This window comes from Myotis myotis, unplaced genomic scaffold (genome assembly GCF_014108235.1).
Source record: "Myotis myotis isolate mMyoMyo1 unplaced genomic scaffold, mMyoMyo1.p scaffold_m19_p_2, whole genome shotgun sequence".
In the NCBI taxonomy this organism is placed as follows: Eukaryota; Metazoa; Chordata; class Mammalia; order Chiroptera; family Vespertilionidae; genus Myotis; species Myotis myotis.
The window spans coordinates 133,952,605-134,024,693 of NW_023416324.1; positions in this window are offsets into that span (position 1 = coordinate 133,952,605).

Genomic DNA, 72,089 nt, shown 5'->3' on the forward strand with positions numbered 1-72,089 from the left:
ATGTGCTGGGTGGGAGGTTGGGGAAGCTGGGGGCAGGTCAATGGTTGGAAAAGGAGACATATGTACTACTATTTGTAATACTTTAAACAATAAAAAAGAAAACCAGAAAATATGCAATTAGAAATTAGTAGTACATCTTATATGTAGATTTGTAAAACAGGACATTTCCCTTAGAGTATATGTGAGTATAAAAAACTCACACAGGGAGAAAATCATATATTAAAGATATTTTTAATTTAATGAATTAAAAATATGGGATTTTATTTAAGAAAATATTATCAAAATCTAACAATAGCTTATTTGATGGGAAAGAATTTTTAATGTGCATCCTTAACTCTTAGCCTGTATATGAACTGATCAATCACTACTTAAACCTGTAGAACACAATTTTAAACCTCTGTATGTATTTAAGATTTTATAAGGCCTGTATTACTTGAATACAGTAACTGTAATTTAGTGGGTTATAGATGTTAATATGAACTCTAACAGGCTCTAAAAATTCACATCAGAGGAAATATAACACTTCATTTCATAATAACTTTAGAAAAAATAATTGGATAAATTATGCATTACCGCCCTATTATTTTGACTTGAAGTACAATTATTTGTTAATTTAAAAAACAGTTATATGTCTTATTTACAAAAGCACATATTAGCTCAGCAAATCAAAGTTTTCACCATTGAATGAAAGTTTTGTAAACCTTTGTTGTTTGGTCCAGTCAATTAGAGCTTGCAAAGAGACTTTGTAATGCCAACAATTCCTTCCAGTGTAGACTTACCCCAGAGCCTTGCTCCTCCAGTTCTGTTCACTTTTTTCATTTTCTGTTCTAAGCAAACACATCTTTCAAGTAGTTATCTTGAACCTCTCTTTGCAGTTGGGTGATTCAGTGAGAGCTAAAGCTCCCAAATAAATTATTTTCTTTAATTGGTATAAGAAGAAAGAATGATAAAGTTTTTTATTTAATATATTTTTCTTTCATTCTCATTGCAGTTTCCTTTGATTCCCTTGAGTCAACATATATCAATTTTCCAGGGAGTTAGGGGGGAGAGCAGAGCAGCATAATTTTTAATTTTGATCTTGAGATCTCTCTCCTTACTTGGATGATCGTACTGTAAAAGGGAAATGCTCTGCCTCTCTGACTCCATCTTGTTCAAGCCTACTTTGTTCCCATGTTTAATATCTTCTGCTTAGTTGTATGTGAACATGGTAATCATTAGAAGAATTCTGCTTTCAACTTGAGTTTTATAAAACATGCCTTTCCTGAGGATGTAAGGAAAGTATGTATTGTTTAACCTCATGGCCAGACTCACATCGACTAGAGTCAACAGACTAAGAACAGAGCAATCTTCCTCTGACCTCTGCTGGCACCCAGATGCCTGTAGTCATCAGTCAGCTTCAAACTCCTTACATTTTCCCCTTTCCTTCATGTAAAAGAAGTTTGAATTCCCTGCTTTCTCAAGATGATTCTTTAGGATGCTAGTCCACCATCTTCTTGGCTTGCTGGCTTTCTGAATAAAGTCACTTTCCTTGACCCAACACCAGTCACTGGTCTCATGGCTATCATGCAGCAAGTGGTTTGAGCTTAGACTAAGTTACAGCACCCTGACACTTTGGTGCTGTTACCCAAGTCAGCCTGTCTTACTTGCCCATCAGTGATTCTTTTTTGAACTTGAAACTTGAGAAACGAAAATTGCTAAGGAGATATGAGGTTTTTGGTTTTAATACTCCTTTCCTCTAGGTTCCTGGCTCTAGTAAGGTGAGTAAGAACCACTAGACCAGTGATGGCGAACCTATGACACGCGAACTCATTTTTTTGGTTGATTTTTCTTTGTTAAATAGCATTTAAATATATAAAATAAATATCAAAAATATAAGTCTTTGTTTTACTATGGTTGCAAATATAAAAAAATTTCTATATGTGACACGGCACCAGAGTTAAGTTAGGGTTTTTCAAAATGCTGACACGCAGAGCTCAAAAGGTTCGCCATCACTGCACTAGACCCTAACCCTGGATGATTTCACACTGGAATCTACTGTTGACTTTCTGAGTTAACCGAACTGGGATGGTTATCATTATTTTTAAAATTTGCCCCAAGCAACCACATATCATTATTATTTAAGCTCCCCAGAACAACTGCATCAAAGACTGCATCATCGTAACTAAAGAGACTTTGGTGTTATCTTTTTTTTTTTTTTTTTTTTTTTTTTACTTTAACTATATTAATATTTTAATATGCGTTGGTCATGAGCATGATATTACTGTTAATAAAATACTTATTGGGAATGTGTTTTTTACTTTTTTTTTTTTTTTTTTTTTAATTAAATCTTTATTGTTCAGATTATTACATTTGTTCCTCTTTTTTTTCCCCCCATAACTCCCCTCCTCCCAGTTCCCGCCCCACCCTCCGCCCTCACTCCCCACCCACTGTCCTCATCCATAGGTGCACGATTTTTGTCCAGTCTCTTCCCGCATCTCCCACACCCCTTTCCCCCCCAGGAATAGTCAGTCCATTCCCTTTCTATGTCCCTGAGTCTATTATAATCACCAGTTCATTCTGTTCATCAGATTATTTATTCACTTGATTCTTAGATTCACTTGTTGATAGATGCATATTTGTTGTTCATAATTTGTATCTTTATCTTTTTCTTCCTCTTCCCCTTCTTAAAGGATACCTTTCAGCATTTCATATAATCCTGGTTTGGTGGTGATGAATTCCTTTAGCTTTTCCTTATCTGTGAAGCTCTTTATCTGACCTTCAATTCTGAATGATAGCTTTGCTGGATAAAGTAATCTTGGTTGTAGGTTCTTGGTATTCATCACTTTGAATATTTCTTGCCACTCCCTTCTGGCCTGCAAAGTTTCTGTTGAGAAATCAGCTGACAGTCGTATGGGTATTCCCTTGTAGGTAACTGAGTTTCTTTCTCTTGCTGTTTTTAAGATTCTCTCTTTATCTTTTGCTCTTGGCATTTTAATTATGATGTGTCTTGGTGTGGTCCTCTTTGGATTCCTTTTGTTTGGGGTTCTCCGCGCTTCTTGGACCTGTAAGTCCATTTCTTTCACCAGGTGGGGGAAGTTTTCTGTCATTATTTCTTCAAATAGGTTTTCAATATCTTGCTCTCTCTCATCTTCTGGCACCCCTATAATTCTGATGTTGGTACGCTTGAAGCTGTCCCAGAGGCTCCTTACACTATCCTCGCATTTTTGGATTCTTTTTTCATTTTGCTTTTCCGGTTGGGTGTTTTTTGCTTCCTCGCATTTCAAATCATTGACTTGATTCTTGCGCTCCTCTGGTCTGCTGTCAGGAGTCTGTATAATATTCGTTATTTCAGTCCGTGTATGCTTAATTTCTAGTTGGTTCCCCAATATAAGATCGAGGGTCTTATTAGTTTTCTTGTAGATCTCATTAAGTTTATCGGCGGCTTCTAAACAGTTCTTGAGAGACCTTAAAAGTGTGGTTCTGAACTCTATATCTTCCATTGACAATTTTGTCCTGTTTCTTTGTCTCCGCATTTTGTTATGCTTCCTTGGTGCACCCCCTAGTGGTCTTTGTTCGCAGTCTTATAGTTAAATCTTGATTGTTGTAGCTAATTCCAGGGAGGGTTTGACCTCCAGGCCAAGTGGCTATGAGAATCAGCTGTGTCAGCAGTGAGAGAACTTCTGTCCTCTAGGGAGGTGCTAATCTGGCGTTTGCCTGAGGCTATCCGGCAAATGCCTGTGTGCAGGGCTTGGGCGGGGCAGGTCGCACAGGATCAACAGGGTGGGCCGGAGAGAGCAGTTATGGCGGCTCTCAGTCCTGTCCCCAGGGGCTCTGCCTCTCTGAGTCCCAGCACCCGCTGCAAAGCTCAGAGAGAAAGCTGCACTCGCTCTGACCGAAGCCAGACAGTCCCGCTTCTCCCGTTTGAGTCTGGGTCCCTAAAGACTCGCCTGTATCTGGAGCTCAGAGACTGCGACTCCCTCCCGATTGAAAACGCCAACTGCGCCCTCCGCCGCCAGCCCGCTCCGCGCACTCCGCACCTCAGAATTTGACTTTAGCACTGCGCCTCCTCTGAGTGTCCGTATGCGTTTCTCTTTCCTCCTAGTTGTAGGACTTCCACTCAGGCAGCGTTCCTGTGGTTCTGGGTGATGTCCCTTCCGTTTTTTGGTTTCACTTTTGAAGTAGTTGTTCAAAGCAGCAAACTCCAGCGTTAACCTATGCCGCCATCTTGGTTCTCTCTGGTGTTATCTTGAAGCATGATATTTCTCAGCCATCTGAGGGTGAGCACCATATTAACCCATTATGTTACAATCTTTAAAATCCAAGAGAATATGTGATTAGGCAATCAGAGCAGACTAACTCTTGACACAATGTGCTACTCTGGAAGCCAATTAAATGTTACACTCCAACATGAGTCCAAGGCTACCATTGGCCACATCCTTGTTATTCAGTTTTCTCTGTACACGGGCAGCATTACCTAGGAGTTTGTTAAAGATGCTGAATTCTAGTCCCCACCTCAGACCTACTCAGTCAAAATCTGCATTTTAATGAGATTGCAAAGCGATTCCTATGGACATTAAAGTTTGCGGAGCACTACTCTAACTACCATCTTAATTATGGTTGGGGAAATTAATTATTGGGACTCACTGGGACTTCATTGCCAGAATCCACTTAACAGCACAATTGCAAAATTTCTGGCTCCCTAAGTTTACAATTGTGTTTATGATCTTGACCACAGAAATGTATCTGGAGAGAGTTATTCTTCTAGAAAAGCCACTACTTTCTCATTTTCATATCTGGTCAGCTTCCCCCAAAGAGAATTCAATGGTACTGTGTATGGTGGTTTGAGCCATCAGGTCTATAACTTGCTCTCCCAAAAGCTTGATTGTGGCTCTTTAAAATATATATATAAGAGAAACATGGTAATTGGCGTACGACCGCTACCCTTCCCATTGGCTAATCAGTGAGATATGCAAATTAACTGGCAGCCAAGATGGCGGCCGGCAGCCAGGCAGCTGATGCGAACAAGGAGGCTTGCTTGCTTCAGTGATGGAGAACTCCAACGTTCCCCGCCTGACTTGCCAGCCTCTCAGCTGCAACTCTAAGTAACTATGTTGCAAATATAGAAGCTAAAAAAAAACCCAGAAACCTGCTTTACTCAGCGGGGCTTCAGCCAGCCGGACCGCAACATTGTATCAAATACAGACAGTAAACAAAGGCCAGAAACCTGTTTTCAGCAGCCGAGGCCTCAGAGCTAAAGCTGGCCCAGAATAAAAAAAAAAAAAGAAAGAAAAAGAAAAAAAGGAACGGTTGGGAGCTTCAGTCACCTGTCAGCCTGAAAACGGCCCTCACCCCCTCAGCCAGACTGGCCAGGCACCCCAGTGGGGACCCCCACCCTGAAGGGTGTGTGACCAGCTGCAAACAGCCATCATCCCCTCACACAGGCTGGCCAAGCACCCCAGTGGGGACCCCCACCCTGAAGGATGTGTGACCAGCTGCAAACAGCCATCATCCCCTCACCCAGGCTGGCCAGGCACCGCAGTGAGGACCCCCATCCTGATCCAGGACACCCTTCAGGGCAAACCAGCCACCCCCACCCATGCAAAGGCCTCTACCCTATATAGTAAAAGGGTAATATGCCTCCCAGCACAGGGATCAGCGGAGCAGCAAGGCTTCCCAGCACCGGGATCAGCGTGACAGGGGGCAGCACCCAAACCCCCTGATTGCCCTGTGGCTCTGTGTGTGACAGGGGGCAGGGCCCCAACCCCCCCACCCCCATGGGCCCTGCTCTGTGTGTGACGGGGTAGAGCCACAACCTCCCCATCGGCCCTGCCCTGAGTATGAGAGTGGCGGTGCCCCAACAACCTGATTGGCCCTGCTCTGTGGGTGATAGAGGGCGGCACCCCAATCCCCTGATCCACCCTGCCCTGAGTGTGACAGGGGGCGGTGCCCCAACTCCCCTATCAGCCCTACTCTGTGAGTGACAGGGGGGAGCTCCTCAACCCCCTGATCAGCCCTGCTCTGTGCATGACAGGGGGGAGCTCCCCAACCCCCTGATTGACCCTGGTCTGTGCATGACAGGGTATGGAGCCCCTCCCCCCCCCCCGATGGGCCCTGCTCTGTGTGTGACCCTGCCTTGAGTGTGACAGGGGCGGTGCCCCAACCCCCCAATCGGCCCTACCCTGAGCGTGACTGAGGGTGGCATCACAACTGCCCAATCTACCCTTCTCTGTGCATGACAGGGGAAGGCGCCCCAACTCCCCAATCGGCCCTGCTCTGAGCCCGACCAGGAGCTGCACCTAGGGATTGGGCCTGCCCTCTGTCACCCGGGAGCAGGCCTAAGCCAGCAGGTCGTTATCTCTCGAGGGGTCCCAGACTGCGAGAGGGCACAGGCCCGGCTGAGGGACCCCCCCTCCCCCCGAGTGCACAAATTTTTGTGCACCGGGCTTCTATTATATATATATATATATATATATATATATATATATATATATATATATATATACATATTATCAGAGAGGAACATGAATGATGAGAAAGAGTCATGGATCAGCTGCCTCCAGCATGCCCCACACTGGGGATCAAACTTACAACCTGCCTGAACTCCCAGCATGTGCCCTGACCAGGATCGAATGACCCCCTAGTTCATAGGTCTATGCTCAACCCTGAGACATACTGACAGGGCAATTGTGGCTCTTTCTGACATTCTAAGTCCTACTATACTTGGGAATGGAATTTGGAGATACTTCCTCCAGGATGAAGGAAAAAAAAAAAATATATATATATATATACATTCCTTTTCATTCACATAGATGTGTAATTATTAATATTAACAATGATTAACAGTGCAAGTCCACTTTGCCATAAGCTCTTTCTAGTATAGTATGTCAATTTTATTTACAAATGAAATTATTTATTCTTTAAATTTTAAATACTCCCTACAGCTTTAATCACTATATACTGGCTTATAAGCCAGCATTTCTCTGCCTCTGAGAATGCCAATTTCTGTACTGTTTCAGTGACATGCTCCAATTTACTATTAATTTTTCAAGTTTCCAACCTTTCAATCAAATTCAAAGCTTATCTTACCTTAAGTCCCACAGCAGCTTTCACATCCCACAAATTAACCCATCTCTGCTGGAGTAAGAGTTTATTGTATTTTGCATTCCAAACATATTTGATTTTAATCTACATTATTTCTTCAGATTGATTTAATGTTTGGGAAAATTGGATTTCTGTATAGGTTTGTTTAAATATACAATCCAACTGGTAGTTTTGCAAGAAAGTGGTTAACCCTATATGTTTGGTTATTTAACTACTTGTTCTGGCTGCAAATGTAGGATTCTCCCAATATTTATGAATTCAAAAGTTAAGAAGGTTTAAAATGCTTTAATACAGTACAATCTACATACAGCAAAAATCTAAACCATATTTCACTACTTAATGAAAACTCTCTTATGAAATTATGGATCAAGTTACCAGAAAATGTGTTAGGAAAGAAGAATGACGGGATTTACATTTATTTATAAACTTTTGTATTATACAGAAAAAATCCTGGGCGATATGCATAAACATCTCACTTGAAGCATTTACCCATCTTATTAGAGGTATTATTATTCCAATTTTACAAGTAAGAAGAGTGTGTCTGGTTTAATTTTCACTGCTACAGAGCTTTTTAGTCATCCAAGTTTATTTAACACTAAAGAGAGCCCATAATGTGTTCCTTTCATTTGCTCATTGATTCATGCAAAAAAAATGTTTAAGTGGTTAGTATGTACCAGTCATAGGATTAGCTAGGCAGGTGGCTCAGTTTCCAGGGGATTCAATCAAAAAGGAATAATATTTTGTCTTCAAGTGATTTAAATTGCTTTACTTTGTTTCTTTTGGACTTGTCCCTTTTGAGAATGGCCTGGTTTCCTTCAGACTGGAAGAGGCATTTCAAATTCTGCTGAAGAAATTGTTTATAACCATTGGAACACTCACAAATATTCTTTGGGAATATTGTTGAAGGGTGAAGGCCTTTTACTTTGATATGAAAAGATATCTTTTAAAACTGCATGTGATACTCTAATGTTTTCAAAGCAAAGTGCTGACATATAGACTCTTTTCTGTTACTCAAGTTCTTTTTCCTCTGTGATATTTCTGCAGTATAAGTAGCACTGGTGGTTTTATTTAGAACAGAATGTAATCAAATAGCTTATCATACTCACAATTTGAGCTCACATTGTTCATTTGAACTATTTCAGGTTTAGGATATTAATCTTGACAGTTTAGGAGTGTTTTCAGTTGATCTGGGTTCATCTTGTGAAAAACAGGATAAATATTTCCAATATACCTCCCTTATTTCTGATGAGTGTTAATAAATAATCTGTAAGAAAGTTTGTTCCAAGTCTATTTTAATCACTTTACTACTTAGTTGTAATTCTTCCTATTTTCTCTGAGTAGGAATATTCATCTTTTAGTCATATTTATGTGCAAACAGAGGAACACAGTTACTCAAAGTCATGCTTAGTCAAATCAATATAAAAATAAACAATAACACAGTTCTTTTCAGAATGTCTTAGCAAGTCAAACATCTCCCATATGTAATCCATATATATGCATTTATGTATGTCCTATCTAATAAAAGAGTAATATGCAAATTGACCATCACTCCAACACACACGATGGCCGCCCCCATGTGGACACAAGATAGCTGGCAAGGAAGGGAAGTTGGGGGAAACCATGCCTGCAGGGGAGGACAGTTGGGGGGAACCAGGCCTGCAGGGGAGGACAGTTGGGGGGAACCAGGCCTGCAGGGGAGGACAGATAGGGGCAACCAGGCTGGCAAGGGAGGGCAGTTAAGGGTGACTGAGCCAACAGGGGAGGGCAGTTGGGGGTGACCAGGCCTGTAGGGGAGGTCAGTTAGGCGCAATCAGGCCGGCAGAGGAGCAGTTAGGCATCAATCAGGCTGGCAGGGGAGTGGTTAGGGGTTGATCAGGCTGGCAGGCAGAAACAGTTAGGGGCAATCAGGCAGGCAGGCAGGCGAATGGTTGGGAGCCAGCAGTCCTGGATTGTGAGAGGGATGTCCCCACTGGGATTGGGCCTAAACAGGCAGCTGGACATCCCTTGAGGGGTCCCAGACTGGAGAGGGTGCAGGCTGGGCTGAGGGACACACAGCCTTGAATTTCATGCACCAGGCCTCTAGTTATATATGATGACACAAGAAATGTGGTTCTGTTAAGAAAATTAACAATTTTCACTTTTTAAAAGTAAAGTGAATATCCAAGTACTTTAGATATGACTATGATAATAGAAATTACTATTGTGACTTCAAATGCTGTTTAATTCTTTGATATTATAAGTAAACCTCAAGAGCATATTCCTCTTAAGATTTTAAACTTATTAAAGAAGCTCATGTTTGCCCGGCCGGCATGGCTGAGTGGTTGAGGCTCAGGAGGTCAGTTGTTCTATTCCCAGTCAAGGCTCATGCCTGGGTTGTGTTCAGGAATCAGCCAAGCAATGATTCTCTCTCCTCATTGATGTTTCTATATCTCTTTCTCTCTCCCTTCATCTCTGAAATCAATAAAAATATATTTAAAAATAAAAGCATAGAAGCTCATGTTTGCATAATGTATAGCATACAGTAAGTGCTCAGAAAGTAAGTTTGACTTAACTTACTTAAACTGCAGGATAATGTCTGTTGAATTATTCTTCAGAACTCTACCTTTAAAATTCCTGAGCTTATTCAAATCTAGTAACCATACTTCCTTCCTTTGCAATCCATGACAATAAGTCTTATTTATTTATTTATTTATTTATTTTTAATATATTTTTATTGATTTCAGAGAGGAAGGGAGAGGGAAAGAGAGATAGAAACATCAATGAGGAGAGAGAATCATTGATCAGCTGCTTCTTGCATGCTCCCTACTGGGGCTTGAGCCCACAAACCTGGCATGTGCCCTTGATGGAATTGAACTCGGGATTCTTCAGTCCACAGGCTGATGCTCTCTCCACTCAGCCAAACCAGCTAAGGCCAATAGGTCATATTTAGATTAGTTATTACTTATACCTGCACCACAATTTTTGAAAAGCAACTTACAAAAAAAAATACAATATACATAATAACTTTCTTTAGTAGTGAGACCTAAAGGGTGCCCAGAATCCCTAATTATCTCCTTCCCCCACTCCTTTTATCAGTCATTCCAAATACTTATCAATCTCCTTTAACACCTTCCCCCATCTCCTTCTCAACTATAATATAGGATTAATTTTGCCATCTACCTAAGTGAGAAAATGAAAGCTATTAATAAAATCTCCCTTAATTTTCTATGTAACTCCTTAGAACTGAATCCATTTACAATCATGTCACCTCCCTTAATTATTATATAACTAAAAAAGGAGATTGTTCTTCTGTCTGCTCATCCATAGTTTTTATTTGTTGGCCATGCCCTCCGACCTCTTTAGTGACATTGCTTCATGAGCCATCTTTTATCTTGCTTTTTCCATTTCTGTTGAAAGAGAAGTCCTGGTGAGTCTACCTTTCAAATTAATTCTTGACACTACATGAAAGTATCTTGGTTCAGAACCTTATTGATTCTTATCTGTGATACTGTATTTAATGTCTCACTGGATCTTTATTTCAATTCACCCTAGAATATTTCCTCATCCTATCCTTAGATAACTTCACTTAGAAAGATTCTAAAATATAATCAGAAACTCTAATAACCCTGATAAAACTATCTCCCTAATTTATGATTCCTTCACACAGCATATATTCCTGGTCTACAGACCTACAGGACAAGTTCCATAGCTGTGAGGCACACACCATTGTCTCTTATTATAATGCCTTGGCCCCCTTTTCCTTGATCCCTACAGTAACTTTTTTCCATATATCTTCATCTGACTACTAGTAACTTTAAAACCTAGCTTCTCTTCTTCAAATTGTTACTTATTCTTTAAATCCTTCCCTGTCTCTCTAATTTGATTTTCATGTAAACTCTCTGGGTTCCATCACACTGTGGGAGTATCTTTAGGAGAGCACTTAAGAACTTAATATTTAACATACTGAACATGTCCCCTGCTTTCTAACTAGTGCCAGCTCCTAAAGAATAGGAAACTTCATATCTCCAGGGTCTTGTAAATTATCTGACTCGTTTAAGTGCTCTATAACTCTCTATTCAATGATAAAGTCATGAATGAATTCTATGTAATGTGATAATTCAATTACAATTATTTCTCCCATAGTGCACAAATCTAAAAGATTCATCATTTCCCTAAATCAGAGGTGTGTTGAAGAGGAGAGTACAATAGCACAAAGGACAGAAAGACAAGCTCTCTGTTTAAGCACAGCTTTGGCTAGTCTTTTATTTCATCAGTGCCTTCATATTAACATTCAGTTCTGAGAACAAAATGAAAAACATTGTAAGTGCAAATTTTTTAAAACATAATAAATGCGAATATTTTTAATCCTCATCTAAGGATGTGTTTATTGATTTTAGACATAGAAGGAGAGAGAGAGAGAGAGAGAGAGAGAGAGAGAGAGAGAGAGAGAGAGAGAAACACTGATGTGAGAAACATCCATCAGTTACCTCCCATAGGCACCCTGAGTAGAGATCAACCTGCAACCAGGTATTGTGCTCTGATGGGAATCAAACTGCAACCCTTTCAGTGCACAGGAAGATGCTCCAACCAACTGAGCCACCTGGTATGGGCAGGGCAGGAGGAATAACTACAAATTCATCTCCCTTTTCATTTTTTAGACTTCCCCATTAAAATGAATGTGTTTGTAAATCTGCGGCAGACAACATCTAGCATGGCAAAGTCTCCAATATGTCAGAGGTATTTTGGGGGGAGGGTCTGGATTTGAATTAACACATTATTTTGAGATACTTCATTTAAAACCATCAAATTAGACCATATTTTGTTTTCTCTCATACCTCCTACATCTTCAGTATGTAGAACCCTCAATGAATGTACCCAAGACACTTAAACTAGAAGAGAGACACAGTAGATATGCCAAAGAAATACATTTTGTAACATAAATATTTTTTAAAACCAGAATTGCCTTAATCTGAAATTTGTTTTCTATATGAAATTACACCTTTTAATTATACTAGTAGACTATAAATGAAATAAGAAAAAAATGTAATGTCGGTATGTTTAACTTTGTAGCTATTTTTCTCATCTTGTAAGGAAGATTTCTTTTAGTTATTACCTCAAAATTGTATTTATTCAAAAAATAATAAATCCCATCATACACATCATTAAAACTCTTTTACATTATACTAAAATTACCCTTTTAATAGTGAACTCATGTTCTCAAGTAAAATTGTAACAATGAACAACCAAGCATTAAATAGACATTAGTGTAAGGGCATGAAAGAATGGTTTATAGATGCAAATTCAAATGTAATGTAATTATGATCTTATTTAACTAGCCATTAGAATGACTTATACTTTTAGTCAAAATGAATATAGAGAAAGTAATGTTTAAGATTTATATCCCTCTTGAGCTCTGAGAAATGTGGCTTGCTTTTTGATTAAAGCATTTTGTAAATGTTGTCAGCTCTAAATATTTTGCATTTTTCTTCAAATAAGTTAAAGGTAGCTCTTTTCAAAAACTCTTGTTTTTTTTGTCCACTAGCAACTCTCTTCTAAGGATTTTAAATGGAAATACTAGTTATTATTACTCTAATATTTCCCTGGTAAAACATAAAATCAATTTTTGTTACCCATTATAATTAAATTAAGGGCCCAAAACAGGAAAGTGAAATATATTTTATTGCTCTAGGTATAGAAATAAAACCCACTCAGAAGTATCACCACATCTTTGGAACATAAAATATCACTTCCTCATTCTTGTAAAGTAAAACATATAGATATCTTGGAAACATTGAAAATTAAAGGTTAAGGTAAATCTAGGCCCATGAATGGGTGCTCAGTTTTCCAAAATCTATGTTAGTATTAAAGAGACCAAGTTTCATTACAACTCCCCTCCCAAAAAAACGTTAAAAGAATTAAAGTTTGATGTGTGAAAGCATGTAAAATAAGTGATTCATTCTTCTTTTCTCCAAGTCTGAATTTTCCTAACTGAATCATTACTCTTACTATTCCATTCCAATGTCAATAAGATCAGTCTAGAATTGGGTTTCTCATAGATGATGCTGTCAGTGGCATCTCTTGGAGTAATACATTGCACAATCTGCATAGCCCCATGTGGCAGCCCTGGTCTGAAAACATATTTATATTCTATATTACCATCTGTTAAGGCATCTATAATAAGACATAGGTTAAAATTTCATAGCTTTTTAAAAAGATTTTGTTGAACATGCTGAAATTAGGGAAAATACATATGGCCTTATGGTTTTGCTGTCTTATAGAGCTTTCTGTTCAACTATTGCCTAGATTGTTTCAATATTTTCCTAATTCTTTCTTTGCAGCTAATGTCCACATTTTTTTTATTCCTGTGATTAAGCAGGTTTTTATTAAATCATGTTTGTACCTTTTAAATTTAGAGTACAAATTTTTTATAATGTATATTTATTTATATACATAGCCTTCTAAGTGAATTGAATGCGAAACTGTGTTTAAAAGCTTGTGCTCTAGAATAAAGATATAAATCCTTGCTTCGGTCCCCCGCTGTGATATAACTGAACAACTTAACTTCTCTAATGTCTCTGTTTCTTTAAATAATAAATGATATTACCATTTTAGTATTAATCTTGTGAAGAATAAATGAAATTGCAAATTTCTCACTCAATGCCTGGTAGAAAGTGACTCTACAACTTAGTCGTTTTAGTCATGCCTGTTTACTAACTAATGTCCGAGGATCTCTCAATATTAGTAATGCTGTGAAATATTTATAAATTTAAAAATTTTCATTGTGTAACGCATATAATACAACAAGAGGCAACCAGGGAATAGTGGAAAGTTGTGTCAACTGTATTTTAGAAGGCCTCTTGTTCTTTACAAGATAAAGAAACAAAAAGTAACAGCATTACTTACTCATCTTGGGGGAACTTCTGTGCTTTCATTAAAACTGGCTAATACCTTTAGAACTTAGATTTATGGAGTTCATGTCATTTATATGAGAAGGGGATAGGTCCATCTGGCATAAATCAATTCAGCCAGTCACCTTCACTGACTAACTCATTATAAATATCACCACAAGCCAAAGGTACATGACAGAGAATAAATGAAAAACATTTATGAAAGCAGGTATGAAATAAAAGAAACTGATTTTAAAAGTTGCATGGGACTTTGAGATTATTATAATAGAAATAAGCCAGTTAGAGAAAGACAAATATCACATGATCTCACTTATATGTGGAATGTAATGAACAAAATAAAGTGGCAAAAACATAGGTCCAGAGGCATGAATGCATGCAATAGAATGACAGTTCTCAGTAGGGAGGCGGGTGGAGAGAGGATGGAAGAGATTAACCAAAGAGCATATACACTTGCATGCATAGCCCATGGACACAGACAATAATGTGATGAAGACCTGGGGTGGGACAGGGGCTGGGTGGAAGGAGGAAAAGGGAGAAATGGGGACATCTGTCAAGCTGTAAAAAATAAATAAAAATATTTAAACAAAACAGAGAGAGAGAGAGAGAGAGAGAGAGAGAGAGAGAGAGAGAGAGAGAGAGAGAGCATTGTATCCTAAATGTTTATAAATGCATCTAAAAAGGTGGTCAGAAAATATCACTGTAATGTAATGCTTTACATTACAAATTTTTATTAGAAGATAAAAGTCTTTAGTCAATGATAATATTTCCCTTTTGGGGTATAACTTCCATCTTTCTTGTGACTCAACCATTTCATAAATAATTAATTCTGATGTATAGCAAAAAATATGTGGAAATCCACAAATGTAACATCTTTGGCACTCATCTACTGGTGAAAATTTATAAACTTCCATTTAAAGGCCAAATAGAAAGAAAGTTTACACTTATGTCATGTTTTTTTTTTTTTTTTAAATCAGGATCCTATTATATGTAGAGTATCACAATTTTTAAATCAACTGTGGTAATGCAATACAGGTTTTGATATTGTCTGAAAAAATTGTTCATAAGTAAAAATGGTATTTCATGAAAAACAACAAAAGTTAGTACAGCTGGAAACATAAATAATCACATAAGTACATTTTATTTTTTTTCATGGTTTATCCTTATCTTTTATTTATTGGTATATTCTTCAATCTTTTTCTTCAATGTCATGGTTTTTTTTCAGTTTTATTTATTTTATTATTTTTTAATTTTAATTTCTTTATTGTTTAACATATTACATATGTCTCCTTTTCCCCCATTGACATATAAGTACATTTTACTATAGAAAATCATTTCATAATACAGTAGATGTGTTTCATTTGTAATTCCCATTTTGTTACACAGAATATTAGAAATAGATATACTCAGGTAAAGAATTAATAAATTACTGAATGAATTTACTACTTCACAAAAGGTATTCTTAAGTAAAACTTTTTGTTTTTTACTGTGTGTATATGGCATTAAAAAATATAATGAGTACTAGGATAAGATATTGTCACCACCTTAGTCTGTCTGTTAAGCAGTTTAACCCACCATTGTTTATGCAAGGCAGATTGCCAACATAGTAAAAAGGGCAAATGATATTTCATCGTTATTTTTATAATAGTCTTTACCTAATGCTCTAGAACAGCAGTTCTCAACCTGTGGGTTGCGACCCCTTTGGGGGTCTAACAACCCTTTCACAGGGGTCGCCTAAGACCATCAGAAAACACATATATAATTACATATTGTTTTTGTGATTAGTCACTATGCTTTAATTATGTTCAATTTGTAACAATGAAAATACATCTTGCATATCAGATATTTACATTACGATTCATAACAGTAGCAAAATTACAGTTATTGAAGTAGCAACAAAAATAATTTTATTGTTGGGGGTCACCACAACAGGATGAACTATATTAAAGGGTCGAGGCATTAGGAAGGTTGAGAACCACTGCTCTAGAACAATGGTTCCATGCTCTACTTATTGAATCAGACACTCTGGAGGAACATGAATTTTTTAGCAAGTTCAGTGTTACAGGTTATGGCACTGTTGTTTGAGAACCAGTTCTCTAGGCGTCCCTGAAAGAGTGCAGGTCATACAAAAATTCCAAAGCCAAAGTGTGCCACTCACCCTTCCTGCTTTTCCTCTTTTGCTATGTCTTACCCACCTCTAGGATGAATCACAAGCATGGATATGTCTACCTGTCTTTGGCAGTTGAATTAGTAACACATCTCATCTATTAAACAAATTTCTCATGATGTACCTATAATTGTTAGTATCTTCTCCTTATTTCTCTAGCTGGCTTGTAGGATGGTATTTTCCTGTTCTAATGTCCTGCTATTTTGGAAGTGACATAAAGGAGCAAACAAGAAAGCAGGGAAGGTAAGAGTTTTTAATCTTCATGTTTCCTTGCTTCATTCCAGGATCCTTCTAAATTTTGATCCTTAATCATCGGGGTGATCTCGGCTGGGCCACTTACTTTCCTTAGCAGGAATTATCTCATAGGATAACTGTAAGATAAAGTAATGGTAGTAAAAGTTTGTGACATTCTATGCATGCCAGGCATTAGATTTAGTTAGGATGATAAAGGTTGAGAGAGTTTTACATTATTTTGTGCCACTTTTGAAATGTGTTAATTAAATTAAAATTTAAAAGCATGCCATTCAGATGAAAATGTGTTTCTATCCCTTGAAAAGTAAGAGTGTGGGTGGCAGTGTGCTAACATATTTAAAGGGGGGAAATGATGAACATCTGTGAATGTCTGTGATAAAAATATGCAAAGAAAGCAGAGTGATTTAATTTAGACCTAAATATGCCAAGTTTAATTCACAGAGGGCATAGCACTAAAGGCAGTCAGTTAATGAGAGTATTCAGTGAAGTAATACTTTTGGTGGTAGCTTGCCTTGAAGAAGGCATTCTGTTTAAGATTGTTGAAGGGTATAATAGTTTGACACATAGGTCAACATACAGCATTTTTAAACAGAGTAGTCTAGAGTGAAATTATGGTTGATTTTAACCAATAGAAAATATGTATGTTCTGTTTTAAATGGCATTATTTTTAACCAAATAGAAAAATTATAGGCTCTGGCTAGGTAATCAGTTGGTTAGAGAGTTGTCAGGATACACCAGGGTTATGGGTTCAATCCCCAATCAGGGTACATACAAGAATCACCAAATGAATGAATAAATAGGTGGTACAACAAATCTTTCTCTCTAAAATTCAGTCAAGCAATCAATAAATTAGAATGTTAGGGCATTACAGATATTCCAAGAAGATGTCTTATTAAGGGTCTGAGAGCAAGGATTCATTAAGAGTGCTTTCTGAGCCCAGAAGTTAGTGTAAGCTCATCTTCCTTGCTCTTTAAGCAGAAAAGGACCCGTGCTTTCTGGACTGGCAAATGTGACACTGGAATCTATGTCTAAGGCCAGATTATGGACTAAGTTTTTAAATACCTGGTTTAATTACCTCAAAACTTAATATAGATCAAGGATAAGGGTATATGGGACACCTATAATAGGAATAAACTTGTCAGCCTGGTAATGTAAAGTGCATTAAAACAAAACAAATGCCTGTTTGTTTATTTATTTATTTATTTATTTATTTATTTATTTATTTATGACCTATATAACTGAATTGTACAAATCTTGAAGTTAGATATTCTATTTTATTATACTTCTTTCATGCTTCTTTTACCCTGGTAAGGGAAAATCATAGAAGAGGAGTTTATTGAATAATTGATTGAGTACATAAAATTTTTCAAGTTGATTTATATTGGAGCAATATTAAAAAGTTTTTTTTAAGACCAATGTATTTAACTAAACACACATATGGATAGATCAAATTAAAAATATTATCACATGAATTAGCCACACGACCTCTTATTTATTAAAAATTTTATTAGTCTTTGCATGATTCTTAGCATCTGCCAGAAATAGAAAGAAGAATAAATTGCATATGCCAATGTTTTTTTTTCAAGGTATTTATCCAGAGAAGTAACTGAGTAGGACAAGCCTATTGGTTTCCATAAAAGTTTGGGAAATTCATGTTTAATTGTAATATCTCCATCTTGTAGCCAACAGAAGGAACATTATGACTCCCTGGTCCTTTAATCCGATAGTTGTTTAAAAGGATGAAACCACTGCTCTTGAATTATACATAAAATACTAAATAATCATCCAGAATGTTTGATGCTAAAATGCAAGATCTTATCACTACATGGTTTTTAACTGAATTATAAAGGAGTTGACTACCAGAGCCTTGCATGTTAAGTTTTGTAAAGTTATGGGATAGAGGTGCTTATCAAAGGAGAGAAAGAAGAGAAAATGGCACCGAAAAAAAGAAGAGAGGAGGGAGGGAGAACAAAGAAAATAAAATAAAATCATGAAATAAAAATCACATATTTTTAGAGTTAGGGTAAAATAAAATAAAAGCAAAACAAAAATTACATGTGAGATTTTTTTGTGTTAATAAAATATATATTATCAACACAAATATTTAATATAAAGAATAGTTCTAAGGGAAATATTATATTGTTCTTATTTGTATAAATTACTGAATATTAAAAATGTTTTGATTTATGTGAATAAATAAAATCAAACCCATTTTTCTGCCTCTGTTAAAATCTAATTGAGAAATATGCCATAATAGATGGATAAAACAATATTACACTAATTATTGAAACATGCCTTATCCTCGCCAGTTTGGCTTAGTGGATAGAGAGTCTGCCTGTGGACTGAAGGGTCCCAGGTTCAATTCTGGCAAGTGCATGTTTCTCGGTTGCACGCTCAATCCCAGGCCTTGGTTAGGGTGCATGTGGAGGCAACCAATCGATGTGTCTCACATCAGTGTTTCTCTCTCTGTGTCTCTCCTTCTCCCTCCACTCACTCTAAAAATCAATGGAAAAATATCCTTAGGTGAGGTTTAAAAAAAATAAAAATAAAATAAACATGCCTTAAACAGAAAACAACATACATAATCCTACTATTGAATCACAACATTTACTAAGCCTCTTATTGTTTTGATGAGAATCATGGGCCACTGCAGCTACTCCTGACCTCCTTGCTTAATGTGTGTAATCAGACTCTTAAAATTTAATGGCATAGAGAAGAAGAATAGAATGCTTTGCAAGAGGCTATGTGGCAAAATAGCTGTAGTTGGTAAGTGCTACGAGGACTATCACATAGATAATAAGACCAGCTCCGAGCAGACTTACGGCTTAGAATGGGCAGAGTCCATCTTGATCCAACATAGTGAGTAATTTCACCTTACAATGACCCCTAGTCTCATTATACTCTCATTGTAATACTTTAACACTCTGTAAGACACGCCCCATGTGCAATGACTGGAAATGGAAAACCCACATAAGGACACAAAATGGCCCACAGCGTTTTCTGAGATATCTCCACACATTTCTGAATATCCTTTTCCTTTATTGAATACCCTGCCCCTCAATTAAATAAGCCTCAATGAAAGAAGTAAATCTAAGTAGGGAGAGGTTGCTATACCTATGAATTAGCCTTCTCTCTGTTCCACTGCTTCACTAGTAAACTCTTTCACTTTAAACCCTATGCTGGCTCACATTTGAATTCTTTCCTGTAAGAAGCACAGAACCAACAGTGAGTCTTGGACATTCAGGTTCCCAAAGCCCAGAATGCCTACATCATCTACACAGACCTTCTTGGTCCTCCTTTCCCAGGTAGGGTTCCAATTGTTTAATGCCAGAAACATTACAGGCCTTTGCAATTGTTCTTTCCTCATCTGGAAGATTCTTCCTATAGCTTGACATATGACTTCCTTTCTCCCCTTAAACTTTTGGCTCTGATTTCACTCATGCCAGTGGAAACTTTTCCAATCACCACATTTAAAATAGCTGCTAACATGCCCGTGAATCAAAACACTTTCTTGCTTTATTTTTCTTCACTGCACTCATCACTCACATACTTTACACTTTACTTAGAGTTTGTCATTGTTTTTCTAATTCTACTAGAGTATACGTTCTATGACAGGAAAACGTTTTTATTCTATTTACTCACTGCAGTATTCTTAATAATTTGTATAGTATTCATCACATTATAATTATAAACACTTGTTGAATGAATAAAAGTTTTCTGAGAGTAGCCACCTCTCAAAGATAAAGAAAGGAAGATGGATTCAAGTAGCATGGCTCTCTCCTTACATTGACCATTGGAGTAATTTATTTCATGGCTACTGGAAAAAGAAAAAATATTAGGCAAAATCCCAGGAATGTTGAGGGAAAAATCCCTCTTTTTAGAAACCAGCAGAGTTTGAATGTTTGCTTTACATTCGCCAACTCTTCTTTTCTCAAACCAGTAAGCTTAATGTTGAACATTATAGACAACTTGGGTATTTCCACCCTCACAAACTGATAAAAGAACCAGTGGCACCATAACCACTCAATACATATAAAACTCAGCTTTCCAGCAAATTCTCTAACTATAATAGCAATAAAAACTGCTAAGTAATTTTTATTTTTTTAAAGAGAGAAAAGGGGTGAGAGAGAAAGAGACAGAAAGAGGGAGAGAGAAACATCAATGTGAAGGAGACACATTGATTAGTTGTCTCCCATACTCGCCCTGATAGGAATTGAACCCACAATCTAGGTAAGTGCCCTGTCCAGGAAACAAGTCCTTGACCTTCCAGTGCATGGGATGATGATCTAACCAACTGAGCCACACTGGCCAGGGCTAAAGTAGTTTTTAAATTTTTTCTCAAATATTCAAAATATATATGTCACTAATTATATTCTATAAAAAATCAATTTTTTCAGAAGTGAGCCCTCACAGAATATCATTCATAGCTGTTAAATTTATATATGATTATAATGAAACTGTTTATGCATTTCCACAATCCAGAGCAAATTAGAAAATAGCACAGTTGACGGAATAAGCATAACTGGTACGGATCAATAAACACATTAAAGCTAATAATAAATTGCTCCCTTCATGTGTTTACTGTACTTTATAATTACTTTCCTCATGACAGTTATCTCACTTACTTACCTACTTGTCTTCTGCATTAGACTGTGAGTTCCTTCATATAAGGTATATTTTATACATTTTGCTCATTTTATATCTAGCACTTAGCCAGTTCCTTGTCAATTGATACTCAATATATTTTATTTAGGGAAGTTTTAAATAAATGTGCACATTTAAGATGTTAACTGATAGGAAAATCATCTACAATGGAAAATTACCAAATTACAGAGTTCTTAAAAGAATATTATTGCTCTAGAGCAGTGGTTCTCAACCTTCCTAATGCCGCGACCCTTTAATGCAGTTCTTCATGTTGTGGTGACCCCCAACAATAAAATTATTTTTGTTGCTACTTCATAACTGTAATTTTGCTACTGTTATGAATCATAATGTAAATATCTGATATGTAGGATGTATTTTCATTGTTACAAATTGAACATAATTAAAGCATAGTGATTAATCACAAAAACAATATGTAATTATATATGTGTTTTCTGATGGTCTTAGGGGATCACTATGAAAGGGTCGTTCGACCCCCAAAGGGGTCGCAACCCACAGGTTGAGAACCACTGCTCTAGAGGTTATAATAACTGGGCATAAAGACACAAGGATAGATGTCTTGTGTCTTTGATTAAGTTCGTGGTGTTATATCTGTGCTATTACTCTATGTGTATAGTGAGCTGCTGTTGGTAAGTGGTATAAATGGTCTGCACAGACACAAGCTGATCCAATGAAAACTACCTTATAAGAGCTGCTGCCGAATGGGTCTGCAGGTGGTACGTTTCAGTGGAAGTAAAGGACTTTGCAGAGACAGGAGAGGAATTACCTCTTTCATTGGGGGAAATTGCTTGTATTCATATCTTTATGCATCAAGTATTTTCTGGATATTTTTTCTCCCTTGGTATATTTTTAATTACAAACAAATATGTGTCATATTTGTATGACCTAACTCCTCTATTTGGATGCATACGAGTAAACAACAGCATTGGCATGTTTCATTAATATCCTTGTTACAGGTTGGGGTCTTCAGAGGAGACACTGAGTTGGCACCTGGTGTGCAGGGTATTTTAGGAATCAACAAATGAGGAAGAGATAGAGACGAAGTAGAATTAGGAGTTGAATTGTAATGAATGCTCATAAAGTACTCACTGGCCCAAACCACCAAGTGCTTTGGGGTAAATGATTGGTATTTAAAATAGCTAATTTGAGACAAAATGGCCAGGGGTTTTAGACCCCCACCATGATCAGTTATTAGATATGGGCCATCCTGAGTAGGAACTGGCCTCATATAAGGTGACTTTCAATACAAAAGGCAAACCTGGGAGGAGCTAACTGCTGCAGCAATAAGTCTTTCCTTGAGGGATATCGGGTGATACAGCTCTTCATCTACAGAGCCCTGTACAGAGGGAGAAATACAAATCTGAAACTGATGTAAGAAACTTCTACTTGCCAGAGAAACATTATTTTTCTTTTGGAACACACAACACACACACACACACACACACACACGCACGAAATAGGCTTATTCATTCCTGAGTACAATCCTGGTAGATGTGACATTTAAAGCAACTAGTTTCAGTTATATATTAACATGGCCAAATACCTTAGTTTTCCATAGTTATTTTCTCCCCCCAAAAAGTAAGTTAGTGAGGTCTACTAATTAGTGTTTGTTTTACTTGTTTATGAAAGTGCAAATATGAAATACAGCTCTAAATATGGCAATTTTTATAAAAGTCAAATATAGTACAGTAATTATCTTGCAACCTCTAGTCTTTCCAACTCTTCAGAGATATTTGATAACCTTTTACTTTGTAATATTAGAGAGAGTTAATGAATATTTATAACTGCAGGTGTTAGAAAATTACTGCTGTAGTGAGAATTGGATATATTAAATAAAGTAATTTGCTTTTAGATAGTCAAATATAAATGCTGTTAATTCACAAGATAATTCAACTACATAAATCAATAAGGATTACCTTAAAAAATAAAAGAAACTTCCATGATTTGATAGAAAGAGAAAAGGAAGGAAGGAAGGAAGGAAGGAAGGAAGGAAGGAAGGAAGGAAGGAAGGAAGGAAGGAAGGAGGGAGGGAGGGAGGGAGGGAGGGAAGGAGGGAGGGAAGGAGGGATGGAATAAAGGAAAGAAGGAAGGCAAAGGAAGAAAGAAGAAAATGTTGTGATAAGGAAATAAAATGTTTCAGATAGGAGGCAAAATATAATACGTGTTAAGTAAATTTTTCACTTTGATCACTGAAAAACACTTAAATAGTATAATATGTATTATATATATTATATATTTATATACATTCCATCTATCATCTATCTATCTATCTATCTATCTATCTATCTATCTATCTATCTATCATCTATCTATATTATCTATCTATACAGGGTGTCCCAAAATGTATACATACTTCAACAGCTGATTTTATTTTGAAAATGAAATGTATTTTAATAAACACGACCTTTATAAATATGCATAGTGTGTATACATTTTTGGGGGGGCACCAAGTATTTATTGAAAAATTAAATTCAAGCTTTTTTGTTTTATTTTTAAATGTATAAACATTTTATTCCCAAGAATGTGTAAATCATTCCAGAATTATTTTCAAGAATCAAAGAAAAAACTGTTGGTAACTACTATTATTATTTTGCTATATTTTCTTCTAATCATTCCCTTTGTTCATTCATTTCTATTCAAACTTTCAACTTTACATGACTTGTATGAGGCATAATTCATCATAGTGAGCCAAATAGCAACTTGATGTAAACACTGATAATCAGCCACTAAAAATTGGTAAGGCATACTGGCTGGCATCCATTCTGATTGATCAGTGTATATACTGTTAGTTGTTATCTACATAGAATGCCACCTAATTTACAGGATTAAGTAAAAATGTGCTGATGATCTGCCATACTGACTGCTTGAATAAGGAAATCTGAATTGTCATAGCATACATTGATCATATACACAAATTATAAAATTCAAATAAATTACTCTGGTCATTAATATGTCATACTTATTAAATCATAATTTTCTGTTATTGCAGTAATAAGTATTACTGTACTTTTGTTGTTTGTTTGTTTTTTATTTTCTCTTTTTAATAAGAGAATGTGAGAAAAAGAGAAAACATAAAATTTTTGCTGTTGGGTAATTTATATTTTATTCTGACAAAAATGGCAATGACAAATAAATATATATACACTTATTCAATTTTTCATTAATCTTCTTTGCATGCCACACATTGCTGACATATTTAACATTCAATAAATATGCATAAAAAATCACTTGTAGGTAAATGTATTAAATGGTTTTATGGAATAGAGTATAGAATCTGAGCCTCTTAATTTTATGTAAATTTTAACAATTATTTGGTATCAGTCAGATTCTCATTAACTATCGAACTGAATAGTTCATTTTCACCAAATATACTCCATGCTTTCTTGCCTTTTGTCTTTTTCATGTCATTTATTTTATGTGAATTTAACTGTTCCAATGTCTGGTTTCTGTCTACTCTTCCAATCTTAATTCTTCTTCAAGGGCCAGTAGAAATGCTACTTATTTTTGAAGATTTGCTGATTCCTCAGTTGATACTATTTTCTTATAACTTTGAACATCCAACCCACTTGTACTCTTGTACTACCTATAATAAATAAGTTTTGTGAAAGTGACCTTTCTTACCAGAATATAAACACTGTATTGACATGAACAGTAGTATGTTTTCCAAATTTTTCCCCACATAGCAACAACACAATGCTCATTATAAGCCCTTAATGAATATTTAATGGAGGAATATGTCTATTTTCTACCAGCATTGAATAACTTGTGATACGTGACCTAAAATTTAAAGTTATCTAAAGTGTTATATGATACTTAATGTAAACTAACCACTAATAATATATTTCTTGGAAAAGAGAGCACTGATATGTACATCTACATACATACAGTATGTGTATTAGATATATTATCTTTAGACCTAATAGTCACAGTATTTTTAAGTATTCTTATATCTATAGTTATTTATGATTTAGTTATCCAATTAACAGGTCACAAATATCTATAACCCAGTTAATACAATGTACATAAATAATAAAGGAACAATTACCTTGAAATCATTACATATTTTTGGCATTGAAATATGAAACTAAAAATCCCCTAGACCCTGGGTACATGGAATATGAGATCACTAATCAAGGGATATATGCTTTCACCAATGAGACATTTATGTAAAAGAACAGGGAGGAAAATAATGAGAATGAATTAATGACTGTATTCATTTACTATAGAACTTAATTGTTTTAAAGAGCCTCGATCCAGATGAAAATTAAGACATTGTTTTAACCCAAAATTCATTTAAAAAGTCAAAACAGTATCATATACTTTTTTCTTGGAATTTACATATTTTGAAATTCGCTAATCTTTGAGAAGGAATTATATACATCTGCATACACATTTATATACACACTAGCCGCACCCCCACTGGGGTGCCTGGCCAGCCTGGGTGAGGGGCTGATGGCAGTTTGCAGGCTGGGCAAACCTCCCAGCAGGGACCCTTACCCCATGAGGGTGTTACCAGCCTGGGTGAGGGGCTGATGGCTATTTGCAGGCTGGCCACAGCTCCTTCAGTGTGGGGGTCCCCACTGGGGTGCCTGGCCAGCCTGGGTGAGGGGCTGATGGTTGCTTGCAGGCTTGCTACAGCTCCTTCGGAGGGGGTCCCTTCTGGGGTGCCTGGCCAGCCTGGGTGTGGGGCAGAAGGCTGTTTGAAGGCTGGCCACAGCCCCTTCAGGGTGGGGGTCCCCACTGGGGTGCCTGCCCAGCCTGAGTGAGGGGCTGATGGCTGTTTTCAGGCTGGCCACACCCCCTTCAGGGTGGAGGGTCCTGCTGGGGTCACTGGCCAGTCTGGGTGAGGGACTGATAGCTGTTTGCAGGATGGCCAAGCCCCCCAGCAGGGACCCTCACCCCATGAGGGTGTGGCCATCCTGGGTGAGGGGCTGATGGCTGTTGCAGGCTGGCCACAGCCCCCAGCCACCCAAGCTCCCAGTGGAGGCTGGCTGGAAGCAGGTATTTGGGATTTATTTAGCTTCTATAATTGAAACTTTGTTGCCTTTTGCAGAGGCCACAGGCGGCCAGGAAGGCCGGAAGTTTGGCTTCCTCCATCGCCCGGGCAACCAAGCCTCCTGCTCGCTCCAGCTCCGTGGCTGCCAGCCGCCATCTTAGTTGGGTTAATTTGCATATAGCTGCTCTGATTGACTGGTGGGCATGGCTTGAGCATAGGAAAGGTACAGTCAATTAGCATCTTTGTCTTTTATTAGTGTAGATAAATATATGGTATATATATATATATATATCTTTAAGTCATTTATAGTAAAATATTTATAACTTCTACATCATCTACAGTAATAAAACACAAAGATGCTAATTGACCGTAGCTTTGCTACGCTCAAGCCATGCCCACCAGCCAATCAGAGCAGCTATATGCAAATTAACCCAACTAAGATGGCGGCTGGAAGCCACAGAGCTGGAGCGAACAGGAGGCTTGGTTGCCCCAATAATGGAGGAAGCCAAGCTTCTCACATGCTCTGGCCAGCTGTGGCCTTTGCAAAAGGCAAAATAGTTTCAATTATAGAAGCTAAATAAGTCCCAGACCTGCTTCCAGCCAGCCTCCACTGGGAGCTTGGGTGGCTGGGGGCTGTGGCCAGCCTGCAAACAGCCATCAGCCCCTCACCCAGACTGGCCAGGCACTCCAGAGGGGACACCTACCCTGAAGGGGCTGTGGCCAGCCCACAAACAGCCATCAGCACTCACCCAGGCTGGCCAGACACCCCAGCAGGACCCCCCTCCCTGAAGGGGGTGTGGCCAGCCTGAAAACAGCCCTCAGGCCCTCACCCAGGCTGGACAGGCACCCCCGCAGTACCCCCACCCTGATACGGGACACCCTTCAGGGCAAACCAGCTTGCCCTCACCAGTGCACCAGGCTTCTATCCTATATAATAAAAGGGTAATGTGCAAATTGACCTTAACAGCAGAGCAACTGGGAATCACTGGTCACTTTGACACACACTGACCACCAGGGGGCAGATGCTCAATGCAGGAGCTTCCCCCTGGTGGTCAGTGTGCTCCCAAAGGGGGTGCTCTGCTCAGCCACAAGCCAGACTGACGGCTGCCAGTACAGTGGGAGCCTCTCCTGCCTCAGCAGCACTAAGGATGTCCGACTACAGCTAGGCCTGCTCCCTGCTGGCAAGTGGACATCCTCCTAGGGCTCCTGGGATGCCAGAGGGATGTCTAACTGCCAGCTTAGGCTTGTTCCCTGGGGAGTGGGCCTAAGCCAGCAGGTGGTCATTCCCCGAGGGGTCCCAGACTGTGAGAGGGCATAGGCCAGGCTAAGGGACCCTCCCGAGTGCACAATTTTTTGTGCACCAGGCCGCTGGTAAGAAATATTTGATTTTAAAAATTGTGAACTAAAAATTTTAAAAAATTACTGCAATTCTGAGCAATGTCCAGGAAAGTTGAAAATATGTATACTAATAAACCACACAAACTGTATTAAGATAGTTTTTTTCTATATCTGAGAATGTGGAGACATTTTATAATTAAAATTCATGTGCATTATTAATATCATGATTTACAGAACTCATTTATTTCCCAGGCCCCCAGGCACATGTAGTACAAGAACACCAATTTAATTAAGATAACTTTTGAAATTCAAAAGCCAAGTTAGTGCCTTTTACATTAGTAAGCTCTTGTTAAATAGATGCTATATATCAATTTCCAAAGGTTTACAAGGACAGAATTGTAAATGAATTATTAATAACTTGGCTGGAGTGAAAAATATCATTGTCTTCAGGTGTTTCCTGATATTCTCATGGAGAAAGTTTCTTTTTTTCCTCTGAGGTGAGATGTATCAGAGGTTTAACATTCTATAGAAAAACTATTCAGTTACAGTCATTGATAATGAGGAGAAATTTTGATTATATAGCATTGAATAAATTATTTATTTGCCCCCTTGGATTTTAGCTGCAAAATATCACAATTCGTATATATTACAAATGGCTTTGTTACATATATTAATAATCATTAATTTAATAGTTATGGGTTGATTTGTGCCTTAATAGTTAAAGCACAAATAGTCTTGTTTTCAAAAAAATATAAACATTTAGGGACTATGAACTTGGGTTAAGTAAATTGGGATTAACAATTATTTATTTTAAAAGTTCAAATGAGATATTCCAATAATTAAGACACAGATAGCCTATAAAACATTCTATCCAAAAAAGATGTTAAATAATACTTAAAATCTCTAAGAAATATAACTGTATTAGTAAAACTTAGGTACAGAATAATAGTTAAAATGCCAAAGCAAAGTAAGGCTTAACAGGCACACAAGGTTAATTTAAAATATTTGTGATGTGCCAAATATAAATTTAAAGGAAGATAAACAAGAATCTTCAGAGTAGCATTTTTTTGTCATGATAATGCCAAAATTAATCATTTAAATACAACGTTTTATACAAGCCATGTGTTTACATTACTAATATGATTAGCAGAAGCTTTAAAGTATAAAATATTTATATCATGGTTTCACTTACCAATCAAATATAAAATCATAACCCGACTCAAAATTTTATTATTAATATGCTTAATAGGATATCATTAAGCAAAAGCTAGCATAGACATACTTTATAATTTTTAAAGGTAATGATTTAAATACTCATAGTTCACAAAAAGTTAATAGAAAATATTTACTGTGGTATATCCATCTACTAAAAAACAAGAGAGAGAAGACAGAATAATGATAATGTCTTAAAAGGCTAATTTTATAAACTAGACCATGTCAGAATTTCTCCATGTATTCTTTTTTTTAAAAATATTTTATTGATTTTTCACAGAGAAGAAGGGAGAGGGACCGAGAGTTAGAAACATCGATGAGAGAGATCGATCAGCTGCCTCCTGCATGCCCCCCACTGGGGATGTGTCTGCAACCAAGGTACATGCCCTTGATCAGAATTGAACCTGGGACCACTCAGTCTGACGGCCGAAGCTCTATCCACTGAGCCAAACTGGTTCGGTGATCTCCATGTATTCTTGACAGTTAAAAGCTTTTCGTTGTTTTCTACAATGGTGTTAAGACAATAAAATGGAAAAAAAAATAATTGATATCTAATATAAATGAAATAGGATGTAATTTTAGTCACAACTATAAGAAATGTATGTTCATGGTCACAATGATAAATTTTCATTATATAATGAGGTGTGAATTATTGTTGATCTGCATACCAAAACAGAGGAACAATAAAATAATCAGATGAATAAAACTAGTCTGACATACTCTACACATGCTGTTTCAGCACACTAAGCAATTTAATGAAAATATTAATATTCTAATATATCTGCATAACCTATTTTTGTTGTGAGAAAGTAAATTGAATTACACGTATAATAAACATTTTTAAATTGACTTCCTAGAATGCTCATTAAAATGAAAACAAAATGAATTAGAAGACATTTAAAACTCTTTATCATCAACTTTTTAAATTAGGTCTTAAATGTTAACAATTGAGAAGGTTGGGATTAGAGGTAAAAGAACTATTGTTAATCTTAATTAAGGTTGAAATATTCACTGAGGTCAGGAATAAAGATTCTGATTATCTTTTTGAGAAACTAATTATTATCAGTATTATCATAAATATATTTTTTAATATATATTTTATTGATTTTTTACAGAGAGGAAGGGAGAGAGATAGAGAGTTAGAAACATCGATGAGAGAGAAACATCGATCAGCTGCCTCCTGCACACCTCCTACTGGGGATGTGCCTGCAACCAAGGTACATGCCCTTGACCGGAATCGAACCTGGGACCTTTCAGTCCGCAGGCCGACGCTCTATCCACTGAGCCAAACCGGTTTCGGCAGTATTATCATAAATATTTTAACTTAAATTGGGTGTGAGTTTATCATTTCACATAGAAAAAGGACATTTATAATTTTAGAAAGTGAGATTCTTTATAGAACAACTGGTTTAATGTCAAAGAATGTAATGGAAAATTTAAATGCTTTTATTAGAATCAATTAAATTAGGAATATTCTTATTAATTTAGACCATTATGTCTATAACCTAAAAACAATTGCAATAAATATTTTATTAGTGACTTTTGCAAAGTACCTTCCATATTGTGGTTCTCTGTTCAACATTATTCTCAGAAAACTCTTGAAATAGTTCTTTATGTATGGATTTTTACACTGTTGAGCAAAAACTATTCTATCTCACAGAAAAAAAACAAACAAGCAAAAGGAATTTTCTTTCAAGAAATCCAAGAGCAGAGATAAAATTGTTTCTTTGAAGGTGATTGTCACAAAGCAGCCTGGATTTTTCCAAGTTCAATTTAGGTATGAAAATAAACATTGTTCTAGACCTACACAAAAATAGCCTAGGTCCAGATGAAAATCCAGTATCCTGTAAAACTATGCTTTTATTTTTAAAAGTATTTTCCTAGAAATATAATTGTTTTTTTGCGTGTTTTTTTTTTTTTTACATTTAGTTAATTTAAAATGTGCTACTAAGTCTATATGACTCATCATTATTTTAGTCTCATTGAAAGTTAGATACTTGGAAAGGATCAAATCTAATCGGGAAAAAATGGATGGTATTCAGGAAATTTTACACAAGAAATTCTTCACTATCATTCAGTAAATTTTAAAAATTGTATTTAGTTTCTAATATCAAAGGAATGAATAGAAATTGAATGTTAAGCAGATATTTATATCTTACATTTAGTAGTCACTTGACTTTAAAAATATGTCTTCACTTTTAAATACTGGAATTTTAATTTTTAGACTCTTTGGCCAAAAGTGGGCTTTGCCATTTTGAAGTAAATATATCAGTGAATTACATTCATAGTTTTCATTAGACATATGCACATGTAGTATACTTCTTATTTCAAGCAAAAGAACATAGGACATTTGTACTAGTTTGCTTGGATTACTCTAACAAAGTATCACATACTGGGTGGCTTTAAGAGAAATTTATTGCCTCACAGCTCTGGACACTAAGAAGTCTGAGATCAAGGTGTCGATGGGTTGGTTTCTTCTGAGGGCTGTGAGGGAGAATCTGTTCCAAGGCTCTCTGCTGATGTCTGGCAATATGCAAGCAATTTTTGAGATTCCTTGGCTTGTAAATGTATCACTGATACATGACTTTATGTCACATGGCATTCTTCTCATGTGCATATCTCTCTGTGTCCAATTCTTTCCCCCTTTCATAGGGACACAGTCACATTGGATTAAGGCTCACTGTAATGGCCTTAACTTAATCATTTACAAAGACCTTATCTATGCTAATAAAAGGATAATATGCTCATTAGACCGGGAGACCTTCAGGAAGACCGGCCAGGGAGGGCAGTTGGGGGCCATGAGGCCAGCAGGGGGAGGGCAGTTGGGGGCAAGCAGGCTGGCAGGGGAGGCAGTTGGGGGCGAGAAGGCCAGGGGGGCAGTTGGGGGCAAGCAGGTCGGTAGGCAGAGTGGTTAGGGGTGATCGGGCAGGCAGGCAGGTGAGTGATTAAGAGCCAGCAGTCCCCAGGATCGAGCCTAAACCAGCAGTCATATATCCCCTGAGGGGTCCCAGATTGGAGAGGGTTCAGGCTGGGCTGAGGGACACACCCCATGCATGAATTTCATGTACCAGGCCACTAGTCCTATATAATAAAAGGGTAATATGCAAATTGACCCTAATGGCAGAACAACCAGAACGACTGCTGGGCCAGTCACTATGAGGCACACTGATCACCTTTTGGTCCCTTTCCCTGGCCAGCAGGCTCCGATTGCCTGATAGCCATCCTTGGCGGGGGTGGGGCAGGTGAGCAGGAGGGAACAGCTGACCTCTCAGTCCCTTCCCATGGCTGTCTGGCACCGATCACCCAATGGCAAACAGGGAATCGGGGGTTGGTGGCAGAGGGGGGCTGGGCTGGCTGAGGGCAGATGGGGAAGATGGGCTTGATTGCAGGCTAGGCCTATGGACCATACCGGCACATGAATTTTGTGTGCCGGGGCTCTAGTTTCCAAATAATGTCATATTCACAGTTACTGGGCTTCAGATTTCACATATATTTAGTTGGAGGAGGGGGTGCACAATCAACCCATAACTATGAAAAAATGACAAATAGAGCAATTATGACTATTATTAAGAACTGTAGCCTTAGCACTGATCACATTTATAAGTTAGAATGTAAAAATTGTCTCCCTGTAAAATGAAGAATCAGATAGTGCAGAGTGACAACGTCAGTGAGGAAAAATAGTGGGGGAGTGAGGCTGCTGCTCTGTTTCTGAAAATGTCTCATCTTAGCCTCCTTAAACCTGTGTTAACTTACAAATGAAATGCAAATAATCAGAGCACCTTCCTTATCATTTTACTGTGAACAATTAAGTGCATTAAGCCTACTGTTTATAGCAATATGTCTGGGAGATAATAAAGGGTTTATTAACAATCATAACAGCAATAACAATAATATAGCAATAATAATAATTAGTATTAAATCAAAAACTTAGTGCCATGAGTATCAAATTTTAGGTATTTAAGTCACTTAAATAAGTGATCCATGTGAGTGGCATATTTCACAAAGACTTCATAGTAAAAAAGATTAGAATTGATTGTATTGATAGTTTCTAAAAGCAATACACACCCAGATCAGCCTCTGTTTTAGTTTTTCTCACATACCCTGTTTTGCTTTTAAGTGCAGCAAGCCTATGAATCATCCTTACAAGTTAACAAGGTTTCCTGATAAGTCACTGAGGGCATAATCCCCTTGAAATACCGCTGCTCATATATGCAGTTTTTTTTGATCACATAAATTCTTGGTCTAACTGGATAAAGGATGAAATATACTCAAAATGAGAAGGAAAATGATTTTTTACACATCAAAGAACAAAATTCAATATGATTCAATATAATGTTTAAACCAATTTTACTGAAAGAATATTGAAAGAATATTGAATGCACTGTATCAGTTCTTTATCAGAGCAATATCATATCTCCCCATTCATTTTAATTTATATCTTTTACCCAGGCATACGATCTAATTAGTTAACAATTAAACTCTGGTCTGTGTTCTCTAAAGTGCCATAAAAAAAAGTTTAAATAATTCAAGTTTAGTTGTAAAATTGTAATAGGCCGGGCTAGATTTTAAATTTGAAATTCAATTTCAACCTGGTCACAGACTATAATAGAGAGCATAATGGAAGTGGTATGCCACCAGGGATGTTTTATTATTTATCATGAAATGTAAATGACATGCTGCACACCATCAACATAAGCAATTCTCAGAGACTGTGTTATGGGCATGAGAGTCATTCATTAGAGTACGTGCTCCACTTGCATTGAAGGGTGACAGCTTGTGCCACTCTGTGATATTTTATTTATTTATTTTTTTGTATCCACCAAGGTCACTCCAAATGTTTACTGTTTTCAAGTGACTTGATTATATATAATTTAGGCCCTCCACTGAAAGTTCATTTCCCTCTTGCCTCTCCTTCACGCTTTAGTTTTTTTACCATGCTGCATCAAGTTCAGCGAACAAGAACTGGATCTGGCCACCTCCTTAAAGTTTGAAAAGGCCAAGAGTAAGTGTGAGTATCTTGTGAAAAGGACTACGGGCTCATTCCAAATATGACACTGCCTTTGTACATGTATCACATGGTATGGAGACTGGTATTTCTATGTTCTAAAGTTCATTATACTTTGAGAGGAACCATAGTAAGAGAACACATTAAGAGGATAAGGTACATAACTATACTTGTATTTCATTATTTAAAAGTAAAAATAAACGTTTTCAGAAACTGCGATATTGGTAATTTAAAAATAATCAGTCTATATGGAAAACCAAACTAATAATTAGCAGAATGATTATAATGTATGAACACGGAGCAAGAAGAAATAACTACTTTGGAGAAATATTTCACCCAGGCCATTATGAGGCCTTTTAAAGTGGTTCCATCCCTTTCCTGAGAACACAATGCCTCCTTATCCCGGATTTTGCTGACTAAATTCTTCATTTCTGCCTTTTGAGCTTTCCATTCTCTATCATTCACCTAGACAATTTCTTTTAATTGCATATTAATTTTTGAATCAGGGTTTAATAGGATGAATTAAATTTTCCCAGGTGATGTTATAATCATATTCTAATTGTGCTTCTTTGAGATTAAAATTAAGTCACTTTGATTCTAGTTTTGGGACTCCAAGACTTTGAAATGTCCTCTACGTAGCCAATTGGATAGCTTATACATTGTGGGTGGATTTTAAGTTTAAATCCCAGAACTCATCCATCCTCCAAAACAATGATTTCAACTGGTGTACCATAAGAATTTTTAAAAAATGCAATTCCTAATTTATTTAGTCAGGGACACTGATTTCTATTCTCTTAGTTTGTCAAATAAAAAAAGACAACAGCCAACACAACAATAGCTGTCCAGTGTAAATTAATTAAAATTATACCAATTTTTTTGTCAGGTTGACAAAAAATTTATTTTATTTGTTTCCTGCACCATTTTAAATATTTGTTTATGTGTGCCATGGGATAAAAAAGGTTGACAATTGCTACTCTAAAACAATGAAAAGATTTGTCTGGGGGATCCCAGATTTAGTGCAAAAAATGTATTAAATTCCAAACTTTTAAACATATTGAAAAGTTCAATGTGCCCTAAGATATAAACACACAAGAGCCCATCAGAAGACTAAGATGAAGGTAAAAGAAAAGAAAATTTTTACATTTCAAAGCAACACAACATCTATGACTGTCAGGTCTAAAATATATGGCAGTTTATAGTGAGTGTCATATTGAATAAACATAATTTTTACTTTAAAATCATTTCATAATGGAAATTCTGATTCAATAATTTTCTCATTAGGAAGAGGGAAGTCACTTAGAAAATACATCCAAATATCATAAAGTGCTTAAAATGTTTTGGGATATTACAAATTGAATTTATAAATAGCATGATCTGCCATAGTCTTTACAACAAATTAATAAACATAAATTCTTACTGCATCAGATGGAAGCAACAAATAAAACATGTTAATTTAAAACTATATTTTTCATCACCCTTTGAGCACTTCTTTAATATATGAAACAAAAATACACCCACACTTACCATGTACTTTTGTTTTTGTATTTTAATTAAAGCAAACATCAAAACAATTGGATTTTTATTTTAAGTATCATTTTACTAATACTATATTACATAGTACATCTCATGCCAATGCACATATTAAAGTATACATCCTATAATATATAAGGTAAATCAAGTTGCAATAAATATTATAGGTGTATGCTTATGGAACGCACAAGAAATAACATAAAATGGAAGTTCATTTTAAGGTATAATTATAATTAATGAAATCAATTAGAGGGAACACTTTACTTCAGAAAAAACCGAGGGAAATATCTTGTCATAATATATTTTATCATTTATAAATAATGACAAATATAGAAGAGGTTTTAGAAAATTATATTCTTCAATTAAATTTTTCAAAGCAGTTCTTACATCAAGCCTTCCTCCTCTTTATCTGCATATATAACATAGAATATATGTGTCCTGGTAATATATATGCATGAATATATAAAACATAGAAACATATCTATAACATAGAGATATCTATATGCTAAACATAGTTTATTTTTAAACATTATATAGAATAGTAGATTTAAACACTTCTACTTCCCTACCTTTAAACCTTTGCATCAATTTGCTATCCTATATAATAAAGAGGTAATATGCAAATTGCCCATCACTCCAACACAAGATGGCCACCCCTATGTGGTCAAAGATGGATGCCATGAGATGGTTGACAAGGGAGGAAAGTTGGGGGCAACCAGGCCAGGAGGGGAGGGCAGTTGGGGGAGACCAGGCCAGCAGGGGAGGGCAGTTAGTGGCAATCAGGCCAGCAGGAGAGCAGTTAGGTGTCAACCAGGCTGTCTGGGGAGTGGTTAGGGGGTGATCAGGCTGGCAGGCAGAAGCAATTACGGGCAATCAGGGAGGCAGGCAGGCGAGCGGTTGGGAGCTAGCAGTCCTGGATTGTAAGAGGGATGTCCGGTGGAATCGGGCCTAAACAGGCAGTCTGACATCCCTCTAGGGGGTCCCAGATTGGAGAGGGTGCAGGCTGGGCTTAGGGACACCCCCCCATGCACGAATTTCGTGTACCAGGCCTCTAGTGTTAAATAAACTGTGGATCACAAACTATAAAGTCCACTATTTTTAAATGGCAAGGATGCTAAAAAAAAAACTTAAAAGTAGATGCAAAGCAGAAATAATCTGTCTTAATTTGGTACATTAAATATCAAATAGGATTAATAAGCTATTAGCTGTTGCATTTATTATAATGCTCTGACATTTCATCCATCACATTTGAGTTTCATCAGAAGGTGAAAACAGCTCATCTCCCTTAATTCATCTTGTGATACATAATAAGGTAGCAAGTTGTTATTTTGTTCATTCACTCATAAAAGAGTTAAAATTTTGGTAAATAGAAATGGTAATGAATGTTCAAGATCATTTGCCATGCTAAAATGAACTTGTTTTCCAATAGTACTCCACCTCCAGAAATCATTAAAGCTTTGAAGTTTGGTAAAAAAAAAAAATATTTGATTAAAGCTTTTTTATGTAAGTATTTTGTTCTCATGTTAGGGCATACCTATTAATAAATAGTCATGTGCAATGCTCAGTATAAAATAAAAATGAGTGGAATTTAATGAAAGTACATTTTAGGTTTAATTATTTTTTTATTTTATTTACTTCAAACTTTAAAATATTCAGAATCACAGAAGAGACTGGAAACAAAATCACACCAGCTTCTGTTGGTGACAAACTTTTACAACTTGTTCTTTCTAATTAATTTATTATCCAATATGTATTAACCTTTTATAATGTACTAAGATAGAATTTGATAGTATACTTATTTATGCACTAAAGAAGTAGAATGCATGGTTTGGAGCCAGTGACCAGATGTGGTGGCAATGTACATAAAGTGGTAAGAACAAGCCACATCTAAGCAGAAACCTAACTGGAATGAGGGAATTAGCATGAGACTGTCTACTATGAGAGTATTCTGACAGGCCCAGGGGGCAGGAGTATAATTAACACATTTGATGATCAGCAAAAAAGCCAATAGTGGAAGGAGTGGGAAGGGGTTTGATTAAAGATGTGACTGTGTCTTGTTAACACACACACACAAATTCCTATTTGATTTTAGTCAGAAATATTCTTTTGTGTGTGTAAATGTAAGAATATCCAAACAAGTAGAAAATTGTATGAGTTTAAGTACTAGAGTTTCTTTGAGCCAAACAGAGGACACTCCTGGAAGCAAGAGTTCAACAGACTGAGAAGAGAGCTTCCCAGAATGATAGTTTTTTGTGTGCATTTGAAACTAAGGAGGAAATGCAAAGAAGGTTACAAGAAAGTGGGAGAAAGCAAGGCAGGAAAATTTTTGTGATTGGATTATAGGATAATTAGCAAGAGGATGTGCTCTCTTGAGGGTGTTGATGCTAACCAGGGGTCTGAAAAAGAGGCATTTCAAAGGCATATTAACCAGATGCGTAAAAACAATGAACAGAGCTTGCTTAAGGCAAAGATAACCTTTTACTAGGGAAGTTATAAATCAGGACTTGCCCTGAGAGGTTACTTTCAGTTCAGTTTATTACAGAGCCCCTTTTTCATCACATTTGTATAAAATACTTTTCAATGGCAAAGCTAATGATACCAAATTTTTGGACTGGAACCTGGATTCTTTGCCTGCAGTAATCATAGAATGAATTCACGGACAGAAAGTGGTATAGCAAAGGTGGAGATTTATTGAAGAACAAGTACAGACTCCCACGTGGGGAGAGGGAAAGAGTCCCCTAGAATGGACTCCCACGTAGGGTTGGGGAAAGAGTCCCTCAGACTTTCTGTTTACATGGTTTATAAAGGCTGCAGTTCCTGTGTCCTGATATCCCCTCTGATTGGTCAATATTCCCCTTCAAATTGGTTACTATAGTGATTCCTGAGGCCCTCCTCCCTCATAGTCCTTCCATTCCTCTGGGCTTTCTTCTTTTCCATCTGAATGAAGGGCTTCCTTCTCTTTATTTTGTAAATATAGACCTTTCTTGGCTACTTCCAGTTCCCTTGTCTTATGGAGATGTAACTGCACCAGGCTTCCTTGTGTGATGGAAATGTACCTTCTCCCAGTCTGTAGTCCTGTGTTTTTCCATGGACCCCAATTCTAAAAAAACCCTAAACCTGCCTATCTTCCCCTAAGATTTCTGCTTCACAAATTTGGAATGAATAGAATTGTATAGAAGATATCCAAAAAGCAGGTTGTTATAAAATTGTTTAACCCACAAAACCTACTCATTTAATGATTCTAGTAAGCCTTCATTGAATCTAATAGACAAAAATTGAAGGTAAGAGTCAGATAAAATCCATAAGAAAGGAATTTGCTTCATTCTTGAACTAGTACAATGTGAAATCTGCATTGTATGAAATTTTTAGGGCTTTATAAAGTTACAAAAAGTTCAGGGCAACCATCACACCTCCCTCCTTAAAATCCTTCAGGGGTACCCCTTGCTGGAATTCTCCTTCCCTCAATTCCCCAATATCATCTCACTGGCTCTCACACCACAATTTGGTGGTTTCTTATAAAACTAAACATACTTTAATCATATGATCCACTAATCACGCTTCTGGTATTTGCCAGGGGTTGGGTGAAAGGAAGGAATAAATAGGCAGAGCAGAGAGGATGTTTAGGTCAGTACTCTATATAATACTATAATGATGGATATCATTATACATTTGTTCTGACAAGGCTAAAGGCTAATTCCAATGTAACCCTGATGTTTGGGGGGAGGGGGGGGCTAGCAATCTGAATCTGTGCAGTAACCTAATGTACATTCTTGATAACCTATAATTAAGTCACTGCCCCTATCTACACAATCTGGTCTTGCAAGACCTGTTACCTAAATGCTCACATTTTACAGAGGCCGTAAACCATGAATCCCTGGAGGGGGTTATTATCACTGGCGCCAGGACAGGCCCTTAGATATGATCTCAAGACTCCCATCCCAACCCACGGGGCTTTTTGCAAAGTCCATGAAAGGTCCAGAAGTCCCCATCCATATTTGGGGGACAAAGAAACCAAAAGGGGATAAAAGAAGGGCTTTCACCATCTTGGTTTGCTCAGATTCTGGAGGCGACTCCTCTGAGACCGCCGGCGTAATAAAGCTGTGTAATTCCATTTCTCTAAGCATCGCTTGGGTTTCTTCAGTCTTCTACAACAGTTTCAACCCATAGGATGTACATTACCAAGAGTGAATCCAAAGTTAATCATTGTACTTTGGGTGATTATGGTACCTCAACGCAGGTTCGTCAATTGTAACAAATGTACCACCATGGTGAGTGACGTTGGTAATAGGGAGGCGATGTTATGTAGGGTAAGGGGTATATGGAAAATATCTGTGTTGTAATGTACCCCGCGAATCACAGAAGGACACCTCAAGAGGTCGAATTAAAGAGTCACATTTATTGCAATCCGGGACTATGAGGGGTCATTCCCAAATCTCATAGCAATAAGATCGTGGCAAAACCAGACTTATATAGGCAAAAATCACAAAGGTATTGATTACATCTCAGGGTTTGGAATGTGGCACCTGGCTCACAAAAAAGCAAATTACAGAAGCAGAATTAAGCATGTTAATTACAGTTTCGGGTCTCGGGGTCACTGAATTGACAGAAATACATTATCTAGAGTTCTTGGGTAACCTGGGTTAAACTTAGGCATGTTATCTAAATTACAGTTTTGGGTCTCTGGATCACTGAGTTGATAGAAACACATTATCTGGAGCCCTCGGGTCTCCCAACAACTGAGTTGTCAGGACAATTTAGAGTAATTGTGCTGTCCTGGTCTCGGGACCACTGAGGCAGCTGGAACGCACCACCTGTGGCCACTGAAACAATTGAGGGTAATTGTGCTGTCCTGTTTCCCAGGTACAGAAAAATGTGCTCTCTAAGACCAGTATGATAACAATCAATGGAATAGTCATTCAATCAATAAGGCATTCAATCGAATGGGATGACTTATACAATTTAGAAAATCAAAGTAACCTTTCTATTGTTAAGCCAAATAAAACAGGGTTAGAGTTAAACTACAGTTTCCACCTGAAATGGTTGCTACCATACTTCATCTGTACCTTCCACTCAATTTTGCTCTGTTCTTAAAAAAAAGTCTTAAAAAAGTTAAAATGTCTATAATAAGACAAATGGCTGAAAATTAATAGGGATCCTTTAAGTGGTACAATAAGTCACACAGTTCAAATGTAGAAAAAGTTTCCTGAAAAGCAGGAGAATTGAGTTCCTTGAATACTTTAAATCAGACACTAAAAGGACATCAGTCTGGAGTATTGAGAGGGATCCTATATTCAGTGCAGAGTAGAACCAAAAATAATCTTACAGGCACAAACAAAACTTCTCAATATTGAATTATCCCTGTATAACAAATGGCTATTATAATTCTTTGAGATACAGTCTTTAATTTTGTTTGAAAGAGACTGATGAGTAAGTAATAAACTATCCCAAAATGCAGGATTATTTCTACAGATGCATCACTGAAATATTTTTAACTGTGGCATTTTCATTAATATATGCTATAAATTAAGCAAATATAAGGTATAGTGTGTTCTACACACATGATAAAGTACCTGGATTCAGGATTAAACTCATTAAGTTAAACTAATAATTTAATAACTGCTTATATAACTTCTAAAGAAAAAACAAATATAGTTATTTTTTTAAATATATTTTATTGATTTTTTACAGAGAGGAAAGGGAAGGGAGAGGGATAACGAGTTAGAAACATCGATGAGAGAGAAACATCGATTCAGCTGCCTCTTGAATGCCCCCTACTGGGGATGTGCCCCCAACCCAGGTACATGCCCTTGACCTGAATCGAACCTGGGACCCTTGAGTCCGCAGGCCGACACTCTATCCACTGAGCCAAGCCATCTAGGGCCAAATATAGTTATTTTAGCAGCACACAATTTCAAAGCAAGAATGTATCTTAATACATTTAGATTTTCTTTGTAACAGTTTTGAATCATTCACTTACCGTTTTTCACATTACACTGTAATTATAATGGCTAGATTTTTAAATTCAACCTTTCTTGTATTTTTACCAAACATATTTTTTACATATTTTTATTGACTTTTTTTAGAGAGAGAGAGGAAGGGAGAGAAAGAAAGAGAAACATAGATTGGATGCCTCTTGATGCCCCTTCCTGGGAATTGAACCAGAAAATTGGGCATGTGTCCTGACCTGGAATCCAACCTGCAACCTTTTGGTGCATGAGACAATGATCCAACCAACTAAACCACACTGGCCAGGACAAAAATATTTATAATTAAAATGTAATATATGATGAACAATAGTAATCATTATTATTTTGTTATAATAAAAGAAACATGTTCATAAGGTTTTAGCAGCTATCTATATTCAACTTAAGTTATAGAGTGAGTTCCACATTGAGGTTTTTATAAAATATATTAGAGAAAGGCGAAAAAAACAAATAAGTAAACAGGTGAATAATTAAGACAACCACAGCTTCCTGTTATTGATTTAATTTAGGGTTGATTGTAGCAATGACTAAAAATGTAATAAATTTTCTAACTTTTTCCTATTAACTAGAATGTAGAAAGAAACAAAGATTAGAGGGTGTTAAATAGATTAAGCTGGGTGTAATAGGTGAACTTTTATTTCTGTTGTTGAGCTGCAATAAGAGAAAGACAAAAACATTTAATTAGGATAGGAATTTATTTTTCTATTAAATAAAATGAAGTCAGGAGTACAGAGTACCTGGCACCTTCATTATGGCAGCAAGGATCCAATTTCCGTTGGACTTGCTGCTGCATCATTCATTGGGTGTGTCCTTTCAGATTCAGGGTTGCCTTCACATAGATGAAATATAGTTATTGTTTAGCCATAATGTTTGTGCTCCAGACAGGAAGAAGAAAAAACATGGAGAAGGGCCTAAAGGATCTATCTATATAATAAAAGCCTAAGCAACTGTTAAGGCAGAACAATTGGAACAACTGGTCCCTTTGATGCTCACTGACACTAGGGGCAGATGCTCAACAGAGGAGCTGCCCCCTGGTGGTTAGTGTACTCCACAGGGGGATCAGCCACTCAGCCAGAAGCCGGGCTCACGGCTGGCAAGCACAGCGGTGGTGTTGGGAGCCTCTCCCACCACTGCAGCAGCACTAAGGAGCATTGAGCCAAGCGGTAAGGCTCGAGCAGGCTGGCAGTAAGGAGCAAGAGATCCCGGATCTCCTAGAGGATTGGGCCTAAGCAGACAGGCAGACATCCCCTGAGGGATCCCAAGCTGCGAGAGAGAGCAGGCTGGGCTGAGGGACACCCCCCCCCACCCCCCCCAGTTCATGAATGTCGTGCACCAGGCCTCTAGTATATAATAAGTGAACCTTCATTTTTACTAGTAAGGAGATGTCCTGGAAATCATATCTGACAATATTTGCTACATGCTAATGACTAAAAGCTAATCACAAGATCAACCACATATTCTCAGCAACCGAGAATTAAGGTTTTCCAACAAGGCACATTGCTGTCACTGATGAATCATGCTTCTGCAACTAAAGATATTTCCCCTGGAAACCATTCTCTATATCCATCTGCCAATTTGCATTTGTACTGGATAAACAGTAAACATTTATTATTTTATTTATACAATTGTTTAATATTTAAAATATTAATAAAACAAATATTTAATATTCATTATTTGATTAACATATAACTAAATATATTTTGCTCAGAATTCGTGATCTTTTCTCCCTAATTTTTCTAATTATAGTACTGTACATCTCAAGCTTAACAATATATGGTTATGATTGTATATTTTTTCCTCAAGCACTAACTCTAATATGTACTTCCTGTTGCCTTGGTTTCCATATATATACAGATTCCAATAACTTTTCATGACTTACAATGTTTCTACTCTAGCCAAAACTTCACCTGGACTTTACAGTAGGATTCTAACTGGTCCCCAGGCTTTCACTCTGACTTCCCTCTAGTTTATTACCAATATAGCAGACTGACATGAGTGAACTTTAGAAATGAAATTCAGATTGTCTTTCCATTATTTATCTCTTATTATTCTCCCTTAATCATTCTTCTCTCAGGACTCTGTCCTCCTCAAAATTTCCTCAACAGGCCCGCAACAGTATCTTTGGCCAAAGGTCTCTGCACTGTTCTTGAGATCGTGTTTTCTCAGGTATCCTAGAATTTGCCACCCATATTCCTCAAGTATTGGCTCAAATTTTAATTATCCAGTTAGACTTTTCTCTGACCACCCTACTTGAAATTATAATAAGATATATCCTCATCCTGAATGAAAGGTATTATGAATTCTTCTCCCTTTATTTTTCTTTATCGCATGTATCACTACCCTATTTACCAAAATTTGGTTATTCATCCAGTTTTGTGTATATCTGCCATAATGAAAAGTAAGTTTTATGAGGGGAGGAATTTTGTGTGCTAGAACCCTGGTACCTAGAAAATTGCTTATCATATAGTTAGTATTAATTAGTGAGTAAATGAGTAAATAAATAAAAAGTGAAAGGAACAGGACAGTGGATCTTGCATAACAGGGACAGACAATACAACAGATGGGAAATGCATTTACAATGTTAGTCAGACATGAAGGCACTAAGTTGGAAATACAGATTTTGTGAGGTGAGCACACAATGCAATATACAGATGATGTATGTAGAACTTTACACTTGAAACATATAATATTATCAACAAATGTAATTAAATAAAAAATACAAGACTAAGTGCAAGGGACAATTGAGGTTGAAATATTTTAGTGTACAAGTAGTGTCTAAACTAATTGGTGATTAGCAAATGGTGTAGAGTAGGAATATTTACTTTTAAAAAATTTCAAAATCTATATTTGGCTCTATGGCCCCTGAGTAGCTCACGTAAATATATATCTATGCAGAATAGGAGTTTGAGTCAGATTACATGTAAAACCCCTCTCAAATCTACAAGTATGTGTCTCCAATAAAGACAAATCGTCCTCTACCACCTGGTACTCAGGCAGTTCTAATCTCTTGGAGACACTTTGAATTCTTATTATTGACAATATTTGGAAAATATTTTATTGGATATTTATAAGATCTATAATTTTATAGATGTGAAGTAATAAGAGGAAATTTCAATACTAGATATTTTATTTGTCAAATTCATTATTTTAAAAAATGATTATTAGTAAAACCAGAGTAACCATTTTTTTTTTTTAATTGAGGCCTCTAAAGAAGTAGTCTTGTCTTTTCTAAGAATTCCTTGGAGTTAGAGGTTTCATAGCCTATATGATTATGGATTCATTTTCTAGAGTGTTTACTAATAAAGGCACCTTCACTAAGCAGTAGATTAACATTTTACCTGGCCAGGAGGCAATTTTTTATTTTAAAAATCAACTACAGTACAATCTGCAGGATGTTGGCATATGCTAAAATTTCCTAGCTGGTTTTACTAAATCTTATCTCTCTTGCATTCCACTCAAACACACTGACTGATAAACTCTCTGCCTCATGCATTTGACTTGGTTAAGTCTGTCACTCTACTTGTGTACTACAGCACTGCTGCAGGTGCAGACTTGGCTGATTAAAAGGGTAAATCTTCCTCATTTGTGGTGCTTATTCATCCAGTCCTCAGGGCAATTTAATCTGCTGGCTTTGCTTAATCGAGTTCTTTACTATTGCATCTGTGATTATATTAAAGTTATTTCTCCCCTAGACACTCAATAAAGTGCTGTGGTAATTTCCATCGTACTGTGAATTACAGTTTCCAAATATAACAGAAGAACCCAGAATCAGTATCTTTGTTGGACTCCTTTACGTCAGAGTTCTTTACCAGTGGAAAACTTATACAGAGCCTAAAGATAGGAGTGTTGAGAATTTTATATTCTTAAAAAACACTATCAATAATTTTGAAAGCTTAGACTTTTTAAAATATCTTGTGTATATAGTGAGATCCCAAATAACTCAGAGAAATATCATTTCTGTAACATTACAGACACGAAGTAAGCCATTCAGCTTTTTTTTTTTTCTGTGATGAGAAACAGATGGTACCAATAGATTTTATACAATGAAACATCATTGCACAATGGAGCATGTTTATCAAGCTAAGAACACGAGCATGAGTCTATTCATAATACTAACTGTGGATAAAATGTGGCAGCCTTGAGGATCCAAAGTATTTCCCTCTTATTTGAGCTTCCCAGGCAGTCATTTAATTATTTGAACCTAAAATGTACGTGTGTTTTATACATTTGCACTTGCTGCTGATACTTGATGTTTTATGTTTTTCTACACAGACTTAGCTTTTTGTCTTGTGTTCATTTTATTATTTTCAGTGTAAATGTAGAATTATATAGTTCATTCAAATTACCAAAATTCCACTATTATTGCTAGCCCCCCCATTTGTTCAGCTCTTGATTTAAGTTTCAATAAAATTAATGAATAATGTTTATCAATACTATAACTTTATTGGACGATACAGTAAAATATAGCCAGAAATATTGGGAATGAATATTGGGAAAAAATAAAAATATTTTCTTATATCAAAATAAATTACTAAAAATACTATAATTTTGTGGTAAGTTTATAGTTTTTATTGTTATTCAGAATAAAATTTATTTTTCAATTCTATTTCTAGTTGGTTATTGTGTGTACAAAATAAAAATATTGATTTGTGCCCTGGCCGGGTTGCTCAGTGGTTAAAGTGTCAACCCTGGCACCGAAAAGGTTTGGGGTTTGATTCCCAGTCAAGGACATATACCTGGGTTACAGGTTGATCCCCAAACCCTGTGGGGGGAGCATGTGGGAGGCAACCAATTGTGTGTTTCTCACATTTATGTTTCTCTCTCTCCTTCCACTCTCTCTAATTTATCAATGAAAAAAATTATCCTTGGGTGAGGATTAACAGCAACAAAATTGTTTTGTGGGTATTTTCCATGCATCTAGCTAGCCACTCTATCAAATTTCTTTACTTATTCTAGTAGATTTTTTAAAAGTATCTTGAAATTATAATATAATTTTTATTTCATTGACATGTAAGATATTTTATTGGTTAATATGCAATTTTGCTATCTAAATACTTTGGAATTCATTTTAATATTGAACTTTGATTTCAACATTTAAAAAACAGTAAGAGTACATGACAATGCTTATTTATCATAATCTTGAAAATGATTTTAAAATTTCTCTGTCATCATGCTTGTTAATATTGAAAGTAGTCTTTATCATTTACTTACCCCTTCTTTAATTGAATTTATATTTTTTCTTAGAATGGCTGTTAAACTTATTAAAATTTCATTTTAGCATATATTACTAAAATCATAATTTTGATTTACTGTGTTATACCATAATTTTTACTTTTAAATTTTCTAATATCAAAACATTTGTTTCTTTTTGTGTTGTTACAAAACCATGCTTGGTCATAGAATAATTTTCTTCTAATAAGTTTTATGAACATCTAATTGTGACTGAAAACCTTCTATAGTAGTTCTACTCAGGGGGAAATTAGTAAATAAGCCGACTTTGCAAAGTGTTAAGGAAACACTGTAATCTGTATAGTTCAAACAAAAAGTTGCCAGTTATTTTCTAAAATGCCTTCACCAACAGCAGGAGTTGAGTAGATAATCCAGCCCAATTCTGTGATTCCACATCTGAAATGCTATATTCATGGTGATTCTTTTTTTTTTCCTTTAATTTATCTTTATTGTTGAAAATATCACAGAAGTCTCCCTTTTTTCCCCCATTGACTCCCTCCATCCCATACCCACCTCTCCCAGGCCTTCAGCACACTATTGTGTGTGTCCATGGGCTGTGCATATATGCATATAAATTTCCCAGTTAATCTCTCCCTACCCACTCACCACCTCCACCTTCCCTCTGAGATTAGGCACTCTGTTCCATGTTTCTATGTCTCTGGATCTATTTTGTTCATCATTTTATTTTGTTCATTCAATTCCACATATGAGTGAGATCATGTGATACTTGTCTTTCTCTGACTGGCTTATTCCCTTTAGCATAATACTCTCCAGGTCCCTCCATACTGGCTCAAACGGTAAGAGATCCCTCTTGTTTAATGGTGCATAGTACTCCATAGAATAAATGTAGCACAGCTTTTTTATCCTCTGATCTGTTGATGAGCACTTGGGCTGTTTCCAGACCTGAGCTATTGTAAATTATGCTGCTATGAACACAGGGCTGCATATATTCTTTCTGATTGGTGTTTCAGTTTCTTAGGATATATTCTCTGCAGTGGAATCACTGGGTCAAATGGCAATTGTATTTTTAATTTTTTGAGGAAATTCCATACTGATTTCCACAGTGGCTGCACCAGTCTGCATTCCCAGTAGCAATGTACTAGGATTCCCTTTTCTCCACATCCTTGTCAGCACTTGTCATGTATTGATTTGTTGATGGTAGCCATTCTGGCAGGTGTGAGATGGTACCTCACTGTCATTTTAATTGGAATCTCTCTGATGATTAGTGACTTTGAGCATTTACCATCTGTATGTTCATTTTGGAGAAGTGTCTATTTAGTCATTTGCCCAGTTTTTAATTGGGTTGTTTATCTTCTTTTTGTTAAGTTGTAGGACTTCTTTATATATTTTGAAAATTTACCCCTTATCAGATCTACCATATATTCTCCCATGCAGTGAGCTCCCTTTTCATTTTGTTGATGGTTTCTTTTGCTGTGCAGAAGCTTTTTATTTTGATGTAGTCATGTTTGTTTATTTTCTCCTTAGTTTGCCTTTCACTAGGAGATGCATCAGCAAATATATTGCTTTGAGAGATTACTGAGATTTTGCTTCCTATGGTTTCTTCAAGGATTTTTTTTTTTTTTTTTTACTTTTACATTTATTTCTTTTATCCATTTTGAGTTTATCCTTGTGTATGGTGCAAGTTGGTGGTCTAGTTTCATTTTTTTTCATGTACCTGTCCAATTTTCCCAATACTATTTATTGAAGAAACTGTCTTGACTCCATTGTATGTTCTTGCCTCCTTTGTCAAATATTAATTGAATATAATGGTTTGGTTCAATTTCTGGGTTCTCTATTCTGTTCCATTGGTCTGTTTGTCTCTTCTTGTGCCAGTATCAGGCTATTTTGATTACAGTGCCTTTGTAGCAAAACTCAATATTTGGTGTTGTGATCCCTCCAACTTTGTTCTTTTTTCTTACGATTGCTGGAGTGATTTGGGGTCATTTCTGGTTCCATATAAATTTTTGAAGAGTTTGTTCTAGATTTGTGAAATATGCCATTGGTATTTTAATAGGGATTTCATTGAATCTTTAGATTGCTTTGGGTAGTATGGATATTTTAATGATGTTGATTCTACCAACCCATGAACATGGTATATTCTTCCAATTGTTTATATATTCCTTTATCCCCTTTTTCAAGGTTCGTAGTTTTCTGAATACAGGTCTTCTACATTCTTGGTTAAGTTTATTCCTAACTATCTTATTTTTTGTTGTTGTTGTTGCAATGGTAAATGGGGTTGTTTGTTTATTTTCTCTTTCTGAGAGTTCAATTTTAGTGTATAAAAATTCCCTGGATGTCTGGGTATTAATTTTGTATCCTGCTACATTGCTAATTTCATTTATTAAATTTAGTAGTTTTTTGGTGGAGTTTTTAGGGTTTTCTATGTACAATATCATGTCATCTGCAAATAATGATTCTTTTTATAGGCATAAACATCTGAATCTGAATACATACAACTATTGTTTTCTAGTGCAGTTTAAGGTGAAAAATTTCCATATTGAAATATATTATTATTAATTAGTTACCTTTATTCATTATATTACTGTTGGTATAGTGTATTGATTTTTGGTATGTGTAGATGTAGTTTATCAATTAATGAGTTTTATTCTAAAATTTAACCACAGCATTACATAATAGATGTAATAAAATTTGTCTGATATAAGTTTTGAGGAATGAAAGGGCTGAATATGTGCACACTATCACATATATGTAATAGTCACATATTTATGACTTTTTATGGTTTTGGAATTACTGTTATTCCAATGTAATAACTGGGGAAAGTTTTCACTTTTATATGTCCTGAAAGCATTTACATAATTTGAGAAAAATGTCTTCTTCATAAATTAGCCTTCTCTCAGTTAAAGCAATGTGGTCGTGGTGTCTTGGTTTCAATAAGTAATTTTAAATGCCTTTCCAGTCTCTTTCATGCTTTTTGTATATTGAAGTTCCTGCTTTTGAGGGTTAATTTTAGTGATTTATATTTTTCTTATAAATAATTTGTCTCTAGATTTTAAAAGTTGTGCCTTGATAATTGCATGCCATCTGTATATATAAAAAGCCAGTGACCAGAATGCTATAACGACCAGAATGATCAGACCAGGCGCTATGATGCCCACTACGGCTAGTGAACCAGCCCTATCGGGGGGTGGGGCCAGCTGGCCAACCTCTCACAGCTCCGCCCCCCAACAGCCCCGCCCTTGATCAGCCTCTCAAACCCCAATAGGGGGCGGGGCTAGTTGGCCAACCTCCTGCATCCCCTCTCCCTTGCCGGCCCAACCCCCGATGGGCCCCCACCATCCTGATTGGCCCGCAGTCCCTTCACCTGGCCAGCCCTTCTCCTGATGGCCACCCATACCCCATATAAGGGGCAGGGCCACCTGCATCCCCTCCCCCTGGTTGGCCATGACCCAGATGGGTCCCCACCACCCTGATCAGCCCACATCCCCCACCCATCCAGTTCTGCCCCTGATCGCCACCCCCCCCCAACACCAATCGGGGATGTGGCTGGCCAGCCAACCTCCCCCAGCCCCTTCTTCAGCCACTGATCCCCAATCGGCCCCCCCACCCCAATTGGGGGTGGGGCCCACTGGCCGTTAGTTTGTGGCCCCTCCTTCCAGCCAGCCTGGCCCTGATGGGGACCCAATTGGCACAGGCCACTGGCCAACCTCCCGCCACTTTCTCCTCCCAACAGGCCCAGCCCTGATCCTCCCCAATTGGGGCTGTGCTGGCCGGACCCCACACAGGCATGAATACGTGCACCAGGCCTCTAGTATTTTTATAAAATTTCTAATACTTGTGATCTCAATGGTTATTAATTACTAGAGGCCTGATGCACGAAATTCGTGCATGGGGTGGTGTCCCTCAGCCCGGCCTGCACCCTCTCCAATCTGGGACATCCCTCTCACAATCTGGGACTGCTGGCTCTTAACCGCTCGCCTGCCTGCCAGCCTTATTGCTCCCTAACTGCTCTCCTGCCAGCCTGATTGATGTCTAACTGCTCCCCTGCTGGCCCGATAGCCCCCAACTGCTCTTCCCTGCCAGCTTGGTTGTGCCCTGCTACCCTCCCCTGCAGGCCTGGTTACCCCCAACTTCCCTCCCCTGCTGGCTTGATCTCACCCCCAACTGCCCTCCCCTGCCTGCCGTCCTGGTCGCCCCTAACTGCCCTCTCCTGCCTGCCGTCCTGATCGCCCCTAACTGCCCTCTCCTGCAGGCCTGGTTACCCCCAACTGCCCTCCACTGCCAGCCTGGTTGCCTCCAACTGCCTTCCCCTGTCAGCTCAATTGCCCCCAACTGTCCTCCCCTGCTGGCCTGCTTGCCCCCAACTGCCCTCCCCTGCCAGTCTGATCGTCCACAACTTCCCACCCCTGCCGGCCATCTTGTGGCAGCCATCTTGTGATGACATGAGGCATCACGCAAGGGTGCAAGGACCACCTAAGCTTTTATTAGTATAGATACTATACTTATATTTTATAGTTTTTTCCTTTTTTATTTTCATGGCAATCCATTGTACAGTTCTTTTACTAGCTCTACTCAGTGCAGATCCCTAAACATCATAGTTTAATTTTATTTTTCCCCCAAGAATTTAAATACATAAAATGATGCAGGGTGTGCCTTTTGGAATCAGCTTCTTTTGCTCACTATGATATTTATAAGCTTTATCCATATGACTGTCTGCAGCATTAGATCTTTCATTCTTGTAGCTGACATAGTTAGCTTTTATTGTCACTAAATAATTGAATTTATTGGGGTGACATTGTTAACAACATTATACTGGTTTAAGGTGCACAATTCCACAGTACATCATTTGTTCAATGTGTTGTGTGTTCACCACCCAAAGTCAAATTTCTATCACCATTTATCTCCCCTATACCCACCTCTACCTCCTCCTTCCTTATTGAAACATTATTTCAAAATTAGTATACAAACACTTTAGACAGTGAAAATTTCTAGAATATTACAAAATGGTTTTATAATTAGAAAGTCTAGTGACAGGTTGCTTAAGTTTATTTACATTCTTTTTTCACAGCAGTTAATCATTTTCCTTTCATCAATCTTCCATGGAACTTTTGATTTCATATTTCTAGATCTCAAGGGAAACACTTTGAGATAATGAAAGCTCACATTCAAAAGAAACTGACCACAAGGTTTTCTGTTTTGCTGCTGTAAGTGTCTCCTTTGTTCTTGTTCCTCAAAGGCACCTGAGAGATTTTTATGTTTTTGCATGTGTGCTTCTTAACTCAGACACTACTTCTTGGACTCAAAGTGCAAGTTGATGTTGAAATTCAATAACCATCTGTTAAGAGATTTAAGCAGCAAAACAGAAAATGCTTAATTCAATTCGAGGTCCACATATTCTATTCCATTTAACTTCAGAATCTGTTTTCAATTATTATATTCAGAAATTTAGGTGAAGAAGAGAAGTTATTTTTAATAATCTTATAATTAGGTTTAAATCTGTCTTGGGTTACCATGATCTCATTAAATGGAAAACTAACATAACTTTTGTCAACATAACTAATACATTACCCATGGGTCCTTGTACTCAATCATATTCAATACAATGGCATAAGTGAACATAAATTTCCATTATATTTGTTTAAAAATGGTCCAATACATTAGAAACTAATAGAATTTTCCATGATGGGTCTTCTGGGTGATATTTCAAATATTGGAAACATAATTGCATTGAATGAACTTAGTTTTAAAGGCCAAGTAAATTAAATGTATTTTCATTTGGGACATCAACCTGAAATAGTTGTTCATAAACAAGTTAAGTCTCCAGAAGAAATTTTCCAGCTAGGATTTGCAGTGAAAGAAGATTATTTCGTATTTTGGAGTTCCATTTTTGGAAATAACCTTATTATGTTTTGGGTTAGAATACCATATCCAAAATAATGAAAAATAATTACATGTACGTGAAAGAAGATAATCTATTATCAAAATATTCTAATGTCCTTGTATTTTCAGAGATGTTAATAGACATATGGATAAACATTTAACTTTGTTAATTTAAAATTACATGTTAACACCTCAAAGATGTTCACTATGAAAACAAAAGCAAATGATCTACTTTTCAGATCAGTGGAAGGAAAATACAGAGGAACAATAAAACATCATTCAATAAAAAGGGCAACATGTGAGAGGGGAATAAAGCAGGAGATTAAATTTTTTTTATGTTGGTAGTCAGGTATTCATGTATATGCATAGTAATAAAATCTTTAATGAAATAAGTTACCTTGGCAAAGTAGATTTTGTCAGGCTAGATAATAAAATGACCTAATCCAATCATATGATGTTTATAAAAGATATACTCATGTTGATTTTAAAAAGGAATGAAGTTAAAGGAAGACTTTATAGCAATTAGATGAGTTGATCAAGGACTGACATCTTTTGTCTATACAGAATTATCTACTAAATATTTTAGGTTTTGTGAGTTGTAAAATCCCTGTTAACAACTTCTCAACTCTTCCATTGCTGCAGGAAAGCAGGTATTAGCCATACTTAAAGGAATGGGTGGATGGAGTTCTAATAACAGTTTACACAAGGAAGCAGACCATGGACCACATTATATGACTTGAACAAGCCTTATTATCAAAACAACTGAGTTTCTGTATTAAAAGGAATGTTGGGCAATGGCAGAACTGTGAAATTATAAAACACCAGCTCCCCAAATTAGTAGAAAAAAGGAATACTGGAATAAATAAATGTTAACATAATATATATTTTGTGAGAATTTCTGAAGTCACCCCTGAAAAACTGATCAATTTTTTGTTCTAGTTCACCTATCTTCTAAAGAAAGTTTTCTATATTCATGATGTACTACCAACTTCATATTCTCTTCTTAAAATACTTCAAGCAAGATTTATTTTTCTCATTATAAAGAATCTTCCATTGTCAAAGGTACAAATGAACTTCATATTGCAAAATGCAAATCCATTGTGTTATCTGAATTTTTATCTCAGCAGTATTTAACCTTGTTGTTCAATGGCTGTCACACACACACACACACACACACACACACACACACACACACACACATTCTCCCTCTATCATTGTTCCCTCCAACTGTCTCATAAAAATAATCTTCAATCCCCTGCCAACTAGCCATACATTCAAAAACATAGGATATTCTTTAAAAAAATTTCATTAATTTCTATTGTTATAAGTATTCCATAAGTCCCTTCCTACCCCCCACCTCCCGCCCCTGTATTGGCCCCTTGTAGCCCATTCCCCACTTCGCCCCAGGTCTTCACCACTCTATTGTCTGTGTCCATGGGTTTTACATATATGCATACAAGTTTTTTGGTTGATCTCTTTCCATCCACCTTCCCTCTGAGATTTGACAATCTGTTCAATGGTCTCATGTCACTGGATCTACCTTTGATTCTCCTATTTTCTCACACACACACCTGGATCAGTTAGGTTGGATTAATTTATCATATGCTTGGTGTACATATTAGGCTGTCAAAACATATTTACACAGCCCACATTGTGGCACTATTCCTTAGGGTGATCAGCCAGTTTCCAGGTTTGCAGTTTGATTACATTTGATCACTTTTGCTATAAAAAAGATATTATTACTGAAATAGAAATTTATCCTGGATAAAGATTTACCTTCCCTATATGTAATACTTCTCACAAAACTACCATTATTTACACACAGAATGCCTTATTTACTACCACTTCATATTCCCTTCTTAATATGAAATTTTAAGATGGGAAATCATGGAATCTGTAATGAATAAGAAGGAGTGTGTATGTAGGAAAGACTGATGGATAGAATGTCATAAAATTGAATTTGTTTGAAATCTTTGAATTTTATATATGAGGAAAACAAAGGTTCATACATGTAAATAGGAAAATGGTTGTAGTATTCCACACCAATAATAAAAAACTCAGCAAAAGAAGCATGGCAATGGGTCTATGCTCATGGGATTCACTGATCTTTCCATGTTGCCCATCATCTTGTAGTAGGTGGTTTGATGGAATAGTGGAATGGGCTTTTGCAGTTCCAGGGCTAACATTCCTAGCTTCTTGTGAAGAAGTAAATAATTTAAGAGCCAATAAAGGAATCATTTTTGGCCCATTTATATAACAATTCCTGCCTGAGTTTCCAGTCTGTTGGCTTGCTCTACAGATTTTAGACCTGCCAACTCCCACAGTCACATTACATTACCTGGGAAAGCCTGTTCCTAAATGCTTTCTAAGACTCATGTATCTTAGTAACTATCCTGACTTTAATCACATATAATAACCTCTCTTGGCCCCTTTTGTAGACTCCTTCTTGCAACTTGAAGCCATGCCAGGCCTTCTCTTGCCTCAGAATTTTGCACTTGCTGTTCCTTCTGCTAGTCATGCTCTTTCTACCTGTCCAGCTAACATCCTTGCTTTCTGCAGATTTTCCTTCAGGTCTTACTCAAAGATTGATTTCTCATGAAGCCTTCTTCGAACATACTACCAAACCCCTCTTCTTTCCTTGTTTTATTTCTTTTTCTTTAGTGCTTATATTATTTAATTACCATGAATTTTCCTAATTTATATCACTTTTAATCTGTGTCCCTCATTAGAATACAAGTAGGCAGTTTGCCTCTCCTATTATTTTCCATTTCTCAGAGCCTTGGAAGGTGCCTGATAATAGGAGTTGGAAAAAAAAAAATTAATTAAATCATACATTTTTACAAATCTCTGCTATGCACATGTGGAGATTACAAATGGTTAAATTAATCCAGAGTTAGTGATTTACAAGCAATTGTGACAAAAGTAAAGGGTAATAATGGAGATGAGGTTAGTTGTATGGAAGTTATTAAATGTCATAAAATTGAATTTGTCTGAAATCTTTGAATTTTATATATGAGGAAAACAAAGGTCCACCATTTTATTACTTTGCTAAGGTTTATACATGTAAATATGAAAATGGTGAAAAACTGACTTTTGTATCCTGACGTCTAGAAACAAAATTTAAATTGTTCAGTGTCTCATTTTCCCATGCTCATTCACCCATATAAATATAGGAGAGAGAGGGAGACGGAGAGAGAACAAATGAGAAAGAAAGCCAATCAGAATTTTATTCCTAAAAGTTAATAAGAAGATCAAATTATATTATTGTAATGTGAGCTTAAAGTAGCAATAGATGTTTTTATGGTAACTTTTAAGTTAGCACAGTTCTTGGGAGATAATGTCCATATGCTTTTATTTATTTTAGATCACAAGACAAAGACTGAGGTATTAAAGTTACATAACTTTACATAAAGTTACATAAAAACAAACAAATTGCAGAGTTTTTATTTCTTTTTGCTCAGTTAGGAAGATGCAATGTGATGTGTATGCTTCACCTTCACTGAGCTCTATGTGGTCTATACACGATGAAATTTTCTTAGGAATGAAAATAAAACTGAAGTGTTTTGTAGACAGAAGATTAAATTGTTACCTTTTCTAGCTTATTTCATTAGAAGACCATATTTTTCTTGAATTATAAACAAAAGACATTTTGCATATTTTGTTTTTACTTTAAACCAGTTCATATACTCTAAAGAGTAATGTGAGACAATGATAGTTTGACACACAAGTTCTTTTTAATTTGACAGATTTTTCTCAATAAAAGTATTGGACTATTGGTATAATATTGGCTCTTGTGTTTTCTCTTACATAGTACATTAACATGAAATATTGCTTATTCAAGTGTCAGTTCAGTGTTCTAAACTTCTTTAATAAAGCTTATGATCAACAGTGACTTGTAGTAACTCAATCTCTAAAACACAATGGCTCTACTCTGTACTGAAAGAGGTAATGTAGTGTTAACTGAGTTACTAGCTCTTAGAGAGTAACTTATAGGATCTATTAAATACAATGAGATTACAAATGAAGAAAGGGAATTGACCTGCCTTATTTGAAATATATCCTATTTCATTCAAGTAGGAAGCATGCAATAGATTTATACATAATGTATAGAATCCAAATAATTTGCATTGAATCAGTAGTTATTGAGTACCTACTATGTGAGACACATAGGTAGTCATGTTGGAGAATACAACTATGCAAAATACACCATCACTCTCCTGGGTTATTTACACTTTAGGTACCTAAAATAATGTGTATAATAAAACACTAATTCCAAAAGAAAGAGAAGGGGAAAAGAAAATGCTAAGTATATTGGTAAACACAAGGAAATATAATATATTTGAGTGTCCTGAAAATGTTATGGTATATTTGTAATTATGTAATTATGGTATTTTTATACTGATTCAGTATTATTTAAGTTTGTGCTAAGGGGAGAACCAAGATGGCAGGATAGCTAAATACTTGTACTCACCGCCTCCCACAACCACTTCAGAATTATAACTAAAGGCCCTAACCAGTTTGGCTCAGTGGATAGAGCATTGGCCTGCGGACTCAAGGGTCCCAGGTTTGATTCCAGTCAAGGGCATGTACCTTGGTTGCAGGCACATCCCCAGTAGGGGTTGTGCAGGAGGCAGCTGATCGATGTTTCTAACTCTCTATCCCTCTCCCTTCCTGTCTGTAAAAAATCAATAAAATATATATTTTGTTTTAAAAAAATTACAACTAAAGTACAGAAAACCCATCATTCAGAACCACCTAAAATCTGACTGAATGGATGTTCTACAACTAAAAAAGTAAAGCAGAAAGCACATTGAGACTGGTAGAAGGGGTAGGGGCATGGAGCAGGTTGGTCTGACACACATGTGCAGCATTATTCTAATCAGGAGGGATATCTCCAAGGACATCCATGACCAGCCACACACCAGACCCCTAGGCCAGGTTTCCAGAGCTGGGAAGAGAGGCCCCCTTAACCTCTGGCTGTAATAAACAGCCGGGACTATGGCTGAGTGACATGGGGGCTGCTGGAGACTTGGGTGTTCCTCTAAAAAGGGCCCACACACAAACTTACACTGTCTTGCTGCCTTTGAGTTCTGGGGGAATCAAGGACATATGGGGAGGAACTAGACTATCTGACAGGAACTCAGGTGCAGTTTTCTCCCAGACAGGGATGATCACAGGGGTCATTGTTCCTATGCTGGGACTCCCCCCATCACATAGCTGACTGGCAGCCATATCTTAGATTCCATCAGCACAACCCACAATGTTTTCTCTGCCCTGGTGATTCCTTGAGACCACACCCCATCAAATTTGCAGTCCCACACAAGAGGTTTGTAGTTGCTTTTTCATATGAATGACCTGTTCTGGCTCAGGCTTTCGACCAGGGATGGGCAAACTTTTTGACTCGAGGGCCACAATGGGTTCTTAAACTGGACCGGAGGGCCGGAACAAAAGCATGGATCGAGTGTTTGTGTGAACTAATATAAATTCAAAGTAAACATCATTACATAAAAGGGTACGGTCTCTTTTTTTTTAGTTTTATTCATTTCAAATGGGCCGGATCCAGCCCACGGGCTGTAGTTTGCCCACGGCTGCTTTAGACTCTGCTAAACTCTCTCAACCAAGCAGCAGCTGGAGTCAGCATGCCCCAAACCTATCAATAAAAGTCCCAAGACCTGGAACTACCACCAGCCTGCTTTGCTTCACAGCAGGGCCTTTCCTGGGTACTTCCTAGCCAAATACAAGTAGCAGTGATCTGCAGATCTCTCTGTAGCTCCTTCTAGGTGGGCCCAGGCAGTGTCAGACTTTGCACTTCCCAGGAGGTCCCAGAGCCAATGCACCCCAGTGGACATCATCAGATCATAGCAGGTTACAACTCTATGCATCCACAAGCAACACACTCAAGAGGCAAACTCAGTGAGCACCAAAGCCCCATTGAAGCAAGTACTGCTTCATTGGGGTGTCTCCTGCACAGTAGCTCTTTCATTGTAGACAAAGCTGGTTCTCACAGAGAATTGGCCTAGGGTAAATTCCTCCAAGTGATGCCAACAGTAATCAAGGTTCAACTACAACAAGATTATGCACATAGACCACACAAAAGCTCATCTATGGTTCCCAGCTGAGGTGACTGGGGAGACTGAGCCACTGAGCCCTACAGGACACCTACTACACAAGGCCACACTACAAATTCCAGGAGACAAAACAGCTCTGCCTATTACATAGAAACAAATACAGGGAAGCAGCCAAAATGTGTAGACAAAGAAACATGTTACAAAGGCAAGAAATGGAAGCAAGCAAATTGCTGGATACAGAGTTCAAAACAACAGTTATAAGGTTACTCAAGGACCTTAGTGAGAGCTTCAAAGGACTTAATGAAAATCTCAAGGGAATTAATGAGATTGTCAAAGGACTTACTGAGACTTTCAAGGATCTTAGTGAGAATGTCAAAGACATAAAAAAGGACTAGTCAGAAATTAAGCATACACTAACTGAAATAAAGAAAAATTTCCATGGATTTAACAATAGAGTAGAGTATTCCAAGAATCAAATCAACAACTTGGACTATGAGGAAGCAAATACACCCATTAGAAGAGCAAAGAAAAAAAGAATAAAAAAAATGAAGATAGTGTAAGGAGCTTCTGGGAGAACTGCAAACATACCAACATTCACATTATGGGGGTGGCAGAAGAAGAGAGAGAGCAGGATATTGAAAACTTATTTGAAGAAATAATGACAGAGAATTTCCCCTACCTGGTGAACAGAAATAGACTTACAAGTCTAGGAAGTGCAGAGAGTCCCAAACAAGAGAATTCCAAAGTGGCTCACACCAAGATACATCATAATTAAAATGCCAAGGGTTAAAGACAAAGAGAGAATCTTAAAAGCAGCAAGAGAAAAGCAGTTAGTTACCTACAAGGGAGCAGCCATACCACTGTCAGATAATTTATCAATAGAAACTTTGCAGGTCAGAAGGGAGTGGCAAGAAATATTCAAAGTGATGAATAGCAAGGACCTACAACCAAGATTACTCTACCCAGCAAAGCTATCATTTAGAATTGAAGGTCAGATAAAGAGCATCACAGACAAAGTAAACAAATAAATAAAAGCTAAAGGAGTTCATCACCACCAAACCAGAATTATATGAAATGTTTAAGGGTCTTCTTTAAGAAGAGGAAAAAGAAGAAGAAAAAAATCAAAATATGATCAATAAAATGGCAATAAATATATATCTATCAACAATTGAATCTAAAAATCAAAATAAATGAACACAAAAGCTAATGAACAAAATAAACTGATCATATAAATAGAATCAAAGGAATGGAAACATGGAACATGTTTCTCAGGATTGCTGCAGACTGACAAATCTCACAAGGAAGGGGGCAGAGGTGGGTGGAAAGAGATTAACCAAAAAATTTTTATGCATTTATGCATTACCTATGGACACAGACAATACATTGTTGAAGGCTGGGGGTGAGGTGGGAAACAGGTGGAGGGGGCTGATAGGAAAGTATTATAATACTTTCAACAATAAAGATTTTTTTTATTGTTTAAAGTATTACACATAGTAGTACATATATCTCCATTTTTCCCCCATTTACCTTCCCCTAGCCTCCCCTACCCCCTGTCGCATGCCATCATCCCGCCCCCCCCCCCAGTGTCTTGTGTCCATTGGTTATGCTTATATGCATGCATACAAGTCCTTCGGTTGATCTCTTTCCCCTCCTCCCCAACACTCCCCAGCCTTCCCACTGTAATTTGACAGTCTGTTCAATGCTTCTCTGCCTCTGTATCCATCTTTTTGTTCATCAGGTTATAATGTTCTTTATTTTCCATAAATGAGTGAGATCATGTATTTTTCTTTTATTGCCTGGCTATTTCACATAGCATAATGCTCTCCAGTTCCACCCATGCTGCTGCAAATGGTAAGAATTCCTTCTTTTTTATAGCAGTGTAGTATTCCATTGTGTAGATGTACCACAGTTTTCTAATCCACTCATCTTCTGATGGGCACTTAGGCTGTTTCCAAATCTTAGCTATGGTGAATTGTGCTGCTATGAACATAGAGGTGCATATAGCCTTTCTGATTGGTGTTTCTAGTTTCTTGGGATATATTCCTAGAAGTGGGATTACTGGGTCAAATGGGAGTTCCATTTTTAGTTTTTTGAGGAAACTCCATACTGTTCTCCACAGTGGCTGCACCAGTCTTCATTCCCACCAGCAGTGCACAAGTGTTCATTTTTCTCTGCATCCTCACCAGCACTTGTTGTTTGTTGATTTGTTGATGATAGCCAGTCTGACAGGTGTGAGATGGTACCTCATTGTTGTTTTGATTTGCATCTCTCGGATAATTAGTGACTTTGAGCATGTTTTCATATGTCTCTTGGCCTACCTTCTGTCTTCTTTTGAAAAGTATCTATTTAGGTCAGTTGCCCATCTTTTTTATTGGATCATTTATCTTCCTTTTATTAAGTTGTATGAGTTTCCTGTAAATGTTGGAGATTAAACCTTTATCAGTGATAACATTTGCAAATATGTTCTCCCATACAGTGGGCTTTCTTGTTGTTTTGTTGATGGTTTCTTTTGCTGTGCAAAAGCTTTTTATTTTGATGTAGTCCCCTTTGTTTATTTTCTCTTTAGTTTCCATTGCCCTAGGAGCGGTATCGGTGAAGAAATTGCTTTGGCATATGTCTTAGGTTTTGATGCCTATGGATTCCTCTAGTATTTTTATGGTTTCCTGTCTTATGTTTAAGTCCTTTATCCATTTTGAGTTTATTTTTGTGTATGGTGTAAGTTAGTGGTCTAGTTTCATTTTTTTGCATGTATGTGTCCAATTTTCCCAACACCGTTTATTGAAGAGACTGTCTTTTTTTAAAAAATATATATTTTATTGATTGTTTACAGAGAGGAAGGGAGAGAGATAGAGAGTTAGAAACATCGATGGGAGAGAAACATCGATCAGCCGCCTCCTGCACATCTCCCACTGGGGATGTGCCCACAGCCCAGGTACATGCCCTTGACCGGAATCGAACCTGGGACCCCTCAGTCTGCAGGCCAACGCTCTATCCACTGAGCCAAACTGGTTTCGGCAGAAGAGACTGTCTTGACTCCATTGTATGTTCATGCTTCCTTTGTCAAATATTAATTGATCATAGTGGTGTGGGTTGATATTTGGGCTCTCTATTCTATTCCATTGATCTATGTGCCTGTTCTTGTGCCAGTACCGGGCAGTTTTGAGAACAGTGGCTTTGTAATACAGCTGTATATCTGGTATTGAGATCCCACCTGCTTTGTTCTTTTTCAGGATTGCTGCAGGTATTCGGGGTCTTTTTTTTATTCCAGGTGAACTTTTGGGGAGTTCTTTCTAGGTCTGTGAAATATGCTGTTGGTAATTTAATGGGGAGTGCATTAAATCTATAGATTGCTTTGGGTAGTATGGACATTTTGATGATGTTGATTCTGCCAATCCATGAACATGGTATGTTCTTCCATCTGTTTATGTCTTTCTCTATCTCTTTTTTCAGTGTCCTGTAGTTTTCCACGTATAGGTCTTTTACCTCCTTAGTTAAGTTTATTCCTAAGTATCTTACTTTTTTTGGTGCGATAGTAAATGGGATTGCTCTTTTAGTCTCTCTTTTTGTAAGTTCATTATTAGTGTACTAGAGGCCCAATGCTGAAAATCCATGCAAAAGTAGGCTTTTTTCCCCCCAGCTGCTGGCACTAGCTTCCCTCCAGCACCTGGGACCCGGGCATCCCTCCTCCGGCCCCCGGCAGGCAACTGGGACCTGGGCTGGCTTCCCTCTGGCAGCCCACAGGCACCCGGGTACCCTGGCTGACTTCCCCTTGGTCACCTGCATGCACCCCGGACCCAGCTGGCTTCCTTTTGGTCCCAGCTTCATCAGAAAGGATGTCTGGAATGACATCTGGTTGATGTCCTGTCTAATTACCCTTTTATTATTATAGATTTCACTTAGCATGATATTCTCAAGGTCCATCCATGTAGTAAAAAATGGCAGTATTTCATCCTTTCTTTTGGCTGAGAGTTATTCTATTGTATATATGTACCACATTCTGTAAAGGACATGTCTTGGCCACTGTGAATAATGCTACAATATACATAGGGGTTCATATATCTTTGTGAAGGAGTGTTTTTAATGTTTTTGGATAGATACCCAAAAGAGGGATTGCTGGGTCATTTAGTACCTCTATCCTTAATATTTTGAGAACCTCCATACTATTTTCCATTGTCACTGTACCAATTTACATTCCCACCAGCATTGGATCAGGGTACCTTCTTCTCCACAACCTCTCCAACACTAATTATAACTTGTCTTGTTGATAGCCATTCTAACAGGTATGAGGTAGTATATATTTGTGGTTTTTATATGCTTTTCTTTAATAGTTAGTGAAGTTGAGAATTTTTTCATCTATCTGTTGATTATTTGTATGTCTTCTTGGGAGAAGTGTCTGTTCAGTTCCTCCTCTCATTATTTAATCGGATTGTTTGTTTGGTGCTGACTTGTAAGAATTCTTTACATATTTTGGATCTGAACCCCTTGTCAGAGCTGTTGTTTACTTTTTTATTTTCATGGCATTTTCTTTTTCTGTACAGAAGATTTTAGTGTAATATAGTGCCACATTTTTTCTTACCTTGTCTTTTGGTCAAATTCATAAAATCTTTTCTAAGACCAAGATCCGTAAATTTAGTAACTATATTTTCTTCTATGTAATTTATTATTTCAGATCTTATATTTAGGTCTTTGATCCATTTTGAATTAATTTTTGTACATGGGGACAAACTGTAGTCATTTTATTATTATGCATATGGCTTTCCAATTTTCCCAGCAACATTTATTGAAGAGGCTTTCTTTTCTCCATTGTGTGTTTGTTGCTCTTTTGTCAAAAATTATTTGTCCATGTACATGTGGTTTTATTTCTGTGCTCTCAGTTCTGTTCTATTGGTCTGTCTGTTTTTCTGGCAGTACCATGCTGCTTGTTTTTTTTTTATTTTTGTTTTTTTAAATATATATTTTATTGATTTTTTACAGAGAGGAAGGGACAGGGATAGAGAGTTAGAAATATCGATGAGAGAGAAACATCGATCAGCTGCCTCTTGCACACCCCCTCCTGGGGATGTGCCTGCAACCAAGGTACATGCCCTTGACTGGAATCGAACCTAGTACCCTTGAGTCCACAGGCCGATGCTCTATCCGCTGAACCAAACCAGTTAGGGCGTACCATGCTGTTTTATTAGTGTTTCTCTGTAGTATAATTTGAACTTAGGTAGTGGGATATCTCCAGCTTCATACTCTTTTCTCAATGTTTCTTTGGCTATTTGGGGAGTTTTGTGGTTCCATATAAATCTGATAGTTTTTGTTCTATTTAAAAAACCACTGGTATTTTGATGGATATTGAATTAAATCTACATATTGCTCTGGATAATATGGCCATTTTAATAATGCCTAGTCTTCCAAACCATGAAAATAGAATATCTTTCCATTTCATTGTGCCTTTTTCATTCACTTTTAATAATGCTTTGTAACTTTCAGCATATAGGTCTTTAACATCCTTTGTTAAGTTTATCACTAGGTATTTTATTATTTCTGTTGTAATTGCAAAAAAAAATTATTTTAAATTTGTTTTTTCTAAAGTTTCATTGTTAGTATACAGGAATGAAGTGGATTTTTAGACATTTATTTTACATCCTTCAACCTTACTATATTTTTGGTGGAGTCTTTAAGGTTTTCTATTTAAAGAATCATGTCATCTGCAAAAAGTGACACCTTTATTTCTTTATTCTCAATTTAGATGCCTTTTATTTATTTCTCTTGCCTGATTGCTCTGGCTAGGACTTCAAGTAAAATGTTGATTAAGAGTGGTGAGAGTGAGCATCCTTGTCTTTGTTTCTGATCTTAGAGAAAGAGCTTTCAGTTTTTCACCTTTGAGTATATTAGCTGAGAGTTTGACATATATGGCCTTTATTATGTTTAGACATTTTTCCTCTATACACATTATATTGAGTGTTTTTTAATAAATGAATCTTGTGTCTTATAAAATGCCTTTTCTGCATCTAGTGATATGATCATATATTATTATCCTTTATTTTGTTAATGTATTGAATTACATTGATTGATTTGCATATATTGAACCATCCTTATGCCCCTGAAATGGACCTCACTTGAACACAATGTGTTATTTTTTAATGTAGTGTTGTATTTGATTTGCTAGTATTTTGTTTAGAAATTTTGCATCTATATTCATTAGAGATATTGGTCTGTAGTTTTCTTTTTTGTTTCATCCTTGCAACATTATATTGGCTTCATAAAATGTGTTAGAAGTATTGCATCAACTTTCAATGTATGAGATGGATAGGTATCAAATCTTCTTTGAATATTTGGTAGAATTCACTAATGATGCCATCTGTTCCTGGACAAGTGAGAATACAACATGTCAGAATTTCTGAGATGCAAGGAGAGCAATAATAAAAAGGAAATTTATATATCAATACAGGCCTATCTAAAAAAACTGGAAAAATATCAAGTAAACAGCCTAACATTATATTTTAAAGAACTGAAAAAAGCACAAAAGCAGCCCAAAGTCAGCAGAAGAAAGGACATAATAAAAATTAGAACAGAATTTCACAAAATAGAAAACAAAATTACTATACAAAAAATTAATACAACAAAGAGCTGGTTCTTTGAAAAGAATAATAAAATTTGTAAAAACAGGTCTAGACTCACTAAGGAGAAAAGACTCAAACAAAATCAGAGATGAAAGAGGAGAAATGTCCACAGAAATCACAGAAATAAAAAGGATAATACAAGAATACTATGAAAGCAGTTATTTCAAAATGCAATTGTGTTGAGGAAATTAGTGTTACAGGTGGCAACAAAAACAAAGTTATCTTTTCTACATCTACTGAGTTTTATTTCAAGAATTTTACAAAAAATAATTAATATTTTAAATCTTTACTTTTTTTTATCAATCCTCATCTGAGGATATATATTTTTCCATTGATTTTTAGAGAGCTGAAGGAAAAGGATATGACAGTAAGAGGAAACATTTATGTGAGAGAGACGCATCGATTGGTTGCCTCCCTCATGTGTGCCCACTTGGGCCTGGGATTGGGCTTGCAACTGAGGTAGGGGCCCTTAACCAGCATTTATCCCCTGACCCTTCAGTCCTTGGCCAAGTTAACTTTCTAACTAACCACCATGGAGCCAAAATGGTTAGGACTATTTATCTTTATTTTTAACTTGCTTATCCTAGGACAGGTGTGGGCCACCATGGGCACGCGTGCCAACCATGGCACTCCAGTAACTTTTGCTGGCACTTGAAACCCTCTCTTATAATCTTCCATTTACAATTTTTTTCTTAATATCGACTTTCTTATTTTTCAGATAAATTCAGTGTAGGTGCATCTTAGCTAAATAAATAATTTTACATAACAAGTTATCTTAAAGACCATAGACATGGATTGACGACAGAGGGGAAGAGCAATTTCTATGCCTCTGCCTTAACTCTCCCTGCCTTCTTAGATCCGACCAGTGTTTTGGTTTCATCCACATACGCTTGTGAATCTTTGTTCTCAGTGATGAATTTTGTTAAGTCTCGTAATAGGAGTAGCCTGACGGATGAAAGTAGTAGCTAGTGCATATCTCTGAAGGTCACGAAATATAAACCTGATGTAAAATCTCTGTCATCAGTGATGCAGCAGCAAAAGTCCCACTGATAATATCAAACGGAGTCATAAAGTTTTCTGTCACACTGTCAGTATACAGGTATACATTAAAAAATAAATGTATTTTTCATCATCATATACTGTGTTTTTGACGCTCGAATGAATTTTATTATTTCTTCAAGGTTCTTCACATACATACACCTTAAGAGATATCAAGTAGGCATAACATGTTCTCAAATTTAGGTTTGGCACGCAGAATTTTGAGCCAGAGATTTTGCTGGTTTTGGCACGCACTCACAAAAAAGTTGCCCCCCCCCCCCCCCGATCCTAGGATTTATTTGGTTTGACTTTTGTAGAAAAGAAAAAACGTTTACTTTTGTTTCCCATGATAATTGCTAAAATTTTCAATTTGCATTCATTAGCTTTAATTTTTTCAGGAAATTCCTCTTCCATTATTTTATCAACTAGAGGCCCCGCCTGTGTCCTCTCACAGTCCCACAGTCCGGGACTCCTCCGGGAATGACCACCTGCTAGCTTAGGCCTGCTCCCTGGGGGATTGGGCTTAAGCTGGCAATCAGACATCCCTCTGGCAGCCCGGGAGCCCTCGGGGGATGTCTACTTGCCAGCAGGGAGCAGGCCTAAGCTGTAGTCGGACATCCTTAGTGCTGCTGAAGAGACGGGAGAGGCTCCCACCGCCACTGCTGTACTGGCAGCCATCAGCCTGGCTTGTGGCTGAGCAGAGGTCCCCCTGGTGCACGGGTGGGGGCCGACTGGTTTGCCCTGAAGGGTGTCTGGATCAGGGTGGGGGTCCCGTTTGGGTGCCTGACCAGCCTGGGTGAGGGGCTGAGGGCCGTTTTCAGACTTGCCACACCCCCTTCAGTGTTGGGGTCCCCGCTGGACTGCCTGACCAGCCTGGGTAAGTGGCTGATGGCTGTTTGTAGGTTGGCCAGAGCCCCTTCAGGTGGGGGTCCCCCTCGAGTGCCTGGCCAGCCTGGGTGAGGAGCTAAGGGCCGTTTTCAGGCTTGCCACAGCCCATTCAGGGTCAGGGGTCTGCTGAGGTGCCTTTCCAGTCTGGGTGAGGGGCTGAAGGCTGTTTGCAGGCTGGTCACAGCCTCTAGCCACCCAAACTCCCAGAGGAGGCTGGCTGGAAGCAGGTATCTGGGATTTATTTATCTTCTGTAATTGAAACTTTGTTGCCTTCCCACAGCTTTCCAGGGCAGGCGGGAAACTTGGCTTTCTCCATCTCTGGGGCAACCAAGCCTCCTGCTTGCTCCAGGCTGTGGCTGCCGACTGCCATCTTGGTTGGGTTAATTTGAATATAGTTGCTCTGATTGGCTGGTGGGTGTGGCTTGCGGCATAGTGGAGGTGTGGTCAATTTGCATGTTTCTCTTTTATTAGATTAGATTATTATGTGTGTGTGCTTTCTGAAGAATGTTTAATAGAGGTACTAAAGTAATTATTTTTTTTCCTTCATCTACATAATACTCACCTATTTTCATCTTCATGCTTTCTCTGTTTATTCTGGTAGGGCTTTAACTTTCTGGCTTAATTCATCCTCCATTGTACACTTTATTCATATAATATGTTTCATTTCCATATTGCATTTTACTGCCTATTTATCTTCCTTTTGATCTTATTCTTTCTGTTATTGCTTAGAAATTAGCACTTACTTTTATGCCACTCAAAATATAATTTTCTAACATCAAAAATCTGAACTGCCCTCTCACAACTTTCTATTAATGTTTCTTAATTTTATCATTTCCAAGTCATCAAGGAATTCCCCCCTTGCCAGAGCACCAATGACAAACCCTCCGTTCAGCTTCTCAGCACAGACACATGGTCCCAGTCTCACTGCACTTCTCTGCCCATAGAACTTAACTTGAAGCTCTCCAGGGTTAGAGACTCATTTTATGAACCATTGTACACTTTCCTGTTATATTTTCTCAAATTTAAGGGCATGTTCTCATAAGCATAAGCTAAAATTGTTGCATTTATATATTTTTATATCTTCGTATACTTAAGCATATATTTATTTTCTTTATCTTAATTTGCAGTTTGATTCAATAAATATATGATCTGAAAAGGGTTTTTCTCCAAATTTGAAAAGTAGGATGGAAAGAAGGAAAAGAAATCCTACTGAAACATTGGAGGATATTTTTTCCAGTGATTTTTAGAGTGCGGAAAGGAGGCAGAAAGGGAGAGAGAAACATTGAGGTTAAAGAGATCCATCAATTGGTTGCCTCCTGCACAAACCACAACCAGGCCATGGATTAAACCTATAACAGAGATACTTGCCCTTGGCTGAGAATCAAACCTGTGACCCTTTGTTCTTTGGGTCAATGCTCTAACCACTGGGAAAAACAAGACAGGGAGTAATATCTATCTATCTATCTATCTATCTATCTATCTATCTATCTAGATATATATATATCTATATATATCTATACAGATATGTATCTATGTGTGTGTGTATATATCTATATATATACACACACACATAGATACATACTAGGAGCCCAGTGCATGAATTTGTGCACCTTGAAAGGAACTGTGGGCCACAAGGCTGCGGTGGGCACAGGGGAGGGTCTTGGCCCATCCTCTGTGCCCCTGCCCAGCCCCTACTGCCATGGTCCAGGTCTCCTGTCTGCCTGCAGCCTTGCTCCCATTGCCACCGCTCATACCCACTGACAGCATAGAGCGATTGGGGCTGGCACCACCAGTGAGTGGGAGCAGGGCCAATGCTATTAGCGGGTGTGAGCTGCAGCTGCTGCCCTCCCTGATCTCCCTTTTTTTTTAAGATTTTTTAAAATTTATCTTTTTATTTTTAATCCTCATCTGAGGGTATTTTTCAATTGACATTTCAGAAAGAGAGTGGAAGAGCGAAAGACAGAGATATCGATGTGAGAGAAACACATTGGCTGCCTCCCGCACACCCCCCCCCGACGCCTGCGCTGGGGAGAAGCCTGCAACTGAGGTATGCGTCCTCGACCGGAATTAAACCCAAGACCCGTGGGTCTGCAGTTCGACACTCCATCCACTGAGCTCCCAAGAATTTTAACACGACTATGAAGGACTCAGCTCTATAAGGGGTATATTAAGGTAGTGTTACAGTAGCCATAGCATTTCCAAGAGCACAACAAATAAAAAGTCCTAGCTGGATTTGAGAGAACAATTTCTTGTTATAATAAACCATAAATACAAGATTCTACTGAAACTGGAACAGTTGACAGACTATGGTTGAACTTACAAACCTTCAAGAGAAATAAGAGGGTCAAACAAAGCCAATGTATGGAAAAGCTCAAGACTGGTTTGGGATAAACCTAAGTATTACATTCAACATGGGTATCTTCTGACCCCTCCCCAGCAGGTATCTGCCATAGTTCTCCCATCCCTTCTGATGCATCTGCTTAACCAATGGCCTTTCCCTCTCCACTGCAGGTGTAAGCCAACCCAGTAGCACCCCTTTGGACATGATGCAAAGCCAAGAGGCAAGTTTATAAATCTTATTCCATGGTAGAAATAATGCACACACCCAAACCAGCTCACATATGTCGTATCAATGCACATGGTAGCAACTTCCATCAAATCAGAGCTGCTACCATGCATAACCTGTCATGTGACACTGTAGCTAGGCCAATGTTCCTAATTTACTATATTAAAATATCAACGTGGCAGAATGCATTTTTGAACTCCAGGTTTCTAACCACTTCTAAGTGGCTATTAAAGTGATAAAGAACAGAACTGCATCACAGACACCTAGGCATCAGGGAGGAGCATTGAATGGATTCTTTCTGGGACTTTCAGAGAACAGAGAGATGAACAGAGGAAATGTTAGACAGTCAAAGCATATATGGCAGGTGAGGGGAGGCAGAGGTGGAAAGAAGGCCAACATATTCATGTTCAAAGAGAAGTCTGGGAAAAGGAAAACAAACAAACCAACCCAAACAACAAAACGAAACCCAACCCAAATCAGAGGGAAAAAGGGTTTCATACAATAGTTATCAAAAAAGTAAAAGGAACACACTAAATGCACACACTGGTGGCAAGTAAGTCCATAGTCTATTGTGATAGGTCCTTCCAGCATCAGTCAGGTAGGCTCTTCTCGTCTGTCATCTCAATTGAAAAGAGCTCTTCCTACTACAGCACAAAATGCATCAAAGTTAAAAACTAAAATACTTTATTAAAATGGTAGCACTATTGAGAACTGAACATATGGATAGTATATTGGGGATTGTATCTTCAAAAATACATATAAATTCACTTTAGAGAACTCACTAAAGGGGCTTCATGGGGACATCTGTGAAACCCTCTTAGAAGAATTGAATGTGGGGTGAAAGAGGTGTAAGCCTCTAAACTGGAAGCTATGACATAAACCTTGAAACAAAATTATTACAATAAAAATTAGTGGTTTTAATATTAGCCTTAATTCAAAATTATAATGATTGATTTAATTACATAAATTTTCAGTGAAATAACTGTCTATGGAAAGCTGTAACAGAACTTAAAGAAGAGAAGCAGTAGGAATTTATAATCTAATATTAATTTCTCATTCTTTAAACAGCCAATTAGGATAAATGATAGGTGAGTGTTAACTGACCATTCTGTAGAAATGGGTATGTTGCTTGTTTTGGCCTGAGGAATATTGTTAAACAGGATGCAAGCAGAGCCTTCAAAAGAGCTCATACATTGGGATTTACACTTTCTTTTATTTTTTTGAAACCATCATTTAGAGAAGTCTGGACTAGTTGTGTAATATGTGAGACCACATGATCAGACAATAGCTGTCAAACCTGAGTAGCCCTATGTCAACCACCCACAATCAAGTCACTGTCTCATAGCAGCCACATGAGTCATATCAAGTTATCAGAGGACCATCCAGGCTGAGCCTAACCCAAATTGCTGACCCACAGAATGATAAGCATCTAAATTGGAGAGATTTATTATGCAACAATAGATTGCTCAAATATAAGTATAAAGACAAAGCTAGTATATAAAAGGTAATTATTCTTAAAACTATTTACATTTCTATACACCAAGCATCAAGAAAAAAAGTTGAAAAGTACAATTCTGTAAATAAGGTTATTTAAAAAATATTTGAGATGTCTATTGTTAAATCAGTTGGCATCAAAAGAACTTTTTAAAATCATTAACAAAGATAATGCAATGATGGCAAACAGAATAATGAATAATTTACAAGAGAAGAAATACAGCCAGGTAAGTGTGTTTATTTGTCCTCAAGATAAAAAGATATTTAGGGTAAGTTACATGTTAATATTTTGACATTATTAAAAAGATAAATTGTTTTAAAATTAGGAGAGATGGCAATCTTATGCAGAACTTTTGGGAGCACATACTGCTAAGTCTTTTTAAAAATTAATTTGCCAATGAGCATACATAACATTAAAAATTCAAGCTCTATGAGAAATAATTTATTTTTGAATTACTAATCTCAAAGTAATAAATTAAAAAATTATTTATATGTACATCTTCACATTGGTCTAGAGTGTGTAAAATCTGGAAACAAAACATTGTTACAACAATAAAGGAGTGAGAATAAATTATATTATAACCATATGATAATAAATATAACTACTCATGGTAAATGGTGAAGATAAATATCACCTAAATTGGTTTCTCTACTTCTTTTCTTGACTTTCAAAAACGTATCTTCCTTGAATCCATTAAATCCATTATCCCTGTATATAAGCCATATATTTTGGTTTATTTGCATATCTAAATTTGTTATTATTTAAAATCTTCACTTAAAAAATTAAGTGTGTGACAACTCTGGAAATAATTTCCCTTCCCTAGGATTTCTTTTTGTTATTGTTGTTTGTTTTTTATTTTAGTGACTTTTCTGAAATAATACTGTAAAGTTTGTATTTTTTGTCATGTGTAGCCACTGAAGTCTCAGCTCAGGTTAGTGGTCAGCTAATGGTTGAACAAAAAATCTCTAAATGAGATAATCTTTCTTTGCTTTTAATACATCCTACCAGCAGAAAACAGTATTCTTTTTCAGATATTAAATTATTTCCTCTGCATTCTGTCCCAAGATGGCAGATAGGGAGCACAGCTCTCCTTGCCACCAGCATTACCGCTGAAGCCCTGAAAATCACTGGGTTGCTACAAAGAGTAGAAAATTGAACCAATAGCCATTGGGCATGGTTCATTTCAACAATCAGGCCTCAGACGAAGAGAAGAAATCTGCAGCTGGGGCTAACATGGCACCAGTTCGGG